This window comes from Phlebotomus papatasi, chromosome 2 (assembly GCF_024763615.1).
Source record: "Phlebotomus papatasi isolate M1 chromosome 2, Ppap_2.1, whole genome shotgun sequence".
NCBI classification, from domain to species: Eukaryota; Metazoa; Arthropoda; class Insecta; order Diptera; family Psychodidae; genus Phlebotomus; species Phlebotomus papatasi.
The window spans coordinates 41,168,535-41,240,623 of record NC_077223.1 but is presented as its reverse complement, the minus strand read 5'-3'; the positions used below and the strand labels follow the sequence as shown (position 1 = coordinate 41,240,623).

The 72,089-nt window shown below is 33.8% G+C and overlaps 1 protein-coding gene across 1 annotated transcript; it reads left to right on the top strand.

The window, feature by feature from the left end:
* Positions 1-25,692: 25,692 nt before the first annotated feature.
* On the top strand, positions 25,693-52,285 carry LOC129800285 (toll-like receptor 6). Its single transcript, XM_055844563.1, has 2 exons — positions 25,693-25,825; positions 43,960-52,285. Exon 2 carries the CDS (start codon positions 45,118-45,120, stop codon positions 49,345-49,347), a length of 4,230 nt encoding a protein of 1,409 aa, XP_055700538.1. The 5' UTR covers positions 25,693-25,825; positions 43,960-45,117; the 3' UTR covers positions 49,348-52,285.
* Positions 52,286-72,089: the final 19,804 nt, after the last annotated feature.

Here is a 72,089-nt window from a genome sequence, read left to right as displayed (position 1 = left end):
TCTCTGAAGTTGTGATTAAGATCAAGCAACAAAATATGAAAATGATGCTATCAGTGTAGAATCTGGACACCTTTTGCAAACGTGAAAGAAGCCAGCCGTCAAAATAGCTTGATACTTTGCTCCTGTCACAACATCTGTGCGAAATATGACCACATTTTGTTGGTAACATCAAAAGACATGCGAATGCGGCGATTATTCTACTCGTAGAAACAGCTCTCGAATTATAAGTGGTACCTTTGGTCATTCCCTATGTAGTAAAATTTAGTTATAATATTTAAATTTGAACTTTTTAAATTGATTTTTTTTTCTGAAAATTATATGGAAATCAGTTACGAGTTATAAAAGAGTAACATTTAATAACCAATAAGGGAAAGGGCGCTAACCTTCGGACCATTCAAGCTTTGAACTATTCATTTATTTACTGTGTTTCAAATAAATTTGGCGCATTATAATATTATATTTTAATGGCTAGTCCAATGCCTCAAATTTCCAGAAAAGGATCATGGCTTAAATCCATTAAAAACATTGAAAAATTGAGTTCCAGTTTATAATTTGGATTTTTAAATTATTTATTTTACTGCGAAAATTCAAAAATTAGCTTTACAAAGAATAGCCAATTAGGGCGAGTAAAACTTAATGGCCTTTATGGCCTCTACACACTAAAGAAATTTATTTCCATATTGAAGAAAATTCCATACGCTTGAATAGGTAAAACTCTTCAATATGGACATAAATTTCTCTACTGTACACTGGAGGAATGTATGTCCATTTTGAAAGTTTTATTAAAAAATGTCTATAGGCAATTAGATTAATGGCTAAGGTCTTTAACCACTAAGTAGAGCACATTTTTAGATAGCGAAAAGTCCCCATTTTAATAAATAAATAAATAAAAATAATCTTGAATAATAATTATTATTATTTATCGGGATATATTGTTACAATTAATCATAATTAAGTTATATTGTTGTTCATCCCGTGTTGGCAGAACCTGCTAAGTACATTTGTAGATATATACTACCCAGGAGCGGCTTCCCCACAGTGTGGATGCTTCTTCCATGCTCCCGGAGTTGTTGGGCAGAGATAGTGCATTATTATTACGTTTTATTCCGTGTGAAAACGTCTTTTTCTGAACATTCAGTTGTATTGCACCGAGCAGGACTTGAACTCACACCTGTGAGAGTCGAGTCAAAGATCTCACCGCCCAAGAGCCAACGGTCTTGCCTATTGCGCCACTGAGATCCCCACCGAAAATAATGAAAAGTAATTAGAGTAATAAGAAAATAAAGTAAAGTCGAGTCAGAGATCTCATCCGGACAAGACCAACGGTATTGCCTATTGCGCCACTGAGATCCCCATCTTGAATCATCCTACTAACAAAAGTTTGTAAAAGATTGCACTCTTTCACAATCGTTGTTCATAATGTGATTACTTACCGAATATAGGGTAAGTTTACCAAATTTCGGCCAGCTTGGAATTCCGGCCACATATTTTGTTCCTAAAATTTCCATGATTTTTTTGTTTTTGTATTTTCTAGAGATTATACAATGCAAAAAATAACAAAAAATATCGTTTTGACGAGCAAGATGATCTGTAAAAGGCATTGGGAGAACTCCGGAAGAGCAAGGAACTGTGATAATGAAGGTGGCCGGAATAGGCCACCAATACTATATCTACATTTTTATTAATTTTAAAATGTATTAAGAATGATTTTAGAGAAAATAAAGACGATAAACTGTCTACAATGTTCCAAGTAACACTCCTTATAAAAAAGTAACAAAAAAAATCAATTTGTATTAAAAATATTACATTTCAAACTTGAGACTTTGGCGCTTGCATGCAACTATTCCTAAATTCGGCACACTTACCCCAAAAACATTAACGAGCAATTATTTGCAAGATAGCAAAAATGCTTAAGTTATAATATTTCGAACAATGGTTGTGAAAAAAGTACCAAACTTATAGAAACTTGATAGTGGTTTATATTGACTAAACGAATCACAAAAATATTGTAAATTTCCAGAGGAATTGACAAGCAAATACAAAAGTATTGGATTTTCAATTACGAGTGGATTGATAAATTTGATCTCTCAAAAAACTGTTTTGAATTCGTGACTGAATGTAATTGCTCTTCATTAAGTAAGACCAATCGTTAACTAAACTGTGCGCTAAGTATTTAGTTAATCACTTGTAAGAAATAACGATTTTAACGCCAAATTTACGTTGAGAAAATTTAATTTTATAGAAAACAGCAAATTTTATTGCAATCTGCTATAAATATGTATTAGCTTTTCCACGGCGCCATTCCATTGTGTTGAAAAACTGCCAATAATTTTTCTGCAGATTGAAATTTGAAAACACACTAAAGCAATAAATACATAAATAAATAAATTTTAACTCAAATAATATTCAAAATTTAACATATTTAGTGTTAAAATCTTCCAAAAAGAACAAATATTTAGATAGAATTCATTTATTCATCAAATATTGGAATAAAAATCTATAATTTTAATCAATTTATTTTTAGTGTCCAATTTTATCCTCACAGTGTCCAAAATAAGAAACTGGTCAAAATTATGAGCTCTTCCTCTATCTTTAGTTAGGGTAAGTGTGCCAAATTTCGGCATAGTTGTATGCAAGCGCCAAAGTCTCAAGTTTGAAATGTAAAATCTTTAATAGAAATTGATTTTTTTTATTCCTTTTTCTTTAGAAGTGTTGCTTAGAACCTTGTAGACAGTTTATCGGCTTCATTTACTTTAAAATCGTTCTTAATACATTTTAAAATGAATGAAAATGTAGACATAGCTTTGGTGCCATATTTCGGCCACTTTCATTCTCACAGTTCCTTGCCCTTCGAGAATTCTTCCAATGTCTTTTCACGTCATCTCGTTTGTCAAATATACATTTTTTGTTATTCTTTTGCATTGTATAATGTCTAGAGTGTGTAAAAAACTAAAAATCATGGAAATTCGAGGAACAGAAAAGGTGGCCGGAATTGCAAGCTGGTCGGAATTTGGCACACTTACCCTAAGTCTTACATTAAGGATCTGCGAGATATTATTCAAAATTCAATGATCTAGTCCGAATTTTGAAACCTGTTTTGAATCGGTTAACCGGTTTCATATATATATATATTTTTCTGAAACCGTTTAATCGTCCATCCTGAAAACCCGGTTGAATTTAAAGCTTACATGAATCCTACTGTGCCTTCCAGCTTTACTCTATGACCGTTAAGTGAAATGCAGTCAGCAACGTTGTTAAAATGACTGTGCAGTTACCTAAAGGTGTGCTCAAGATTAAATTCATCCTTGTGACAAAACTCAAGATAATAAACAATTTGTACAACTTGAGAAAAGAGATAAAAGTCAAAGAACTCCTGCATCCATCATTCATACGTTTTTCTACCCATTTTTCCGTCATAGCTTCAAAATCGTGTCTTCTATTATTCTTCATTGCTCTTTCATGGGTTTGGCTCCCAAAGATCAGTCTGATAGGTGGAATTCTTCAACCGTTTAACCACCTCTAGTTGCGCTCCGTTGAATTGTGGGCTGAGAATCAATGGAAAATTGCTAAATTCAAACATATCTCTATCACACTGTGACATCCGCTGTAATTGATTAGCCCCAATACATCATTGAATGAATTGCGATTGTCTTCCAAAGTGTGCCTCATGAATAACTTGTTGTGAATACCTTTTGATTAATTGGCTATTGAAAGTTTTTTTTTTGTTTTTCAGCGGAGGAAAGATAATAGTTCTTATAGAATCAGTGAAAACTGATATGAAACGCTGAATCTTGATTTCAGTTTCATATTTTATTATTCTCTTTTATGAGATTATCCAGCAGTATTTTTGCCAAGAGAAACAGACACTAAAATTTTATTGAGTCATCGACAATTTAGCAGGACATGTCACATGGAAATACTGCTGTAGAATTCATCATGAAAAAATTATTATTTGCAAGAAATGTGTCAAAATGAATGAATTATTGTGTCTCGAAGCAGTGCTGAGTGGTTCAGCATTTTTGGATGCATGTGAAACTTCTAGGCAATATTTCATTAGTCTTCTAACAAGGCGACACAGGGTATAAAATACAAGAGACAGCTCTCCTTTTTCTCCAAAAAAAAAACCCTACTTGTGAGCGAATATGAGGCCAGAAAGGAAAGTTTATTATTTTCCCTTTATCACTTTGTGTCTCACTCGACGTGGATTGAATAACAAGACATTTTGGAAATTTTCAAACCGCTCCTCCTTCAGTTCCTCACCTGTTTTTTTTGAGCATGGGAGATGTTGTGTTCTTGGGCTCGCAATCCGATCCCGAGGACGCACACATTTATTTCGTGAGCACAGAGAGGACGATAAATTCCCTGGCAAGGGGTTATAAATAATTTCCACCCGAAACGATATGACAAGTTTGTAAATAAGAGTCTTTGTCCCAAATGGTTCTTCGACGGGCCACGATTTTTTTCTCCTCTGGCTGCGGGTGGGGACGAACTGCTGGTGAATCCAAGAAGGGCGAGAGAAGTGGAAAATTTAGGAATCAACCATCGGGATCTTATCGTCACGACAATCTTAATGATTTTTAAACAATGAACTCTTTTCTTCGCTTTGGGCCAAGGGAATAAAAAGTCCAAAATAAAAGAGACCATCATACATAAATGTCTCTCTTTGGCATGTCTTTCATCACGACCAATGTGGCTGAGGGCCAAAATATTGGAACTCCTTGGTCCCCATACTTATTGTCTTCCTGCCCGAATAAATATCACACAGTTTTGTGATATAAACTAACAATAAAAGACAAGAATTGGAGTGTGAGGTTCTCATTTTGGGATGATATCCAGAGAGCAGCTGAATTATTAGAGACCTTCCTAGCTGAGTGGGTGTGAGGATTATACCATTTAATTCTACTATTTTTCCTCAAAAGAGGGAAAGTATTTTCAGAAAAATCCTCAGAATCAATTGTTGAAGGGTTGCCTAGTGGTGGGAATTCGGTGGCAAAAGGCTTAAATGCAATTTGCACAAACAATGACAGATACTGAGCAAATAGAACGGGGAGAATGATGCTTTCATGAGCATTAATAAGAGGGTTCTATGACAATGATATCAATAGATATTGATGAGGTTTAGCCTTTCACGCCATTTGGTAGATTTTTAGCCAATTGCTACATTTTAGTAGAAGAATACAATGACAAGGAAAAATTTGCGGAGTGCTCGAAGTTACAAAAATAGGGGGAAGTGGGGCAACTTTAAAAGTTGGGCACCTTTGAAATTGGGATTTTTCTCCTGCGTTTAAGTGGAACTGAGCCATATCATAATGTAATTTAGCTTCTCAATCTGTTTGTGCAGCTAAATTATATCACGATAAGGCTCAATTTTATTTAAAAATAGATGAAAAATTCCAATTTCAAAGGTATACCCCATTAAATACCTCCGCCATTACAAGTTGTTAAAATTACAAAAATCTCGGTTTCTGTGGTCCAAGGGTGAAATTCAACTTTGTCTCATCAACAGGGTTGGGAGAATTTTTTACATTTTCATTTTACATAATTTTTTACTTAGTAAAAAAAAAGCCTTTAACATGTGCTACATTTTTAACATGTAAAATTAAAATCTAAAAAATATAAAATTGATTGATACCCATCAAATATCAAGTTCAATTTTTTTTTATTTTTTACTCAATCAAAGTTTTCGTTGTAATCATTAGAATATTTTGCGGCTTGCTGTAAAGCTTGTCGTCTAAAATGCATGATGCAATATATTAGCAATCCCAATTCAAATATTCAACTACCCGGTTGAACCAATATAATAGTAATCATCTAAACGATTAATAATTTTTGAACTTCTATGTCTACAGTCTACACGTTCAGGGAGTTTTCCAAATGTTCTGTGGTTCCTGCTAATTCAATATTGTAAAAATAATTGAAATTAATATTTATTTATTTTGCTATATACCTTTTCCAAGATTGTCCTTGCAGGGGATTTTGCTATATACCTTGTCCAAGACATCACATTCCAGAAAACAACGTTCATGAAGAGGATCAGTGTCTTCTTGCTAACCATTGTGCTTTATTTATTAAAACTAGACTCACGTATTAAACAAAAATCCACACAGAAATTATGATATTAGGGGAAACTGGGGCACCACCAAATACGGGGTACCACCAAACACTAATTTTTATTTCTAAACTACTTGGACTATCTCGACCATTCCTTCAGTGGACAAGCATCCCTACAGTGCCTATAAATTTCTACAGGTCTTATCCTGTGAAGTCGAATATCCGATTAAAAAATCGCAGTGTTTGGTGGTGCCCCAGTTTCCCCTATATCGATTTTTAATAAAATCTTCATAGAATCCAAGTAAAAACGACCTAAATTTCTAAACGTATCGTTCGAAAGCTGTGAGGATTTTATACTCAATTTTAATCGTTTTATGCTGAAACTGTGCGCTCTTTATTACAATTTTAACTATTTATCAATTTTAACCACAAAGTCCTTAATTTTTTCTGCCCTCCTGGAGTTATGATTGGCTTTTTCAATACACAAAAATAGCTAAATAATTCTTGAAAAACTCTTAAATTTGAAGCACTTTATTTTAGTTTGAATTGAATTTAGTTTGCAACTTTTAAACAATTACTAAATTGTGAAATTGTAAATAATTGTAAATAAGCTCCATGCCTTTCCATTATACTTTTGTGCTGCTCGCCAATTTTTTATGTATTCGAACTTTTCTCTTTTTTAAACTACTGTATTGTATATTCCTAAATGTTAATTATGTAACCTGAGCATAAATCAATAAATTCAATTCAATTCAATTAAATTCAATTTCTGGATAAATGATAATCAATAATGTAGAAAATATATCACTGTATTATATTCACATTGCAATTATTGCAAATGTTGTTAAAACACTAAATCGCAAGTCCTTTTACACATCATTATATCAAAGTCTATTATATTACTATAAGAAATTATTAATAAATACTTTTTTAGATTTTAAAAATTGATGGATCAAGTTATAATGTTTCCCTATTTGCGAATACTGGAAAAAAATGTATTTTTATGTCTCATTGTTTTAATGTTTACTAACGATATTTATTAATTTTGGTTCTATTATACGTTAAAGGTTAAAAATCAACATGTTGAGGATTTAATACAAACAACATTCTGAAATACCTATCTGTGGAAGAAGAACGATTAATTTAGAAAATAGTAACGTTATTTTACCATAGAGAGTATGTTTTATGTGTACAAAATCGTTGACTTACTTCACATCAATAGGTTTTCATAACAAAATTTTGTTCATGGCTTTCCCAAGAATGTTTTCTTGATATTCTTCATAAGCAATATCAATATTGATATTGCTTCCAGGAACTGTTTAAAAGATTCAAAAATGCTTAATTTTCCTTTTTTGAAAAGTAAAGAGTTAAGTAGTAAAAAATATTTTTAACAATGTAAAGGCACAACCCTGCTCTTCAAGTACTAACTTTCTATAAATACGTTTCAAGACTTATTATTTGGAATATAAGATCGGTTCAAATTGATTTTCTCTCCGTTCATCCATTTCGCTTTTTCTTTAATACTGACCGTTTATCTCGCCTGTCCCGTACGTCCGTCCTGACTCATACTCGTTCATGAAGACCACCCCTTGCGGTTCGACTGGCCCTTGCGGTTCGTCCGTCCCTTCCGGTTCGTTCGTAAAATTCGGTCCGTACCTCCCTTACAATTCGTCCAGTTCTTGGGATTAGTCCGTCTCTTTCGGTCCGTCCGCTTCTTCAAGTCTGTCCGTCCCATCCGGTCCGATCGTCTCTTTCACTCCATCCGTCTCTTTCGGTCCGTCTGACCCTTCTAGTTTGTACGTCCTTTCCGGTTTGTTCGTCTCTTTCGGCCCGTCCCTTCGGGATTGTCCGTCCTTTCACGTCCGTTCGTCTCTTCGGGCTCGCACGTCTCCTTAGGCCCGTACGTCCTTTCGGAGCTGTACGTTCCTTTGGAACTCTCCATTCCTCTAGATCCGAACTTCCTGTCCATTTTGTCTATTCCGTCCGCGTCTGTCCCATCTATCCCTTCCGTCCTGACTGTTCTATCTGTCCCAGTCGTCGTATCTGTTCTATCCGTTTAGATTGTCCCGTCCGTTGCATATGCTCAATCTCTCCTGTTCGTTATGTCCGTCATTTCTGTCCTGCTTGTCCATTCCATTTAGTCCGTCCCGTCTGTCCTATTCACCTCGTATGTCCTGACTTCTAATTTAGTTCATTCGTTTCATCTGACTATCATCTCTGTCTACCTGTTGATCCATAGCACTTTGTGAGAAAGATCGACTGAAGATATCTAACTTGCGGTTTTCGGATGAGATTGCACACAGATAGGATACCAGAGGATAATAATGTTAGGGCCCATAATTCCTCCACTCGTAAAGTAGGGATTAAGTCATACAAAAAAATAAAGTACATTTGAATGACGTAAGTCCACATCTCTTACCGTTTAGCCTCCAACACAGAATTGATCATTAAAAAGCACAGCTCAAAATTATTAAATTCTCTTAAAACTTCTCATTTTAAATTTTCAACCAAAATATGACCTTTGGGGATTGAGTGTGAAGATAGACATTGAAGTGTAGAAAAATTTAGATATAGGACACTATATTAAACTCTCTCCATTCACTTTTAGTACGACCAACAAAAAATCAAATTCCGTTTTTTGTTCTAAGTTGAATAGAAATTTTCAGGAAAATCAGATAACGCGAAGCTTATCCGCAGAATGTAGAGGTTTACCCCAAGAATAGAAATGTCTCACTAATACGCTAAAAATCTCAATTTTCACTGACTAGAATGAAAGGTATCGTGATCTCTTTGATCTCTAAAATCCATTTCGGACCTTTTTGTCAGACAAAGTGCATCAGAGGCCCTTTTCTCCAAACTGGAAGAAAGAGAGAATGAAGAGTCTCTGGCAAAAATCATTGCCATTGTGTGAAGTGCAACATAAATCATCGAAGAGAGGGGCTCTGGTGAATAAATTTATGATGAATATTTATGCCACTATGATTTTCGGTCAATCGGTCCTCTACGCGCAGTTCACTACCAGCATCTCATGGGTAGATTGTCCGTCTCTTGGTGTTTACCAAAAATACCAATTTAGTCTTGGGAGTATTCTCTCACAGGAGAGATTGTCATCATCGTCTGAGCATTATTTGTCTTGGGAATAGTACACGGCACCCCTGTGATGACTTTCACTGTCAATCACCATTAGGGTTCTCTCGCAGCCCAAGGACCAACTCCTGACGCGAACACCAATCCCATAGGACGATCCCACATCCATCTGTATGCAATGCAATACACTCCTTATTGGATAATAAATAAATCTTCGCGTGTCATGTTTTATTTATCCTCCATCCTCTAACTTGTTCACACAGAGACACTGTGGCAAAATGTAAGACAATACAGCGCTCTAGTCAGGATATTTATATAAAATATTATTTTAGTTTTGAAATTGTTCAATTTGTTATCTATTATGCTGCGGAAAATTGGGTACACAATGGAAATTGTGTTTTTCATCTTTGAGATGGAGAACATGGTTCATGTTACCGCAAACTTCCACGACGGAGAGGATTCCCCAGGAGACATAGAGACTTGCTGGTTTTTCAGCCGAAGCGAAAACCCATCATCTCACCGAGAATACAGTACAGTCAAGGGGTTATCAAATGCTGTAACTTTGTGACATTTGACGACACATAAAAATAATGGTTCAAATTCATTTCTCAGTGAGGAATTTTACATTATTTACTAAGCAAAAAGAATATTATGTAATATTTCACTGCAAAAAATTTTATTTCCTTTTTCAAAATAACGTGATACACTATTAATAAATGGTAACTAAAAAACAAAAGGATTTTCAAAGTTATATGGTTTAACCCTTTATAGACGAGAAGGTCAAACATCGGAGGTCAGAAAAAATCACTTTTTCTGACTTTTTAGAGCAAAGCATAACTTTAGAAGATCGTAGGAAAAAAAATCATAAATTATTTTTGGGTCACCGATGACCCAATCGTCGTTAAAGGGATAAAATTATATAAATTATAAAATTGGATAAAATCATTTTTTTTAATTGGATTAGGGTAAGAGCTCATAATTTTGGACAGTTACTGAATTTGGACACTTTGAGTGAAAAATTGGACACTAAAAAAAAAAAAATTAAATTTCTTTAAAATTTGGATTTTTGTTCCAATATTTGATGAATAATAAATTTTATCTAAATATTTGTTCTTTTTGGAAAATTTTAACACTAAATACGTTAAATTTTGAATATGATTTCAGTTAAAATTGCTTTTGAAAATTCAGTGTGAGCAATTGTTTACGAGAAAATATGAAAGAACTTTGTGTTTACTTCAGTATTATTGCTGTGGTGAAGTACTATGTTTCTTCGTTTTTTTTGAGTGATATTATTGAATATTCATTGAATATTTTATTGATTCACATTAATGGTGATTTGTACATTTGACCTGAATTCAGATTTTCCTCGTAAATTACGTTTTTCGTGTGAAAAATGGGAAATTTTCTACGAGGTTCACCAGTGAGGTAATACTCCTTATTTTGTACAGGTGTTTTTCATTCGAAATTACATGAAGTTTTAGCTTTTGTGATGACTAGGTTGTATAAATGCCTTGAGAAATAAAAGAGCATCATCTCTACGAACGAGGTGTAGTGAGAAAAGCATTAACTCTTTCGCGTCTTTAGGGTCATATATGACCCGGGGAAAAAAGTTTCTTTTTGGCTATTTACATTAATTGAAATCTAACTGGAGTCTTGAGAAAATGAGCCAAGAATCTTACATCCTTCTATTATGATGTCGTGCACGAACAGATAGATTTCAATTAATGTAAATACCCAAAAAAAACTTTTTTCCCCGAGTCATGACATTACCCTAAAGACGCGAAAGAGTTAAAAGGCTCCCGGAAAGGTCAATGCCGAAGTCAATTCTCTTTAATGAATGATATGGAAAGTTTCCGGGCTTCTTGTATTAAGACTAATTTTAGTAAAAACAAAGACAATAAACCATTTCTAAGTTTTTAAACAACCCTTCTGAAAAGAGGGTGACAAAAAAAAACAATTAGTTATTGAAAATATCGCATTTCAAACTTGTAACATCGATGTTTATAAGCACCCTGTCCAAAATTATGAGCCCTTGCCCTATAAGGCAAAACAACGATTTTTATTACTTAAGTCTTAAAGGGAAATAGATCGACATTTGATCGCAGATTTTCGTTTGTAAATTTTGAAAAAAAATTTTGAAAAGTTTGAAATTTTTCGAAAAATGACAAAATCTTACGAACATTTTTCTATGTCTTCCTGAACATTTATTTACAAATGTTTGTAAAAGAACAAAAAATGCTCGTCAAGTGATCAGCCATGAAAAATGTTTGTGAAAAAATTACGATTTTTTACGAACTCTTTTATGGGTTATACGATTTACGAGCAGTTCTTAAGTCCCCAGTAGAAATCCACAAACATTTACAAACAGTTAAGAAATATTTTTTCTATGATAAAATGATCTTGTAATAGCCTAAACATAATTAATGGCCTGGGAACGTTTTGAGGATGGTTTACAAACCATTTTTTTATTAATATTGGTTTTATTTGTAGAAACTCCAAATTCTCAAAAAGATTGTTATTTTATATAATACAGTCATTAGGCATAGATTTAGGCATAATAATCATTATCTAGTTTTATAAAGCTTAGAATAGTTCATATAAGAAATTATGGAAGTTCAGATTCACAATGGTCTTAGTTAGAGTGATACACAGATAGGGTAATTATAATCCTTAAACAGTCATTGTGTCAAACAAGCCGAGATACACTTTGGTTAAAAGTTGGAAATACATATACTCATTTTAATTATTGTTACAATTACAAAAGGGGTTAGCAGTCTTTTGGATAATCTTCAGATTTGTGCAAACTTCTAGATCTAGGCTATACCTATAAATTGAATAAATAAAAATTGAGGATTACACTTTTAGTGTTTGTCCAACATAATTTATTATTCAAGTTTATGAAAATGTAGGGTAAAGTGATATAATTTGGAACAATTTCCAGAAGCTCAGCCTTTGACTCAAGATTCAAAACATAATAAATATATTTTTTTTCTCAAGAACATACATAATATTTGTTCCTTGACTTTTCTGAAATATTACTGTTTAGTGAAATTTCTTTAAATACCGTTCGAAAAGTTCTTAAACACAAGAAAAATATGGAAATGCAGTACAATACAATTTGGACAGGGTTGGTACAAATTGGAACAAGGGGAATTTTACAATGTGGACAATACGTATTGGACACTCGTACTCAAGACACATTGAACACACGGCTATTTTGACCTCTTTTTGTCAGAATCTTATGGAAACATAGTGAGAAATTTAATCACACAAATATTTGTCTTTTCACCCATCTGAAACTGTAATGGCCTCTACACATTGGGAGCAATTTTTGTCAAAAATTGCTTTTTTGAAGGAAATTCCCTGCAGCGTTGTAGAGGGAAACGTCAAATTTCTGTCAAAAACGCATATTTTGACGAAAATTGCTCCCAATGTGTAGACGCCTTAAGAAAGACTCTGCAATAAAATCAAATCTCGGGTGTCCAAATTGTCAATTTAGCTCACGTTTCACAAAAGCACTTTTTGTTCACAAAGTAAGTAATTATATCAAAGGAAACTTTTACGTACCGTTAATTATAGAGATTAAACACTAATATTCCACTAATATTTGCGAGAAATGTCAAAAAAGGTGAGACAAAAATCACCCTTCTTGTGTTTTTCTTTGGAAAAATCGTAGATCGATGAAATTTTTCGACGGTGAAAAGTTACACTGTCAATTGAAATGAGATTTTATATGAGACAACTTATTCATAAAGAATGGGTTTTCACTTTATTTGCAGCACAAAGAATCAAATAATAAAACTATGGCATAAGAAAATATAAAAATAAAAAAATTAGCACTGTTTTTATCAAGAAAAAATTCCCTGTCCAACTTGTACCCGCGAAATTGTCCAACTTGTACCATTGTCCAAGTTGTACCACCTTACCCTAGATAATTTTTATTTTTTCAGTTTTTAAACAAAGGTTAACTCTTTATGAGTAAGTGGGCTAGCAGAGATAAAATAATCATTTTTTCTTTGACTATTTCGTAGAGGACAGAAAAACTGTCCCAATGGCCCAAATGGACCCACTGGTCCTTAGTAGAAACTCACTATAATTTTATTCCATATGAAATTGGCTTAAGAATCCCATTCTTCTATGTCCAGAAATCCCAATATCAAGAAAATCAAGTTCTTTTATTGGATGTTGCGTTACATTATTATTTTTGTTAATTTTTGTTTGGGATACCATTAAATTTACTGAATTATTCTCCCTCGGAAGTTTTACTAGTCCCTTCTAGAAAGAGAATAATACCGTCAAAACAATTCCATGTGTCGTTGGAGGAAACAATGTGGGTGGATGCTCTAAACTTTTTCATTCTTGTTCCACATTTTGCAGTTTCTAGAAATTCCACGGAGAAATTGTTTTTCCGCCAAGTCATTCCTATTTAATAAACTCGTCTGTATTGCTAAATGGCTCATCGATGGTATAAGCAAAAATGCCTCAAAGGGAGAATTGTGGCGTTTGGTAAAAAAATTCCGTACATTGTTCAAAAACTTTTACCCCTCATACCATTTTTACTCTAATTTAATTTAATCTAGCGTAGAAATGTTCAATTCCAATAACTGTCAGTTTTCAATTCATCAATTTCTCTCGTCTATTTTTTTTCTTAAATGTTAATACGCCATGTTATCTGGCTGGATGAAAAAAAAATTCCTGCATTCTTGAAAATCTCTGTTTAATGATTTTTGCTGCATAAAATCATCTCTAAATGGCTTAAGACCCTCGTGGAATTTGTATGGATTTAATTTTTATTGCTCGTGCTCCAGTCTTTTCCAATGGGTCATTAATTGCAAGGTATGATGGTTCTGTAGGCTCAGAATTTTATAGCTATTAGAATTTTCCGAGACATTTGACGTGGAATTTCAAATTCTCATATAAATTCTAATCCTTTAGACACGCTATTAAAATTCAGGTATTTTTTTGGTGATGGAAGTGAAAATTAATGCCTTTGAGAGAGTGAGAGTATTTTATTCTAAATTAGTTTTTTTTGTAATTTTATTTGAAAGTGAAATTAAATAATAAATTAACTACAGTCAGTGAAGAATGCAGCTTTTGCCCATTTCAGTTAAAGCTCTTAAGTACAACAATGTTGAAGTATCTTTAATAGGGTTCGTCAATAAAAGAATCAATTTGCCAAATAGATGTAATCGCAATATCTCAAATGGACTCAGTCAGTGCAATTTCAGGCCCTAAAGAGTTGTACAAAAGACGTCCAATTGATTTAACTCGATGGATTTCTTGTGACATCTCATAGGCTTGTGTCTGTTACACTTGAAAATTCATCATAAAAGAATTTCGCAGAATTCTCCCTCATCGGAGAAATTGAGGGTGGAACAGTTCTAAGGGTGATATTGTGAAATGGTAGTGAATGAAATTAATAGACGGCTCGATAGACACATGTCAATATTTGCCACATGAGGAGAAAGGGCCTAAAACTGATTACAAGGGTGTTGCTAGAGAATTCACGCAGAATTTTCTAGGAGAGTCAATTCTTTTCAATTTCTCCACCAACAAATGGTTGGTGATGTAAAAAATCATCTGCAATTTCCTCTGCAATGAATATTTCATGGTAAAATCCCTCATCCTCTTCCTGGGTGATTTTTTTGCTGCCATGCCATCTAAATCTTAAGCACTGGTTACGCTCGTTTTAACCCTGGATTTGCATGAAATGAAAATTGTGATCTAATCACAAACAGCTTTCTTGTGTGCCTGTAAAAAAATGAATCAGCCTTTTTGAGGATTTAAAGGAGTTCTGTTTTTTTCTTATTAACTCAAATGAATTCTACCCTTAACTAATGCCTATATAATCCATGCCATATGTGTTGCACAATTTCTCTCTTGCTCCTTCCAATTAACCCTCCTGCGTCTTGAGAAATATTGCCTCGTATTTTATCAATTTTCTCTTCTTCCACTGAAAATTAAATTACCACGAAATGGGTGAGGTTTCAGGGTCCATAATGAGCTCAATGGTTAGATGATCAGCGATGATAAATGCACCAGAGAGGCCCAGAGACATTTTTTGGGACATAAAAAGAATCTCATTGTTTAAATTAAAGTCATAAGGTATTTTGGACGATCGACCATCCCTTCTAGGAGATTGTATCTTTTGCTGTATGGAAGCACCGTGACATAGTAACTCTTAAATGGGAACCGAACAAGCTAAAAAAATAATTGAAACATGCCACTAGAAATTAATTACTCTTTTGAATTTATTCAAATAATTATTTACTTGTATAGCAACAGGAAAGAAATATTTTTAAAATCTTCAACTTACTTACAATAAATTATTACTTTTCATTATTTTCGGTGGGGATCTCAGTGGCGCAATAGGCAAGACCGTTGGCTTTTGGGCGGTGAGATCTCTGACTCGACTCTCACAGGTGTGAGTTCGAGTCCCGCCCGGTGGAAGCAACTGAATATCTAGAAAAATACATTTTTACTGTGACAAAACGTAATAAAATGCACCGCCTCTGCACAAAAACCTTCAGGAGCACGGAAGAAGCATTCACTATCACAGAAAAAAATGTTTTGTGAAATTGTTCGTAAATGTTTGTGAAATCCTATGGCAGAATTACGAAATGCTCGTGAATCGTATAACCCACAAACAAGTTCGTAAAATTTTGTACTTTTTCACAAACATTGTTAAAATGATCATTTTACTAACACTTTTTGTACTTTTACATACATTTGTTCGTAAATGTTCGTAAACACACAAAAAATGTTGGTAAAATTTTATCATTTGTTCGTATTTATTCGTAAATTTTTGCCAGACAAATAAATAAAGGCCTTGCCAATTGCAAGGCCTTTTCCACAACACATTTTTCACAAAGGCGATGCTTTTTACTTTCTCTGGACCTTTGATAACCCAAAAATTGCAAAAGAACAAAAAATAAGAATTTCAAGGAAGCAAAAGACGTGGCCGAAATAGTAAACATGACCTTACTGGAGAATGTTCAGAAAATTTCTCTTTTTTGACATGAAATACATGATCCAGCTGGGAAATTTAATTTGGAATCTTAAGAACGATAGATTATTAACATAAATTAAAATATAATCTTCAATGAAGCGACTAATTAATTTTAATGAAAAACATAAAAGGAAAATTATTTGCAGTTCACCACAAAGTACTAGACTGCTAATAACGCAAGTGATCTGTTACATTTTTTGTAAGACTGTTTCCACATTGAATTTTCTATAACAAAATTTTAATTCTTTCAATTCAAATTATACCCTAAATTGAACGATTTTAGGGTTGATTACATTCTAAAATGAATAACTATTTAAAGGAAAAAATCATTGATTATTCCAAGATTAAATCCATAATTTTAAGTAATTTAGTCGCTTGTCCGAAGTTACGCTCAAAGTGGACGAAATTTGACACCCTAAATTATGAGCGAATAAAATTAAAAGTAAGTTAGTCACAGCGAAGGTTTCTGAAAAAGTATGGGCATTTGATTCCAATTACATATTAATATTAGAATTTGGGAGGTGGGAAATGTCAAAAATACCTCTTAAGTGTTCGATTTTGGAAGACTCTACAGAGACGAAAACAAAGAAGCGTTGAGTGTTTGGGTGAACATTTAAAAATTTGAAACGCATTTTCTCAGCTTTTCACTTTTAACGGTTTTGTCGAAATGGCGCGAAAGATAGAAAAAAGTCCGAATGAAATGAATTAGGAGAAAGTGGGGCATATTTGAATTGGGGTACCCTTAAAATGTAGATTTTTCTTCTATTTTTAAATGGAACTATAGGGAAATGTTTGCATGGTTCGCACAGAGTGAACCTTCAAACAAAGCAAATTTTCTTGTTGTTTATTATTTCTTTATTATTTCTTAGGCGTAAGATAGATAATTATTAAGCTCATGGGACGAGATGAGAAATGGAAAGTCAGTTCTTTGTAAATATAGAGAAAATTCACATCGTTTGAAGTTTCACTCTGTGCGAACCATGCCTACATTCCCCTACTAATGTTATAATTTAGCTCGACAAACCAATCGTGAAGCTAAATTACATTATGATAAGCCTCAAACGCAATTCTTCTTATAAATAGAAGAAAAATTCTCGATTTCAAAGATACTCCAATTCAAAGGTGCCCTACTTTTCCCTAAGAAGGCTTATTGACATCAAAATTGAATTCTCTTCTAGTAGAACTTAAACAATTGTCGAAAACTTATTTTTTCTATTTTTTCTATTTAAATCGCAAAAGAACAGATCACCTTTGGCATTATAATTCTGGCTACACCCTTAAAATAAAAAAAAGATAAATTGATTTCATTCTGTTTAAATAAATACGAGGAACAAACTCTTGTCCCTTTTAGTAAATCTTAATCAGTTAAAATAAAGAATAAAATGCCATCTCCCATCTGCCAAATGTATGATAATAAAACTTGAGAATAATGAATAAAAAAACAGTGATTGTTTTTCTTTCAGAAATAAACATTTGGGTCTTCTTTTGAAAATCTCTACAGTAGCAGATATCGATATCCCCCTGATCAGTTGATTTCCCATCAAAAACTACACAAAAAGTGCCCGTTGAAAGGGAAGAAGGGCAGCTCCTGTCGAAGTGGTCGATTACACTTGTAAGTATTATAAATTTGTGTGGTTTGTCACATGTTCAATGGCTCATGAATGACAACCGAGGCACCAGATGGTCAATGAAGCGTCCGTATTCTATATTCACCTCCATTTGAGTATATCATATTCTTATTTATAACCGTTCTGTCCGGAAAAAAGGGGTTTCAATGACACGTTTAAGGGTAAATAGTGCCGCACCCAAAGGTGGGAATGTTTGTGTTGGTCCTTTGTTTAATTAATAGCTGGGGTTGGGGTTTTTTGTCTAAGGAATTTCCATGTAGAATTTTCCCACTCACTGAGTGAAAGTGGCGGTTTCTTCGGTGAAAACCAGATGGGTTCTCTTAAAAGGCAGGAGGGCAGAAAAAAATCAGACAAGGGAGATGCAACCATATGGGATGAGATTTTCAGAATGTTTTATATGGTTACTTTTTTTGGGTCCTCCGGAGTTCAATACCAATGTGTCGGATTTCTTATCTCTCGAAACTGAGATAGTCATCATTGTGAATTTGATCCAACTGTCTTTTAAACTTCTGGAATGGATTAAGCATCTCCTGGAAGGAAGTACCTCCTTAGATATTCCATATGCTTATGTAAGTCCCATAGACTTCATATTGCATGCATCACTTATTATGAGTCAAAATGCTAAGGATACTTATAGGACATTTGCAGAGCAGAATCTCACCAAGAAAATCACATCCAGACCATTGGAAATCCATTGAGAGCATTATCCTCTCGAGTAATTCTAATGCATTCTTGAATGAAAGTCATTCGAGCAGACGAATGGTTAGGTATAGGGTAAGTGTGCCAAATTTCGGCATAGTTGCATATAAGCACCGAAGTCCTAAGTTTGAAATGCAATATTTTTAATTCATATTGATATTTTTTGTTACTTCCTTTTCGGGAGGGTTGTGGGGAACCTTGAAGACTAGTTTATCATCTTTGTTTTCTATAAATCACTTCCTAAAATATTGAAAAATTAATAAAAATATGAACATTGCTTTGGGTAGTATTCCGGCCACTGTGTGAAATACCGGCCACCTTTTTTCTGACCACCTTTTGTGACGCAAGGGATAGAAAATTTCAAAACGTCAAACAGAACGAGTTTAATATTTAGTTTAATACATTTATATGACACACAAGCCTTGAGATCTTTCGTGTAATTTATTCTGAAGACCTGAAGAGTAGCATCTCAAATTTACGCGCAGATTTCCGTAGCAATTTGCCCTTCCTGAACTCTTCCAATGCCTTTTCTACATCAACTTTTTCATAGAAGCGATGGTTTTTTTCTCTGGACATTATAGAACTCAGAAATTGAAAAAAAAAAAAAACATAAAATGAATAAGAAATTTAGGAAAGCAAAAGATGTTGCCGGAATAGCCAACACTACCTCACCGGAGAGACGCTCACAAAGTATATACTTTTTTATGCGAAATACAGGATCCAGCTGGGAAATTTTACCCGAAATTTAGAGATTGATTCACTATTAACATAAGCAGAAACAATCTTTAATGAAAACTAATCAATTTTCATGAAAAACACCGAAGGAAAATCTTCTGAACTTCACCACAAATCGTAAGACTGCTAGAAACACAATCGATCTATCACATTTTTTGCAACGCAATTTAAATTCAAATCATGCCTAAACTTTAACGGTGTTTGTGTTAATACATCCTAAAATGAATAAATAATTAAAACCAAAATGAATTCATTGACTATTCGAAGATTACATACATAATTTTAATTAATTTATTTGCATGGTCGAAATTACACTCAAAGTGACCGAAATTAGAAGCTGGCCGAAATTTGGCACACTGATGGATTTGGACAATATTCTAACTTTTCATGATAAAGAACCTACAAAAGACACTGGATGTTCAATATTCAATAAATAAGTTAGACCACATTGTTGTAATGACTAACTGTTTATAATTTAATATTTTGATGACAAAATTTCATTTGTACTGACAGAATCTAATTTTTTTAAAAGTTTATTGACAACGTTTATGCGAAATTCTTCATCGCTACTGGCTTTGTAGGGTAATGTGCTAGACACACTTACGACTTAAGCCGAGTTAGTTATAGTTATTAGATTACATTTCCATCAGAATTAAGCCGACTCTCGATTTAAGCGACTTTATTAGTGGGAAACTGATGGCAATTAAGTCTAATCATTATTTTGATTTATGACTCTTGAGGGGGCTCATTCAAGATCGTAAGTCTATATCTCATACCGTTTAACCTCAAACCCTGTTAGCTTTCAGACAAATAAAAATAAAATTTCAAGACATTTAAAAAAAAAATCAAATTTGTGCAAATAAGCTAAAAAATATCCCCCCTCTAGAGTGTTTTAACTTTGACATTCGAAAATTCGTTGTCGAATCATTTTTGATGCCTTGTGGACGAAATATTCACCTTGCCTACATTAGAAGATTTCGAAAAAAGTACGCAGAGAGAAAAAAATGTTTACTTATAGGAGGGAGGGTCATCGAAAATCGGAAGTTGATATCTGTTACCGTTTACTCTCCAAACCGATCAGAAATGGAAAAAAAAATATGATTATAATGATTATAATACTGCACTTCCTTTCTATTCCAGTAGTAAAATATATTTTAAAATTAAAACTTAACAATTTAAGAGCCAATACTGCAGTATTTTTCAGTTTCTCTGAAAATCAGTTATTCCGGATAATTCGTTATATACAAAGTTATTCTGAAATTAATTAAACTGAAATATGATGCCAATTCAATTGAAATTCAGAAAATATGAATAAAATTTCTATAAAGAAGCCATGAAAAAGACTTATGCAGAATAAACCAATTAGAATATATACTTTGAACAAATTGTTCATAACGAATTTTCTGAAATAAATTTCATCTCTAAATATTTGAGGTCAATGCGACGCAATGTTGTACAGCAGATTGTTTGGTGGAAATCCAAGATGATATTCGTCATTTTCAGTCATTGCCCTTCTGCAAGTCAGTTCTTTTTCGGTGTGAAAAGTTTTGCTGCAAAACAACATTATTTTGATAAAGTTAATAAAGTGTCTGGTTTTTTATCTTCACCATAAATAAAATGTCTGAGGCCAAAAGCGAGCGTCTTTGTGTTTTTCAGGGGGGAAATTGTTATTTTTGTGACAAAAATTATCCATAGAGATTGAATTCTACAAAAAACAGCCATATCAAAATATATATGCGTTTTCTTGATTTTTTTCTCCTTCTAAGAAATGTAATACTTTTTGTGACATGGCTCGGAGAAAGAAATAACAACTTTAAAATTCTCCTTTTATACGCAGAAAAGAGACGAATGGTTGGTGATAGTGACAAGAAAAAAACGTGAAAATCACCTGATGATGGCCAAAGTTGTCCTTCTTTGATCATTCTGTGGAAAAAAAAAGTAATGGAGACATCTGATTCCAGGGAAAAAGGTTGATAAAAGGGAAAATGAAAGGTAAAAAAGGAGGTGGGAAATATTTCAAAGTCGATGGAACAAATTAAATTTACCTCTCTGTAATATAATGGTTGTCTGTTGAGAGTGTGAAGAGAAATTGCGTTGGCGGATCATACTTTAACTTTTACTATAAAATTAAATGAGGAAGTTTTTCTTAAATTTTTCCAATTATTCCGCACCGTGAAGAGCTTTTCATAGAGAAAAAAAAAACTTCTGCAAGGTTGAACTCAGTATTATAAAAGTATTATTCTACTTTTAATCTGATTCTTCCGCAAACTTTTCCATACAACCGTAAGTAGTAGTTTTTCCATCCGCTTCTTCTTGAAAGTTATCCCGCGAAAAGTTGAGTGCATTTTTGAGCGGGAAAAATCGAAAGTTATATCGTTAAATTGATGCCGCTCCCCATTCAATTTGCAATGCGGATAAATGCTCTAGATGGAGGTTTTGTGCCGATAACAAGTTGCTTTTTCACATTTTCCGGGGGTTGAAATTGAAAGCACAAGGAGCTATGATGGGTGTGTGAGGGATTTTTCCCCGGAATAGGATACTTTCGTCTACGCAGCATTCCATAGAGTGGGATTCTCATCCTTTCGAGGGGAATCTCTCCAATTTCCCCAAAACCGAAATGCCAAGATTTTTCGCCTAGACAGACAAGGATAACCCTCAATTTAGGGATTTCCCCAAGTTTTCCCCACTTCCATCGAAAGCCTGACTGCGCATTAACCGATTGTGCCATGTAATGCAACAAAGATGGTGTGAAGACGGGTGGAAAACATAATTTACCGGAATTGTAAACATATCCTTCGGGAAGTGGAAATCTCCACGAAGATTACATTACCCAAAACTTGGCTTTTCTTTTTGCGTTCTTCTGCTTTTCACATGCTTTTTCTCCGAGAATGTAGGAGGATGGTTGTCAGAAAATTTGGATTAATTATTTTTTGATGACATCATAATTATTTGATTGCTTCCACTGTGATTCTTTGCTCTTATTTGAATAGTAGAAGTTTTTGTATGGAAATTAATAAAAACAAATTTGTGAATGAAAATTTTCACCATAAACTTTTTCCAATCAGTTAAATTCAGTATGACTTTTATTGATTGAGAATACAATGGACACTGGACATCGACTAATTTCCACGTCATCGTTTTTTTCATTAAATGATTTGAAGTATAAAAGTTGAGAAATGTTAATTTATGATTTATTATTATAATTGTTGTAGGATCTAATATTGAAAGTATCTTCTAACATATAAATATTTCGAAATATAAACAAATCGTAATAATTCAAACTATTTATAAGTGGAGAATATAATAATAAATATTTTCATGATAAAAAAAGTCTTCTTTGTCTCGAATTACCTCCGCATTTTCTGTTTCTGTTAATCTTTATTCTGATTGTATTTTAAAGTAATAGTCATTGTATTTGTATAGTCCCTTAATTGTAAAATGCTTTGCTTGGGGCATGAATAAATGTTTATTATTATTATTATTATTATTATTATTATTATTATTATTATTATTATTTATTCTTTGGTGATTTTCAGGAGAATTGGATAATTTACTATAATTCGGACAAGACTTAAAAACGGATATAGTGAAAGTCGGACTATAAAAAGTTGCAATATAAAAGAGCTGTTCCGTATGTGTCCCATTTTCCAAATATTACCCTACAGTGAATTAATAAAAATTTAACGAATAAGTAAGAATGTGTCAAATGCATATCACATGGGAGAAATAAATATGACTTCTCCGGTGATGGCCAGTGACAAGGTGTCACCCCAAGAGGGAAAACACTTTTTTAAGTCTTGCCCAGAGCTTTCGGTCCCCGATGTAGACCTCCTTCAGTGAAAGCCCCATCATTCTGAAAATTTTCTCAACTAAACTTTTTTATTTTAAATTTTTAATGAGGTGTCAGTTCAGTATATTTTTTCTCGGGTCCCGGTCAAAATCCCGAAAGCCAAAATCTCTAAAGCCAAAATCGCAAACGCCAAAATTCCGAAAACCAAAATCCCGAATGGACCACATTCCCGAAAGCCAAAATCCCGAATTCTTGAAAGTGTCATAGCTACTCCCACGATTGCACCCGCGCTTTCTGGAGACAAAGGGAAATCTTCTGTATCTTAGAAAATGATTCTAAACATTTTCTCCCACATATAATTTCATCCCTTTCAGGATTTTGAACATTCGGGATTTTGGCTTTCGGGATTTTGGCCCATTCGGGATTTTGGCGTTCGGGATTTTGGCTTTCGGGATTTTAGCGTTCGGGATTTTGGCTTTCGGGATTTTGACGTTTGGGATTTTAGTTTTCGGGATTTTGGCCCATTCGGAATTTTGGCGTTCGGGATTTTGGCTTTCGGGATTTTGGCTTTTGGGATTTTGGCTTTCAGGATTTTGGCGTTTGGGATTTTGGTTTTCGGGATTTTGGCCCATTCGGAATTTTGGCGTTCGGGATTTTGGCTTTCGGGATTTTGGCGTTTGGGATTTTGGCTTTCGGGATTTTGGCTGCCACCGATATTTCTCACTAACAGGTCACCTAAAATCCACAAATAACTCTTTAAGGGGTTATGTGGGTCACGAAAATAACAAACATTATTTTTCTCTTTTTTAACTGCTCTTTGATAAAACGGAAACGTTTTTGGAAATTAAAAACATGATTGAACAGAATAGATTTACCTGTGATTCACAAGATCACACAGAATAGAAAAACAAAAAAAGAATTTTTTGTTTCATCGATCAAAACTTATTTTACTAGACGAAACGTGGTGTAAAATTAGCCAAATACAGTAATATTTCATACAAAATACATTTCTAAAAACACAATTTTCTTTTTTTTTTCAAAAATATTTTATTTTATTAATTCTAATAAATATCTCTGAGTAATCATGACTACCGCAAAGTAAGTTTTTTCAAAAAAGTTCTGCGAAAATCACATTTTAACTGCTGAATTTTTAGAATTTAATAATGAAAATTTCAGATATATTTTTTAAATGTTTTTTTTTTATGCTTAATGCGGTTTTTAGTCTAGAAGTTTGCCTCACCTTCCGAAGGTCTTAAAATCATACATAACAAGCAATTTTATTGGTTTATCAGAATTTAATTTATTCATAATATATAATCATAAATCAAAATTTCCCAAAGAAATATTAGCTGATAAGAATTTAGAGAACTTAAGCGATATGGGTAAACCTTAGGTCTTAAGCCATCTTCAGACTAGAGATTGAGCCTAGTTTCCGAAGGTCTTAAAATCCTGAATAGCGAGTAACTTCATTACTTTTTGAGAGCCTCAAAAATCTTTTATCTTAATCCAATCCCAAGTAAAATTTTTCCAAAAAATTTTAATTAATCAGAAATTAGAGCAGTTAAGCACTTTGGCTATGCTTTAGGTCTGAAGCCTGTATTACGGCTGCATAAAAGTTCGAATTAAAAAAAACTAAATAAGGAAAATTGCCCTCAAGTCGACCGGTAGAGTTATTTATTCAATTTATTTATATTTGCACTAATATTTGGCGTATGATATAACATTAATAGGTCAATTATTCCATAAATAAATACAAATCAGTGACAATTTTATAGAAATTCACCATTAAAACATTCAAATATTGACCACCGGTCGACTCGAGGGCACTTTACCTTAAAAGGTGTTTTTGGACTTTGTGACTCAATTAACCCTTTAATATTTCAAGTGATTTAATGATTAAAAAATAATATTATACATATTTATTTTATAATTATTATGTCAAAAAAGCGACGAAAATTCTTAAATTTTGAATCTTGAAATCTTTTTATATGCTAAAATTCTAGGAATAAGAACGGTCTATTTTTCTTCTAATTTAGAGCAATGGGAGTTTTAATGGAATATATGACTTATTTTGGCCAAAATTGGTAATGAAATCATTAGAGAATAGAAAAATTAGTTTTATGAATAAATGAATTTTATTAATTGATTTTCAAAAAAAAATTAGTATTTGATCTTATTTGAAACGTAACGAATTTATTGATTTTAGAAAATATTAGCTATGGATTTTATGTCAAAAGCGCGAAAGCTTAAGATGATACCATAATTGTTATTCAGGCTGCTAATGATGGGGTTCATTGACGGGTGTAATCTGATGGTGGCATCTCCAGAATTTGCCTCATGAATTTTCCTGGAGAGCACACCATGGAGTCAATAGTTGGCAGAAGAGAGACGATAATCAATGTGTGTAATGTGTTAATAAAGTTATACAAGAAGTATGGGAGTTGACTACATCAAAAGCACATTGAAGGAAAACTTTCCGCAAAGGTTTCTCCTCCTTTTCTGATGGGATGACTCTGGGTGGATTATTGGTTTGGTTTGTGGGTGGTTTTCAGGGGTAGTTTATGCGCAGCCCTCCCTTCCATTGCTTCAAGTTGGGCAAAATTATTTGTCTCACTCTCTGTCGGAATATTCCAACTCGGCGCCTCCACTGCGCATTTTAGGGGTAATTTGTGGCAGTTTGAGTTTACGTGTCGCCCCATAAGCACTGTGTAAGAAAAAATCCGTGAAAAATACGGCTACGGAACGCGTAGTTCATGCCAAAGGGGGATGAGTGAAAAGTGTCAATAGAGGTGCTATTTTTCACCCTTGAAAAGTTTACTAACAGTGGTTGGTTATTGCTTTTGCACATTTTCAAGAAAAGAAAATTGGATTATCACGATGAATTTCTATCACAAGATCCTTCCTTTTGAATTTGTCTCATAATTTTCACGATGATGAATCAATAATCAAGAACAGGGAATTTTAATGACTTACCAGACCCAGACTCAGCGACAAATAATCTGTCGTGTCGGATGGAAAAGAACAAGACCAAAATTCAATCACTCAACTCTCATGATTGGCCCACAAACAAGAGGTGGAAGACCACAAAAAAAGTAAATTTACACTGCAGCAGTTTTCTAATAATAACACTAGGGCTTTTTTTTTTGCTCAAGTTCTCGATGGCAAGTGACACATTCAGTAATTAGTTGTCATGGAAAATGCTGTTGAGCTGTCGTATTTGATGTGAGGAAAATGCGTGAAGATAATTCCTGTGGTTTCTTTTTTACTTCATGTTACTTGGCGACACAATTTGTGGTTAGTCTCCATTTTTTCACTCAAAGAGGATGGTCATTTTTATAGAATTTGTACCGATTATTGACTTCGTTATCCTTTGGAATTATAAATATTTTCTAATAAGTTCATAATCAAACTCAAATTCAGTGATAACTTTACGATGTTATCGAGTCGATGAATAGATAATTCTGTATCTGTTAGATTTAGTGTATGAAACATTTTAAAGATTATTGACCCATTTATTATATCATTATTAAAAGAATCTGACTGTTGATAAATAATATTAGCTATACAAAACGTGCAGTAAGTAATCAATTAAATTTTTCATAATCGCGATAGTATCGAAAAAAGTTATCGGGACATCCCAGGAATTTTTGCTAGAAATATATAAATATTTGAGTAATTTTATCTTAAAACAAAGATTCGAAAAACAAATATAAAATTTTCTGGAGGTGATCTCTTCGTAACTGTGCAATCACACTAGGATTTATTGAATTAAAATATCAAGTAGAAAGAGACTTGTAAGATAGTGGTGTTTTTTGTTCACATTTTTGAATTTGGTTTTAACTACCGAAATAACTGTTCCAGTCAAACTGTTCTGAAAATTTGAAATCGGGGTGGAATCAGTAAATTAGTCAGTGAGATAAAACTAATTTGCCTTAAAAGAGTATTGAATGATATATTAATCAATCTAAATGCTTATTTACGTGAAAACTTAAAATTACAATTTTTTTATATCTCAATTTTTAAAACTTACAGAAAGCTCAGTTTAATATTATATTAAGTTCAAACATTATCTTGTTAATTTTTTATTGTTTCAATTTTGATTTGCAATGTTATTTTAATGAAAGACAAATAAGAACTGCCATTACAACACACACTGTTTCATTTTGTTCCTCTATTTTTCTTTATTTCAAACTCGACAGATTAACTTAATTAACTGAAAGTAATGAAAATCTAATGAAACTCATGGCTAAAATTAATTTAAAAAAAATTTATAGAGAATTCAGTGGCACTGGAAATTGGCAATCTCTTCCTTCCCATGAAGGCACTGTTTTTCGCCCTAAGTGGCGCTGTTAACTGTTCTCAATTTTTAATTCCAAAACTGCTAGTAGAAAAGTTAAGTGAAATTAGATGAAAATAAGATGATAAAGTGTTAAATAAAAATATATTTTGTCTTAGTAATCCATAATTGAATATAATATTTCACAAATTACACAAACTAAATATATAATAAACTGAATAACTTAGCCTGGATTAGAATTTGTAGGGTAAACGTACTCTAAACTGTTCTCAAAATTACACTTAAGTGATTTTAAAAATAGGCTTACGGGCATATGGCATTATAAAATTAACAGTAAAAAGTTAAAATTGAGCAGTTAATAAAATAATTTGAAACAGTGAGATTATTATCCAAATTTTAGAAAAGGAAAATAAAGGGATTTTCATTTTATCTGCAACAATTTTAAATGTTAAATATATAAATTGGACCCATTTTTGTAAAGATTTAAGCTTTTTTACTGACCATAATTAGATATTCTACTGCCCATTTTGAATTTTTTACTGCTCGTTTGTTTTTTGCCTAAATAATTAAATTACATTTTTTTGTATTGGAATTAGACATATATAAGTAACTTTAAATTTTATCATTCAACTCAATTGATTCCTCTCTTCATTAGGACTTTCCCGTGAAATAAATTTTATTATGTTCCAATGATTCGTAAAAAAAGATTATTCATGAAACTGTGTTCAAAATTACATACTTCTCTAACCATTCAGTTATCTAATTTCTGTTACAATTATTTCAGTTATCACTTTTAAATCATCATATTTGTATGTTTATTAGGCTTTCCGATCACTGGCAATACTGTTCTCAAAATTATTTTTTAAATTTTTCTCTTATTTCAGTATTTATAAACTGTTCTCAAAATTCCTGTTAACTTTGAAATTTTCCAGTTCCCAATCTTAATTACATGTTTCTAACGTGCTTCCTGGCTTTCGAAAGTCTCAGTTCGACGCATCAAATAATCCAGATTTATAAATTGTCAAGTGCCACATAGGGGGAAGTGGGGCACCTTTGAAAGTGGGGCACCTTTGAAGTTGCGATTTTTCATCTATTTTTAAATAAAATTGAGCCTAATCGTGATATAATCTAGCTTCCCAATCTGTTTGTGCAGCTAAATTATATCACGATAAGGCTCAATTTTATTTTTAAAATAGGCAAGAAATCCTAATTTCAAATATGCCCCACTTTCAAAAGTGCCCCACTTCCCCCTATTGTTCAGACATTTTGGGAAAATTTTCTTAAAGAAATTGTACGTTAACACAAATTACACTGTTAAATTTTCAAAAATAACTGTAATTGCTTATTTTTTTTTGTAAATTTTAATCTTCCGGACGCGAGGTTAGATCGTCAAAGCGAAATCTGTAAACTGTTCCCAAACCTGATGGTTCTTCAGAATTACAATATGTTGCCCCTTTGACTTTTTGTTTCCTTTGTCTCTTATCTCCTTTTGGTGCCTCTTCTGCCTCCATGGCTCATTCATTCGCTTTTATTGTGTCATCTTCGTCAATCAACCCGGTGAGCAATTGAGATTTAGTCGTGGGCGCATTAGAGCACAACTGTTCATGCGATGACAGGCTCTTTTTTCATTTGCTTCCGAAGTTGTTTTAGGCTGTATATTATCCATGTAGCCATTCTCCATCGAACAGAGTGTCTGGGTTTATGTACCACCATTCTGTGTACTGTTCCTAGGGGGTGGTTTTAGGGGGTTGGCAACATAAAACGGACATGGGTACTCATGTGAATGAATGCAAACAACTCAATTGCAATTAATGGTACTGTGCTATGTTAATTTTCGGACCCATACGCCGAGGTCGTTGTGTGAATCTCCCAGGGATTCGCGAAAATGTCCATCTCTGAGGGATGGGACTAACATCCCCTGGGTATGGGCAGGAAGAGTGAACAGATTCTCAACGGAGAGTCATCGATCATCGACACCATTCATTTTTCACACTTATGAAATTCTCCCAATTTAATGTGACACCTCCGATTCAGCATCTAACTTGGCTCATCTCTTTTTGCCTCCCGGCTATGTTTTTTTTGTGCTTCATACCATCGACCCCTTCGGAGACTTAATTGCTATTTAGTCGCCTTCTGAACACACCATAGCCCTGACATGTGACAAGAAAATTTGTTCGACTTACAACAACCATAAACAATTTAATTGTATAGCAAGACTAAGGGAAAAATAAAAAATAATATAATAATATGAATTAATATGATTTTTCAGTTTAAATAGAAAACCAAACTGGCAAAGGAATTGTGGTTATTAATTTTGCAGTTTATTGTATGCAAAATTTAAAATTAGATTTCGTCAGAATCAATATAATTTCAATAAAGTCTCAAAACTCTGAGAGATTGCACGGAATCAATTGCTTATATTCAATTAAATCAATTGTACTATTTCGATATCATTGGATCAATTGTCATCATTGTCGTCGTATAGCTTGAAAATTCAAACTTATATACAATACTCTTAAGAAACATTTGATAAAGTAGCTCATTGTAAGAGAATCTATTTGATGTTTTCTTAATGATCGACAGAATCGAAACATAGAGCTAAAAGTTTTCAATCTCTTTTTTGATAATTGACAGCAATTTAATTAATTCTCCGGACGAATTTCTTACTCCAAAGTGCTATTGATTTAAATCAATACAGATTATGTTCATTAAATAGAATTTCCTCCAAGGAATCGGATGCTAAGTTGTTTTGGGAGATTGAAGATGAAATTGCCCGAAATCGTCATCTGTCGTCATCAATCAATAACATAAGGGAGGCATCACAAGTCCGGGGTGGCACATCAATTAATCATCCATTTCATTCAATTAAGAAACTCAACATTTTCATTTCCTGAAGGTTCACAACAATAAAAGTTACGGAGACTTAAAGGTCATCTTTGAACTTTTTTCAGTATATCCTGAGTTAGAGGTTTTTAGAATTTATCCTTGATCTGCAAAATTGCTGTTGAGAAATTTAATGGACATTGAGAGGTTATCTATTGAATTTCTAAGAGGGGGCTAGTTATCAGGAGTCTGTTTATACATAGTAATTACGAAAACTTAAAGTACCACGGATTATAAAAGCCAACATAGATATGGTTTAATTATAAATTAAAATGATTATTCAGAAGTACCAAAATCATCCTTCAAACAATATATGTCACAATTTTTTGACAATTAATTTGTGATTTACAGAGAATTTAGTGAAATAATTTGTGGTATTTTCAAAACGGAGGATTAAAAGTAACTTTATATGTTGAATTTTCATTTTTAGTTGACAGAAAAAAAGGGTGGCAAAGCGTGCGAGGCTTTGCGAGTTGCTCGAACTCCCGAGAAGGAGCTCTGCCTTATATTCTTTTTCGCACATTTCTCAGGTGCATATAGGGTGGAGTCTACACTTATGGATGTTATACACACTTATGGACAACACAAAAATCTTGAGTTATTACATTAAACAGATTTCTAAAAGTAAAAAAAAGTTAATTACATCATAAACTAATAATTTTATAACTTTTCGAAATCTGTTTTACGTAAGAACTTAAGATTCTTGCACGCTGTCCATAAGTGTATAACATCCATAAGTGTAGACTCCACCCTAATACTTTATTCGATTAAAATTCGTTTATATAAATCATCATAAAATTATCTTGCAATTGAAAATTGTTCAAGGAGAAGATTTAAAAAAAATCATAATATATTTTTTAATTAATTATTTGATCAAATCGGGTAAAATTTGGGCCTTTGGCAGTTTTTAAGGTAAAATGTGTCTACGTCGAACGTTTTGGAATGTTTTTAGAATGTGTCGACGTCGTTTTGAGAACAGTTAAAAACCTCATTTTTAACGTATTTTAGAGAGTTAGGGAACACATGAAGGGGTCGGGTAAGGAGAGAGAGTAACTTGGAGAATATGTCATTCTAGAAAGCTCATCGAAATCCGTAAATCGATATCTCTTACCGCTTACATTTTATATGGATTAGCAAACGAATGAAAAGAGAGTTGGTGGGGATGGAGAAAGAGATTATAGTTTCGAGATAAAATCACTTCAGGAGGGTTATCGAAGACCGGAAGTCTTATTGTTTCAAGTTTAGGTGGATAACAAGACAGAAAAAAACACGAAACCTGGATTTTTAAAATAGAGCGATTACAGTGACCTTACCGAAATTCACCGATTGTGACCGAGGCAGTGGGGTTTGGAATTACAAGATTTTTTAATAAATCCAAATTTAACAAAATTCGTTTAAAATAAGGCACTCCAAGGAGGTTTAAGTGTGACTTTGAATAATTCAGCTACGTCAGCTAGACTACCTCCAAAATATATATCCGAAAACTATATATTCCTCTTTGAAAGTAAAAGAATTTGGTTTTTCTCCAAAGCTTTCGACCTTTGGTGTGGGTCTGAACCCACTGAAGAAGACCCACACCAAGAGTCAAAAGCTTTGGAGAAAAACCTGATTCTTTTGATTTGAAAGCGGAATATTTTCTGGCGAACACCGGAAGAATTGAGGAGAGTATATATCCGAAAATAAATGAAATAGCCATGGTTAATTTTGAGCAAAGTAAAAAAAAACATTTTTGGAAGTATCGGAACGGGTAGGGGCTAATTTGAGTAAACTAGTTGGCTAGAGAATGTTGACTTGTGGAGGAGGCCGTTACCGAAGACTGCAAGTTAATATCTCTCACCGTTTGGCAGCCAGGATGGTGAGAAGTTGAAAAATATTTGGATTGTGGAAACTGCTCTTTCGTGGAGTTTGAGCAGTTAATACTCTCAAAGCCAAGGCTTGGCTTGATATCCCTACTCTTTGCCATTAAAATCACCATTTCAGGCTAAACATCAAAATAATAATTATTTGTAATATCAATAATAATAGTACAATGAAAGTAATAGTAATAATCGTAATGGTAAGACACGCCCCTTGCAAAAGTACAATTGTACAAAGTGCAATAATTCACATGTTTGACTGGGATTTTCAAAGTTTAATGACAAAATTTTGTGTTTTTTAAAGATTCATCCTTCTTAGTTTTTATTCTGTATGGAATTAAAAAAAATTAATTCTCAGCCACTGAGGAAAACATGGAACGTGTCGAAAGCTCTGGAGAAGAGCGAGTTTTTTTTTTAAATCTTTTTGGGTTGAAGACTCCACAGCTTGTGTTGCCGCGTCCGGACGGAGCTTCCCTCCGAATTGAAAAATTGGCCACGCCCACAAACATGTTCCTCTTCGATTTTTTAAGAATTTTACAGTCTTTTTGAAACTACTTAAAGCTATCTCTAAGCTATGATAAATTTTACCATTTAAAGTTTGTAAGTGTGAGATCAAAATAACCGAGGAGTTGGAAATCGGGCATAGTAGCACAACTGGTAGTGGTGGCCCGACAAGATTACTCTTGTTAAGGGTGAGTTGATGTATTCGTAGCTCAGGATCAACTGACTGTTGGCTCAGAGCATTATACCATCGGAAGGCATGATCGCTCTCTACTTAAAGATGCACACCCTTCACCTTCCACTCAGAGGGCTAACCCTAAGGATAAGGCACTTTGCATACCCAATCAGTCTCTGGGAATTCATAATAAACGGCAGGGACTTTAGCCGCGGAACCGATTCGTCTTACATAAGTTAAAGTCAAACACTGAGATTTGTCAATAACTCACGTCGTGATATTCACGAATTCTGAATCATGTTTCTAAAGCAGTCTTGCTATACATTCAATTAAATTTAACATGTTTATAAGAATTACTTGTCCAAAGTTTTCCCCATAATCAAATGCCTGACCAACCAAGAAAAACTTACATCAAAATTCATTTATAATGATTGCTATTCGAGCATAAAAAAAATTAGTTCTATGACATAAACTTAAAGCCACACCCATATTTTCTTTCAATCACATAGAATTCGAAGGTTGTTTTTATTATTTCATACAGAAAGGCGGCAGAATGATTCTTGTAAAGTTACCTTTATATGTTTTTGCCCTTCATGCCCTGACTGGGGGTATGGCTTATTTTTCGTAGGAGGAGTTCAACAGATCAAAACGATGCTATAATGATTTCACGATATTGAATCCTCCCCTGGGAAATAATTGAAATTAAAAAATCGCAAAGAATTCCCAAATAGTCAAAAATTTCGAAAACTCTTGCTTTCATTTTTGAAAGAGGCGTGGCTTATAGTTGTAGCGAATCACAGTGGCAGATTATTATGAAACTAATGTGTTAAACATTTCCTTGCAACTCCTTTTTCTTCATTTCAACAATTTTTATAAAAGGTCTTTAAAATGTCAAATTGTCACAGATATAGTTTTCGGCTGCCTCCATGGTAAAAATATTTATTTTCTATAGGTTCACATATTTTGTTTTTAAAGAAAATTCGCAAAATTGATGCTGAATTTGATTTTATTTTCATAATTCCGATGAATATCCTCCCAAAAGCTTCATGTTCTTCTATCTATAGTATACGGTTCATTTGTCCTCTTTTTCCTCGCTCAGGGCTAGCAATTTATCCTTCGATGGCCAAGTTCGTCCCGTAAATTGGTATGTGACTAAGGTGTGTTTTTGCTTATGGTGGAATTTTTTAACAGTCGTCGGTCTCATAATAATGAGGGGCATGTCGTTTGACTGAGTTACATAATACCATACCCTAGGAAAATGAGGGAAAACATCGGGGCTGTGTGTGAGATGAAGGATAAAACTCATGTCCATTCATCCTTTTATTTATATCTTCACACATAGACGAAATAATCTCTACATATGGGTGACTGTCCATGGAATCCGAAGTAGGAAAAAAAAGTATGGAGCTCTGGTGGTGGAAAATCCAACAGATGATTTATGTATTTGAGCCATCGTGAGCTTTTCATTTCGCACCAAACCCCTTTCGCTTTTACCCATGGAGCTTTATAGTTATTAAACCGAGTCCAACCCCCTTGGGGAATTGTATCGGTTTATACGATGACTTTCAACACACTGGGACACTTTACTTAATTTACAAGACTCTTTCATTGTTCCGAAAGAGAATTCTGGTGTATGCGGGTGGTTTCCAACAATGCTCGACTACAGGAAGTAGCTATGTGGAAAAGAAAATAGGAGGGATTGGAGGGGAGTAAGGGTTGGAAAAACGAACAAGAAACTCACGTGGTTCGACCCAATTTTTCTTTTTACTTGAGTTAGAAAAATGCAATCATTTCGGGCGACAGAATGTGCTCAGAATTTTAGGTGAGATATTCATTCAAAGCACAAGTTTTAATCAATTCAGTTCTCTTTATGAAATGCTTGAATTGGCGTTGAAAAAATATAAAATATTTTTTTATTAAATCGATCATACAGTCAAGTGTGCTAATCCGGGCGCTTCGCTATCCGGATCGTTTATGACTAATCCACTTAAAATAATATTTTTATTTTTATCTCCGTAATATAGTCACTACAGTAACATAGTATATCTATTTAAGTTTGAGAAAAGCAAAAATAATATTTTTATCCATTAAATAAGTGAGTGTAATCGACTCATTTCAATCTTGTACCAGCTGGGTTTTTCACTAAAAATTTTCTAGCAGTGATATCTTCGCTAATGACAGCTGGTTGATTGAAAACATTTATTGTTTTTTTCTTCTAAAAAAGTATTTAAAATCCAAAGGTTTAATTAAAAATGAATTAGCGAAAAGGCGACCCAATTAGTGTATGCTGAATTACTTCAGTGTTATCATTATTTTATAAATTTTCTTTAATATTTTTTGATAATTTAGATAATTTAGAAGAAGTAAAAAAAATTTCATCAGTCCAAAAACAAGCGTTTAAAAAGCATTCTTCGGAAAACGATCCAGTTATCCCACCTTACTATACACATTTTTGATTATTATTATTACAAATTTATTTCTTTTTATTTTTCTTAATCTAACACCCAAAGTGTCTTCTTTCTCTCCGGGTTCTGCTTATGTCATTAACCTTCTCCAGTCCTGGTGACTCTCCGTTAGCTCGCTCCAGAAACGTAGCATAGGTCGCTGTCGAAAAGTTCGTCCTATATCGGAGGCTACTTGCGAGTTTTCGCAACAATATCAAAATACCATTTTGAAAAATTCTCAAAATTTGGACGTTTAGACCAATAAAAATTTTTACTGTTAAAATGGATTATTCCAGGTCGAAAAACATTAATCTAAAAGTAAGATAGGAGTAGAGAAAGGAACACTTTTACAACTTCAATCTGGCCTTTAACTGTTTGGTATTTAACCAGGGTAAATTAAACTAATTCAAAACCTGTTCCAAATGGAAATTTTTCGCCACTCCAAAAGGAAGCATCACTGTTTTCATGGCAAATACAGTACTAAATTACTATATTTATATATTTTCTATACCACAGTTTCATTATTTAGTTAATTTTGCTCCAAATAAAGCGAAAATTCATTCATATATATTGACAAATTTTAATTTATTAATTTCTCAGAAAAATTGACAGTGTACCTTTTCACCATCGAATTTTTCATAGATCAACCATGTTTTCTAATGAAAAACACAATGAGATGACTGTTCTTTATTCGTTTTGTTTAACATTTAATGTCACATTTCTGGCTAATTTTATAGTTAAATTAAGTGCTAATCTTTATTGTTAACGGTACGTGAAGGTTTCATATGAAATAATTACCTTATTTCGTGAACAAAAAAGGTTTTTCTGATGTGTCTGCAAATGCTTCAATAGGAAACCCCGGAAATATGATTTTTTTTTTAGAGATTTTCTTATTGTTTTAGATGGGAAAGGAGCAAAGACCAGGAATAAGAATAAATCCTGCACTCAAGAGCAACTCAAAAAGGTTTTAGAAGCCTTTCGTCGTGGTTTCACTTATGCTGTTTGGCTCCAATTAGAAACTTTCCCTTGTCTCCATTTGGATTAATATGTTTCCAATAGAAGTATTTTACACTCGCGTATTTTTCTTGTATTTAAGAAGTTTTCAAATTATATCTAAAGAATTTTCACTAAACAGTAACATTCTAGAAGAGACAAGGAGCAAATTTACGTAATTCTGTTCAGAAAAAATATAAACTTAATTTGTTGAATCTTCTGTCAAAGTTAAAGCGCCTGGAAATGGTTTTGAATTAAGACATTTACCCTAAGGGGCACTCCGGTATCCGAACCTTCACTATGGGTGTTTTTCTTTTCTCTAACTTTAGTTTTTTTTTTTAATTCTACAAAGTACAATTCAAAGAGTGGTGGCGATTGATAAATTTGAATGTGCAATGTATCGATGAATTGTACAAAAACTAGAATTTCATGGAGTTCGTGCAATTCAAGATATTCTAAAATTTTTTACTCTTGACTCATGTTTTGTAAAACATCCGTCTTTTGCATCCAGTCTTTTTGTTAAACAGTAAAACAGCAATAAGAAGTCACTCGTTCGTGGACTTGGGTCTTTTTTCAACACTCTCTGGCGCAACTTTTGCTCTTGTAACTCCCAATGTCTCAGCGTCCTCCATAGGAACGTGTCATGAATTTATTTTTGCATTTGGAGACGCTTTATGCGAAGGAGAAAATGAAATTTTAATACATAATAGCAATTCTCCGGCAAAAGTCCAAACGGATGAAAGGCATAAGAGAAAATGAAATAAAAGTGCTGTACAATTGTGTTATTCTTTATGCTACACCATCATCGGGAGTGTACCCAGCCACAAGATGGTAACTAATAGTGTTCACACGAAAAGGAACGCATTATATTTAATTATTATTTTTGTGCTTTGAAGAAACGAGTTGGGAATACAGAAAAAAAAGTTCATTCTTTCTTCTCCTTGGCTCAGAAGGAAAAAAATGACAAAGTGTAGATGGGACTCTTTGGTGAAGACATTTCAATAAATTTACGATGGGGTTGGTGCATGAGAGCTTATTGGGCATAATAATAAAATTAAATTAAACGTAGAAGAGGCTTGAACATTGAGTTGTGACCACCAACGCACTTTCGATAGTGAGGGTGTGTTCAATGGAAAATGAGACAGAATATCAGTGGATAGTTGTGGTCCAGACACTGTGACCACGTTTTGTTTTTTCTTCATAATTTCATTTTGAGTTCTTGACATTCTTAAGGTTAACAAATCCTAGACTAAACTAATGTTGTTTTACTATTCGCAAATATCTTTCATTTCTCCAGCATTAGGAGAAATTGGGGTAGAAGTAAACACGGGGTAGCAGTAAACACTGCAATTTTTTTAAATTTAGATATTAGGTTTTAGAAGACGATATCTATATGAATTGATGGATGAGATAGGCGTCATTGTTTACTGAAGAAATGGTCGACATAAGTCCAAGTAATGTAGACATAAATATCAGTGTTTCGTGCTAGCCCTTGTTTATTACTGCCCCAGTCTCTAAGCGTGTGCACTGATTTTTAGGATTTGAAAAAAAAAATCCAGTTACAAAGTTTTTAATATTTTCATGTCAAATATTCCAAAATTTAAAAAATATATATAAATAAGAGATTTTTTGATACCTCTACGGGCCCTAGGAAACACTTCGAAAGTCCAAAAACTTGCGAGAAACCATTGTGAACCAAATGGAAAGTCACAGTTACTAAGAAAGTTACTAAGAAACTAAGAAAGGCAACTAGGAAACTGTGTAGAAACGCGGTAAAATACGTGGAACCTTCGGACAATACTAAAGGAACGCCTAAGCGACTGAGAAATCGACTGTTTACATTTGGAAACATAAGAAACTAATAAAGAATATGATTATGGGATCGAGCAGAAAATTAACAAACATAATGAAGAACTGAGACATCATTAATAACAGCGAACAGTTGGGAACACGAAAAGAATAACGAGAATTATGAGAAATTATGAACCAATCGAATAACCGACTAAATGTTTTTAGTAACCCAAAAAACAGACTAGTTTACTAGAAAATTTTCGGAAAATTTAAGACATTGTATGCATGAACCCAGAAAAGGTGAAGGACAAGTTCGGAAACCGGGAATCATTTGAATAATTACAATTGGAAACTAATAAGATACACATTCGAAATTAATGCCCTCTATGCATTGGAAGTACTTTTCATAAAAAAATGCTTTAAAAAATGACGTTTCCGCCTAGAATGATAGGGATTTTTTTAAAAAGCATTTCTTACAGTTACTCCCAGCGGATAGAAGCCTTAAGAACGAACACTTGAAAACCAAGCAGTATACTAGAAACCTTTGAAGTCCACGTTATTATTTTTAATCGTATCGGGATATGTTACAATGTAATCATGTTTATATGTTATATTGTTGTTATATCTCATGTTGTAAGAATCTGCTATGTCCGTTTGTTGGTCGTCAAGGAATGGATGTGGATGCTTCTTCCATGCTCAGGGACGTTTTTGGCAGAGGCAGTATATTTTCATTACGTTTTATTCTATGTGAAAATTGAAAATGTCTTTTTCTTAACATTCACTTGAATTGCATCAGGTGGGACTCGACCGGAGAGCCCTGTCCACGTGAAACACTCGGAAACCTACGGTAAATTAAATTCTAAAGACAAACTTTCAATAACGGAAAATCGATATAAAACACATGTAATCATAAGGGACCCTGGGAACGCCGGAAACTGTCGGAAAGCAATGGAAAACCACAGGATGACTTGAGGGCATCTTAAACCAGTTTGACCTAAGAACTCGAACCAATTAGATTACAATGTGGTTTCCCGTTTCGGATGATGGGGAAAGACTTCCAACTTTCGAACATTTCATATTTTCCCATATTTTTTTAGTGAATCTGACTTATTTTTTCAGGAACTAAGTTACTTTTAAGTCTAACTATTAAAATATGCCATACATAGGTCATATTCATTAAAGGTCTGTACAAAAAACATGAAGTGTTGGAAATTACAGTCCCCTCGTTCAGTAATAACCTTTTCGATTTGAAAGGTCTCTCTGGTTGAGGTTTTTTTCTGTTTCGAAGGTATATCAGAGTGAATTTACCTAAAAACCCGTTTGAAGTTCGAAAATTTAAACAAACTGATTACGCGAAAGTGTGCGTGTGCAAGTTCATCAAAAGAATATTTAATTTAATAAAACTGCAATTGAAACGTTGTGCCATCCTGAAATTCCACAAAACTACACAAAAAATCACTTTTTGTAGCAAAAGTTTACACCTTGTTGTTGACACTTTTGACGATTGAAGGTGTTAAGAAAACCGAAATTCGAAATGGCAGAACAATCAGCGCTAAAGCGGCGAATACGTGAACTTGCACTTTAGGCTTCCGGTAGATTTTCGAATAGGTTTGGCTTGGCTTTGGAGTGTCTTTGTCTCTTCGAAAGGTTTATTACTGAATGGAGCCAGTATGTGCTAAGCTTGAAAGCCTTCCCCTACCTGGAAATGGAAACCTAAGAAACTTACGGCATACTATTGAGAATGCACAAGTACTTTAGATATTATTGCTATAGCTTTAGAGAACATTTAGTATATTTCGAGCAATTAGCATTAAATGTTTGGTAACCTTAGAAACTCAAGAAGAACTCAAGCGAAACCAGACGAACCTTATCAATTTCAAGGGTTAACTCCTGATGATTTTTACATTCTCTTTTAAATTTCAAAGTTGTTAAAACTCCTTGTTTTGTAATTTGACTTCTGAGTTTAAAGAATTTGTAATTCATATTAAAATATTATGTTTTAAATTCTATGAAAGTTTCTCAGAAATTCCAGTGAAAAAGATAATGAAGCCAAGTTTTGTTGTTTAAAAAGTTTAATAAAGTAATAGTATCATTATCATTTTTCATTTATATTTTATATTTATATATTTATTCAATTGACGTGTTTGTCAACTATGAAGCTTTAAATAAAATACGGTATTAAAAAAAATAAAATTTCTACATACAACACAGTAATAAGCTTTATATCCTTTATTTAGGCCATTATCTTTAGAATATTATGTTAATTTTTATACCTCATTGAGAAATTTAAAATTCGGTATAAATTGCCATTACTCATACCATTTTGCATCGGTATAATTTACAAGTATGAGTCTCTTTGACGACATCCGGTACTTTTTATTTAAAAGAATGATCCTAAAATATTCCAACTTCGTAAGGAGACTCAAATACTTCTATTCAGCACATTTCTTTAGACTTGCTTACTGAATTGGAAGATTTCTTGGAAAATTCAATAACGAATGGCGCCAAATGTGACAGATTCATAAATGCTATTAATCAAACATACTTTGAAGTAGCCATCGTAGCATTAGCTTCTATAAATAACCCATCAAGTTAATCACATCAAAGTGTTTAGAGTTACTCAAAAGTCTCTCCTATTTGCAAGTTCAATCCTATTAACCTGTCCCATAATTAGTTCTAAATGGATTTTATTTGGAGAAAATTGGTCCTCGTCATTTCAAGTATATGATCCTTTCGGAAGTGGCAATTATTGTCCAATAAGAGGCATTCTTCCTGCAATTTTGCACACTTTTCGCGCGGAAAAATACTCTCAAGTGGCCCTATGGATAAAAAGGAATTCACAAGAGATGTCTTAGAGGGTGCAAAAGGAGTAAAAGGGCATTTACACAAAAAAAAGCGACAAAGACAAAGTGTTATTAATTAGGTATGAGACTGTGCTCAAGTCAAGATAAAAGGCGATGAAAATGGGAAAATACTCTGAAGGCGACATAGTGAAAATTTGCTGAGAATGTCAAGGGAAATTTTCCATCTCTTTGATCAATTGAAATTTGCCATCAAGGAGAAATTAATGAGAAATAAAATTCTTTTTTCTTCAAGACACTCATCTATGTGTGAATAATTTTCTCGCAATATTGCATTCTATCTCCTTTTATTTTCCTTATTCTCCTTTCTTCCTTGTTCTAGATTTTCTCTGCAGTACAATTGAAATGGGTTGTTTGTGCAGAAATAGGGTTACAATTTATGGTACGTTTGATGTGAATTTTAATTTACACCATATGAAACTTTTTATTGCACAAAATGTGAGACAATTAGAAACGTGATTAGAAATAGGTTGCAATCCAGGTTGTAGGATTTCCTTTATTGCCGATATAACATGAAGTAAAGCACAGAAAGCATAAAAAAATGAAAATAAATCATTAAACTTGTTAGTAATATAATTAGTGATACCTATAATTAGCAATATTTGCGTTAGATTGAGATCAAAATTAAGATAATTTAAAGTTTTTAATATTCATAAATATGAGAAATCAAGATCTACAAACTTTAAACTGCACTTATAACTACTTAAATAAACTTATAACTACAAACTTTAAAGACTTTAAAATAATAAATTTTCTTATATCTTAAATTTCTATTCATTATTGTTTTATTCTTGGCTACTAATTTTCATTTCTACTCTTTACTTAATTAATTATGAGATTATAACTTTTCGTTTTACTGAATTTTTTTTTCATTTTTTTTTAAATATATATTACAAGTATTCACGAAAATTTCAATAACCAAGTCAGTAACATTTTGCAGAAAAATAAAGATATTTGCAGGAAATAAATATTTCCTTGAAAAAATATATGGTTTCCCCGAGTTTCCTGAAAAATGTATGGAGATCCCGGGTTCCCTGACAAAATGTATGAGTCTCTCGAGCTCTCCGTAAGATCCTCAGGTTCCATGACCTGCTCGAATGCCCTAAAATGACTTACCCTTGACACATACGATTCAACTGGTTTTGTCAAAGCCCAAATAAGCTAAGCTAAATATTTTTGTTGGAAACTTTAAGACTAAATCTATCGACCGTTTTTGGTCGTTTTTTCTAGCGCGCTCAATCACATTCTTAGAAAAGTTTAAACATCATTACTAATGAAAATTAGTTGATCGGGTGATTATTATCAAATCTATTTAAAATAGTTCTTATAATCTTAAAATATTTTACTCATAATAAATTTATTAGTAATGAGAACATAAGGCAATATTTACGTGGACAAGTTGCGGCAATTATTTCATAATGATTTTATATAATTATATTTACTTGTGTTAATTAAATGAAATCGATATTCCAACTAATATTGGTCACTAATTCCTTTTAGTTCTCACAACTAATGCTGACAATTTTTTCAATAGTAAAGAGTGGTTTTTTACTTATGTGTTTAAGCTTTTTCGAGCTATATAGTAACCACAACTAATATGATATAGTTATTACAGCCAATAAGATGGGTTCCAACCACATTTATTTAGTTATTCGAACTAAATGAAAGAGATACTTAAACTAATATTGGTCAACTATTTCACTTAGTTACCCTATGGATAGTTACCCTATATGGATGGGTATATGCTTACTATATTTTGTAGTTTCCATAAATGTACATGAGGCAGTTGGGATTAAATTTTTCTAAGAGTGCAAATAACCGACCGTGATAGGGTAGGATACTCAACAATTTTTTCTTCGAAAAGAGAAAAAATAAATAAAATTGAAACACTGAAAAATATATTACATGCATATTTTAATAAATTCATTAAGTTTGGTAGTGACAATGTACCTTTTAAATATATGGTTATTTAAAAACGTTTTTAAATCGGTCAATTTAACCGTGTCTTGGTAGGTTTTAAAAAGAAATGATTGGTTAAAGTACAATTAAATTTTGATCTTCCCCCTGTATTCTGTAATTCAAAATAATTTAACAATTGGAAGTATTAAATATTTATTATTACTAAATTGAGATCTTTCTTAGTAAAAACATATAATAATAAAATAAATCCGCACTGTCCCATAAAGTATTTCAATTTCTACCCACAGTATAAATAAAATCTTGGTATTTTGCAATGTATTAAGCCAAGATTTCTATACTAAATTAGCTTAGAGTCTCACAGCTTACTATAAATTTGTAGTAAAAAGACTAAGGGCCTCTACACATTAGGAAAATTCCTTTAAAAAATGCATTTTTAAAGAAAATTTCCGTTATCCTTATAGGCAGAAACGTTAGAATTTTTTAAAGAAAAGGCAATTTTTGACGAAAAATTACTTCTATTGTGTAGACACCATAAGACCATAATTTTTTAATTAACTGAACTACACATTTTCAAATAATTTGTAATTTCATAATTTGTATAAAACTGCTTTTTGCTAAAACGTTTTTTGTGCTCTTCAATTATTTTATTGTACTTGATCTGATTTTTTTATAATCATAATTTTCTATTGGAATCATAGATCCTAGGCATCAAAAAATTATTATTACCCTGAAATTGTTTTCCCTCTAACTAACTTATCAACTTTATTCAAAGCTCCTCAGTTTTTCTGTTTCAAGAACTTTCAAAATTCGATTTATACTGAAAATAATTTATTAAAATAATGAATAAAATTTCGCAGCAGATTAGCAACAAATGTCTTCTGTACTGAAGGCTTTTTCGGTTACAAAGCCAGATGGTCTTCAGAATTTCTCTTGACTTCTCCCTTAATCTCCTCTTCAAAAATGTGTTTGATCTCAATCCTTATCACATTTCCGAAATGACAGCCTCACACATCCCTCATCCTGGTTATCCTTTAATCCCAAAACTTATTTCCTAATATTTAACATCACAATCGCCTTAAAAATCAACTAATCCCAGTTCTTGAATTTCAACTTGGTAAAAACAGAGATATCCCTCAACTTGCGTTCCCATGGTATAGGGCTCTAACAGAACAAAAAACCTCCAACTTGACATAAAGACCAAAGTGAGAGAAATTCATCGTCATAACTTTGCCTTTTCAGTGTGAACTAAAAAAATAACACAAAATAAAAAAAAAACAAACTAAAGAAAAGAGTGACGAATGTGACTAAAGAAAAAAAGACAACGAAAACCGAGTGAACAATATTGTGCCGCAACAAATCATGCAACAAAAGAATGAAACTCTGCAAAATGGTTCTGAGAAATCATAAAAGAAAAATTAATAACAGTGAGAGAAAAGTGCGTGTTTAGAATATGAGGGATACTTTGGGAAAGTCCATGGCAAGTGCTGAGACTACTTTGATGCATTTTGAAGCTGGTTGTTCTTGACTCTCAAACGTCGTGGTTGCAATTGAACGAGGGTGACTTTGCCACTTTATCTCCCCCTGTTTCGGCCACCTCGTCCCTTTCTTTCTCTCCCCCATTTCTCTCCCTTTCACACGCGAGAATTCACGGCGCCACCGAACACAGTTCGTGCGAAAGAAGTGGAGAAGAACCGAGAAATCTCAGTGTTGAATGAAAAGAGACAAATCTACTATCTGTATTTTATCTTCTATCGCACTCCTTCCAACGAAAGTGCTCAGTGGAACCAATCGGATGCGTTCGATACAGCCGACAATGTACGATTCGGCGCATACCGGCATCAGTCGGCAAAGAGCCCAAAACCATCGACAGTGCTAAAGCAGTGAAGTGCGGGAAAAGATCTATATAAATAGGGGTTGAAACCGAACGTATTCAGTTGGACTTGAAGCGATCGTGAGTGAAGAACTACGCTCAAAATCGCATCGCGTGTCGTTCGATTAAGGGCTGAATTGTGAGCTTAGGGAGTGATTTGTAGATGAACTGAGAAATCAGAGACCAAAGAAATCACTAGCCCTACTACAAAATTACTAAATACAATTGTGCACTGAAAATTATAAGACTAAAAATAGTGTATAGCTCAAATTGGATATCAGTGAGTCGATTTTCAAAACAAATAAGAAAAGAAAAAGAAGTGTTTGTGCTTGAAAATTGAGAAACAAAACCATTTGACCAGATGCTGGGGCACATTTGAGGAGTGTTCTGTGTTTTGTTTTAATTTTGGGGGAGCAAAGTCTGTGATTAAAACATCTGTGGGTGTTTAGCATTTGAACGAATTTAGCAGGAGAATGTGGCTTTAATATGAATGTGTTAGAGTGGTAATAGGAAGACCTCATATAATCATGCAAATGCCGCGTCCAATGAGGAAGTCCATTCTGGTGGCAATTGTGATTTTTCACTTGATGACCATCACCATACAACAGCAGACACCTGACACAGATCATATGATACGCTATGATGCACCGGATGACTGTCGATACGCCCTCACCGGAAATCAAGATGTGGCCCTATTTTGCATCCTCCGCACCGTTAACAGTGAATATGACACCACCAATTTTAGTGTTATCAGTTCGGCTCTCTCAGAACACACCGTGTCCCTTTCAATTCTATGCAATGACCAAATTATGGCGCGAAGTTCTCTAGAAGCAAAGAGTTTTGTGCATCTCAATCGACTTCGAGAACTCTCGCTAGAATATTGCAAATTTGCCAAATTCAATCATGAAATGTTGTATGGGCTCAGTGATTTGAGAAATCTCACCTTACGTACTCACAACATCAATTGGCCAGCACTGAGCCTTCAAATAGACCCCGACACATTTCTATATGTTAAGAACTTAGAGCGGTTGGATCTGAGTCAGAATAACATGTGGTCACTGCCTGAGAATCTCTTCTGCACCTTGAATGGGCTGACCTTCCTCAATATCAGTGGAAACCGGCTGCAGGATGTCAATGATTTGGGTTTCAGAGACAAAACTCTTCCAGGTGGGAAAGACGATACCACAAGTGCACCCACTAGTGCTCCACCAAAATCAACACTTTGTAACCTAGATTTGGAGGCTCTTGATGTCTCCTTCAATCACTTTATCCTTCTCCCAGCAAATGGATTTGGCACTTTGAAGCGCTTAAGACATTTGAAGATCAGTGACAATGAAATCTCAATGGTGGATGACCGAGCATTGGGAGGTCTCAAAAATCTTCAAATCCTCGATATGAGTTCTAACAAAATCGTAGCACTACCTTCAGACCTCTTCCGTGATCCCGCTCAGTCAATCCAAGAGGTTTACCTTCACAATAATTCAATCAGTGTCCTAGCCCCAGGCCTCTTTGCAGATCTCGACCAATTGCAGGCCCTTGATTTGGGTAGTAACCAATTGACTTCTATCTGGATTAACCGCAATACGTTCAAAGGGCTTATTCGTCTAGTGCTACTGAATTTATCAAATAACCGCATTACTAAGCTGGAACCTGAAATATTCACGGATTTGTATACACTTCAAATATTGAATTTGAGATACAACCAACTGGAATCTATTGCAGCCGACACATTTAGCCTCATGAACAATTTACATACCCTTTTACTGTCGCACAACAAAATTAAGTTCCTCGATGGGTATTCGCTCAACGGGCTGTATGTGCTATCTCTGTTATCTTTGGACAACAACGTTCTGGCTGGTGTACATCCTGAGGCTTTTCGCAACTGCTCTGCTCTACAAGATCTCAATTTAAGTGGTAATGAATTAGTGACAGTGCCATCGGCTCTCAAAGATATGAGACTTCTCAAAACAGTGGACTTGGGTGAAAATTCTATCTCGACGATTGAAGAAAATGCCTTTAGGGGCATGAGCAATCTCTATGGTCTGAGACTGATTGGTAATCACCTTGAGAATGTTACAAGGAGTGCCTTTCGCGATTTACCAAGCCTCCAAATCCTTAACCTTGCCCACAATGCCATTCGTTACGTCGAACCGGGCACCTTCGAGATGACATCTAACATCCAGGCCATACGATTAGATGGAAATCAACTGGTGGACATTACTGGTCTATTCACAAATATGGTGAGTTTACTGTGGCTGAACATCAGTGACAACCATTTGGAGGCTTTTGATTATGCTCAGATTCCAACAGGCCTTCAGTGGCTAGATTTGCACAAGAATGAGCTCAGTGAATTGTCCAACAGGTATGGGCTTGAAAACCAAATGCACTTGCAGACATTGGATGCAAGTTTCAATCGGCTGCAGAGAGTAGCACCCAACAATATACCTAATAGTATCGAGTTGTTGTTTTTAAATGACAATTTAATAACTCAAGTTGAGCCCCATACATTTATGCATAAACCCAATCTGACTAGGGTTGATTTATATGCAAACCAAATAACAGGACTAGAACTGAAAGCTCTTAGGCTCCTTCCAATTCCTGCAACAAAATCACTGCCAGAATTTTATATTGGGGGCAATCCTTTCGTGTGCGATTGCAATATTGAGTGGTTGCAGAAAATTAATCAGCAGTCTACAAGACAATATCCAAGAATTATGGATCTCGAAACTATCTATTGTAAACTACTTTACAATAGAGATAGAGCCTACATTCCCCTCCTAGAAGCCGAACCTATGCATTTTCTCTGCACTTACAAAACTCACTGTTTTGCCCTGTGTCACTGTTGTGAGTTCGATGCATGTGATTGTGAAATGACTTGTCCCAACAACTGCACCTGCTTCCATGACCAGAGTTGGTCTACAAATGTCGTGGAGTGCTCTTCAGCAAGTTACTCTGAAATGCCAGCCAGTATTCCAATGGACACAACTGAAGTGTATATCGATGGAAACCATTTAGGCGGGTTATTTGGGCATAGTTTCATTGGAAGGAAGAACTTGAAGGTGCTGTTTGCCAACAATTCAGCTATACATGAGATCTACAACACGACATTTGCCGGCCTACGACGACTGATGATCCTTCACCTTGAGAACAATCGACTGACCAAGCTGGCAGGGGGTGAGTTCTCTGTTCTAGAGAGTCTTACTGAACTGTATCTTCAAAACAATAGAATATCATATATTGAGAATCAAACATTCTCTGAGCTTAGAAAACTCGAAGTACTGAGATTAGATGGCAATCGACTTCATCATTTTGAAGTTTGGCAGCTCAGTATGAACCCGTACTTGGTAGAAATTGGATTGGGAGACAATTCTTGGTCATGTGAGTGTTCTTTCTTGACCAAATTGCGAAATTACGTTAACACAAACAGTGAGAAGATTATAGATGGGTCAAGAATCACGTGCATGTACAATAACCATACCAGTATCTTGGGGGAACGAAATGGGACAAAATGTGTCAAGGAGGGGGAAACCATCTATGGCAGGGCTCACGAAATTGAAGACTTGCTACCCCTCTTGCTAGCTGCAACTTGCGCCTTTGTAGGCTTCTTCGGCCTTATCCTGGGAATATTCTGCTACAGAAGAGAATTAAAAGTCTGGGCTCATTCTCAATGTCTTGCCAATATTTGCTACAAGTCCAGCAATTTTGTCGATGACTTTGACAAAGACAGATTGTACGATGCTTACTTGACCTATAGCTTACAAGATGAGCACTTTGTCAATCAGATACTAGCTACAACCTTAGAAAATGATGTTGGGTACCGGTTATGTTTGCACTATCGTGATTTCAATGTCAACACCTATGTCGCTGACACAATTATCGAAGCCGTAGAGAGTTCAAAAAGGGCAATCTTGGTCCTATCCAAAAATTTCCTTTACAACGAATGGTCAAGATTTGAATTCAAGAGTGCTATTCATGAAGTTCTCAAGAGACGGCGAAAAATCATATTTGTTTTGTACGGAGATCTTCCTCAGAGAGACATTGATGCCGATATGAGGCTGTACTTGAGGACAAACACTTGCATTGAGTGGGATGATAAGAAGTTCTGGCAGAAGTTACGGATCGCTTTGCCTCACATTCGAAAAAATCACTGTTTGGCTAAGAGATCTGCGGTTAACATTTATGCCACTGCTCATGACTACAACACGGCCAGGAGGTTGAATGCCGAGTGTCCTAGTGGTCAGCGTCTCGAATGCAATAATTACGCTACTATTGGTAGTTGTGGTCGAGGATGCGAAACCTATGATCCTACGGTGGCTTGCAAGTATCCTGCCACTGAACGTCGACATCACCATCGTGGTCAAAAGGCTGAAAGGCAGCACGAGTATGCTGTTCCCAGTGGATGCCTTCAACCCCCCGGTATCCCTATGAAATTCACTGATCCGTTGAGTGAAAACTTTGACGGTGGCCCCAAGTATCCTCATAAGATTATGCTGCCAGCGGGCACCCTGTCGTCCACCAATAACAGCGAATGCAGCCGCTCGGTGTCCTCGCAGGGGGCTCTCAGCTGCAGTTCGGCCGGCAGCCTTCCGGCAACTACTCCAACTGCCACACCCCAGCCGCTGCAACCCAACGGGTTCGGGTACCGAAGCAACTGCTGCACGGGCGACGCGTGCACCAGCAAAAGTGATATGACACTGGGTGATGCGGCTCAGAGCAACTGCATCGACAGAAGACTGCCACAGGCAATGTGGGCGTAACGATTACTTAATTACAGGTTAGTTTTCTAAAGCTCATTTAACCCCGTCTCCGCACATTTCTTTTCGCGATACTTAAGCTTGTGAGCCATTTGTAGAAAGGTTAAGATTAAGAAATTACCACGCTCAATCAGCAAGAAAATGTTGATAGGGTTTTTTATCACACTGTAAAAGCGATCTGGAGCATCAATATTGTCAAAATAAAAAAGTTCTTTGCTCTTGCTTTCTCAAAGATACGTTTTTTTATTTTCATGTTAGCTTTAATTAGAAGTTGTACTAGTAATTGATCATTTGTTCGTTATGTAGAATTCTTAAGGTATTAAAAATTACTTGCTCTCTTTGGAATAACTATCGTAACGAACCTTGTTATTATTATCCACGTTTTAAGTGGAAGAAATTTTAGCACCTTCACTAAAGACTTATCACGTTTTGAACTGCATTTTCCCACAGACAATACTTTGCTGATTGGGCAGGTGATTATCGATTGAGTACTCAAGAGGAGTATGATTTGTGCAAGCTTTTGTAGGGCAAATCGGCATTTTGTGATCACCCCGGAATCTCCCCCGAGCAACAATTTCTTGCTAAGAATCACGCGATTTGTAGTGAGAAAATAAATGTGCTAAATTGCCCTACATTTCGCACTATCACTCCCTCTCTGAGACTCCAAGCTCTAAAAAGGTGCGATTTTCCGCATTGAAAGACAGCATAAGAGAAAGAACTGAAATCTCTCCTTTGTTAAAAAGGAAGTACTTTGAAGGAGAGAGAAACACATGTAAAGCCATAAGAGAATTCTCATTAAATATAGACACAAGATATTTGTAATTGCATTTTGAAATAAAAAGAAAATACCATTTCATTTGTCATACAGATAAGAGAATTTTAAGAAAAAAAGAAATTAATCATTCCTCATTGTAGTCATAAAACTAGCAAAGAAAAAAAAGAATAAAACTATTGAAGAAACCAAGTACAGTAAATTAAGAGACACTCGCAAAACAAAAGAAAAAAACATACATAGCATTATGGACATTAAATGCAGTGGATGACTTAATCAAATATGATTAAAGTTTCAATTGAAAAGACACAAATACACATGCAGCAAATACTTTTTGATGATTATTGTACATTTTTGAAATGAAAGAAAAAAAAACAGTAAAAGGCAATTTGAATATTTTAATTGAAAGAACACAAATAAAAGATGATAGTACAGAAGTCAAAATATGTGAAATTATATTGAAATTTCGAGCATTATGCAGCTGAGAGTTATGCTAATTGATTCTCACAGCATTTTTCTACTTTAAACTCCTTCTGACTCATGTTGCAACATCGCATTGGGTGTCTCTCTAATTAGTTTTATTTTGACTTTAAGCTGAAACCCACTGAGTTTTAGATTATCCAAAGCTGTCAGAATGTCTCAAGTTATCAAATTTACATTCAGGTTCAGCGACTTTTTTTTAAAAAAAAAACTTCAGACAACCCAATTAATTAGTTTGGAGAAGAATAATCCTCAATTCATTAGATGTTTTTGAGGTTCAAAGTTCACAAATCAATCAAGTTGATGAAGATTCTTGGAATGTTTAAGAATAAGTTCCTAAAATTGAAGTTTAATCAAAAACTAAGAACAGTTATTTTTCAAATTTATACTAACGACGGTTAATAAACGTTTTTGCGTACTATTGGTAGCACTGCTAGCTGAGCAGTCTATCGTCAAAATTCTAAATAATTTATACTGAAAGATGTTGCAGATAGCATAAACTAAATTGAAATATTCAAAGCTTGAATTTCATTTCGTGTCGAATATCAATGAATTGGGGGATTTTTATCTTGAAAACATAAAGTAAAAAAATGTCCAAATGAACTTTGAGGTGATATTAAAAATTTATGCTTTGGGAAAATTTAAGAGAGACAAGTCAATAGTCACCACTTAATTTTCCAATAAATTATCCATGTGAGATTAAAAGTAGAAATGCTGAGGAAATTAATTAAAATGTCTCGTCTTTGTCTCTATATTTTTTCTTTTTTTTTTTCCTGGAGAGTAAGACACTGTTTGTGAGAGCGAACATCAATTAGAAGCCACACTGCGAATATTTATATTTAATATTGAAATGAGAATTGACACACAACATAAATTTCTATGGGTGTAATAATTAAGGCAACGAAAAGAGCTCTGTAAGATGATTCCTTGGCTAAGATTCTGGCATAATGTGGATGTTTGAGGAAAGAGTGAGAGAAAGAGAAATAAAAAAAAATATTAGGTATGAAAATTAAAAACAATAAAAAGAAACCATATTAAATCAATCTGATTCTAGATATGTAAATGAGAGAGACATACAAAATTAAATTATGATTTTGCCCATTGATATTCAAGCATTGGTGTGTCTGATAAGTGGTGATAGTTCTAATAAAATGTGAATGGAAGGCACAGTGAGTTTGAAAATGTTTTATTTATTTTTATTCTCCTGTGCAACAATTTATTCAACTGATATGATAATTTTTTTTTCTACTATGCAAATATACCCATCCAATAGTTCCCATTATTTTCAATGCCTCAAAAAAAAAAGCCCAAAACTTGATGTTTATTCATGTTCTTTCTCTCTTTATATTTATTTTATTATTTTAAATTCTTTCATAACACCATATGGAAAAAATGTAATATGCAATTATATCACAAATGTTACTATTATTATCTCCTTCTTTTATTATCATTAAAACAGAATCATCCAAATTTTATTTGCTCTTTTCTGTTTTGTTTCAACCAATTCATTTAATCTCTCATTTAATATGGTTTTATTGCTAGGAGGAATATTTAAAAAAAAAGTGAAAAAAAAAACAAATTTGTAAATAAATTCCTGTAATTATTTTTGTAAATAAGAGATGAGAATTTTAAAATTGACAATTATAATAAAAGAATTATAATTTATTTATATTCAACAAAAGCAACAAAGTGATTTTTTTTATTCCCTTTGGCCTTCTTCCTCCTCTTCTTTGTTTTCAGTTTCTCGCATTCGTTGGGCATTTGTTCTATTCCGGAAAAAATACAACAGTGTGTGGCAAAATTGTTTAAGCTAAATTTTTTTTCGAGAAAAAATATCGAATTAAGGAAAATTAGTGTTGCTTATGCCCAACGCACAATAACTTTTGTTTGTAAATATGTTTTTGACATTTCAATGAGAGTGAGTGAGATCTAGATCTAGTCATCTTGCTCATTCTCATGGGAAATTTTGAAAACATGTTTACAAATAAAAGTTATTGTGCGCTGGTCATTATGGAGCATGCACAGATGTCATTGTTTGTAAACATGTTTTTGAAAATATCTTCTTGAATGAAAGAAAAGGCTCTAATATGAATTCGTTCACATTCACAATAAGCTAGAATTATTTTTATAAAACTAAAACCGTTCTCAAACTACAGGTTTAGCTCAGTTCCCTAAGATCTCAAAATTACTTTTTTATCTAAAGTAAATGAATTTTTCAGATTCTAATACATTATTTGCCCATATAATCATAAGTCAAAATTTTCCAAAAAATCTTGGTTAATAAGAAATTAGAGAAATATGATTATAAAAGTGAGCCTTATGCCCTAGACCACTTACGACTTAAGCCGAGAGACGACTTATTGGAAAATGATGAAAATGTATTTTAACCATTATTTGTAATATAATTTCGCTAAGCCGTCTCTCGGCTTTTCCTCAGGTCTTTCAAGACCCTAAGCCCCATGACCAAGATACACTTACGATTTAAGCCGAGAGACGGCATAACGCAATTATAATTAAAAGAATGGTAAGATTACATTTCCACCAGTATCTGACTAATTCGTCTTCTGGCTTAAGTTGAGAAACGGCTATAAAAATTAGTTACCGGTTTTGACTCGGTTCATAACCATTTGGAATTGGTTCAGACCTGTCAGAAATTCAAAGACCCTTCCAACGAGTCCAAATATGATACCAGAGAAACACGCTTCCTAGAGCCTTTCTAATATTTGAACTCGAAAAGCCGTTATTAGGAACGATTCAACGGGATTTTCGTAAATGGACGAAATCTCCGCCTGGATAATTTCTACCATATATCCAAAAATAAAAAAAAAATACGCGTTGCACGTTTTCTCCTATTTGGAAACTGTATTTATGAATTCGCACTATAAAGATTATTATCCGGAAATTAGAATTTCACCAAGCTCTTTAGTTCTTTATCGACCATTGAATAAGGCAATAAAGGGCTTTAGTGTAGCAATTCACGATATCCTTTGTATATTAAATTGCTTTTAATTAAATATGTTTTAAGTGACGCGTTCAAAAAGTTACATTTCATTGTATTTACTGTTTCCTATAGATTGTTATTGATTTTACTTAATGCTCAATACACAATAAATTTTGTTTGTAAACATGTTTTCAAAATTTTCTATTAGAGTGAAAGAGATGATAAATCTAGTTCTCACTCCCTCTTACAGGAAGCTCCGAAAACATGTTTACTAAACAAAAGTTATTGTGCGCTAAGCATTATGCTTAGCGCACAATAATTTTTTTGTAAACATATTTTTGACATTTAAATGAGAGTGAGTGAAATCTAGATTTAATCATTTTGTTTACTCTTATAGATAATTCCGAAAACATGTTTACAAAATTTATTGTGCTCTAGGCATAATGACGTATTTTACATAGTCAAACTGATCCCTTTTTATTTGCCAAACAATTGTTTTTTCAAAAATTACAGGATAGAATATAAATTTCGATTATACTATTTTGAGCCTTAGTTCACGCATTTTTTCAACTTGCCATTGTAAAAAATCTCATTCTAATATAGGGAAAGGTTTCGCACACACTCTGGCTTTGAGCACTTCATATTTTTGCCGTATTCATTTAATGAATTTGATCTATGGCAATATAAAATAATAGCTAAGTCACATCCGGAAAACCTTAGGGCAGACCGGTCAGATTCATTAAAGAACATGAAAAATATGAAATGTTCGAAAGTCAGAATATGTTCGAAATTTGAAAGCTTTCCGCTAATTCTTGTTTTTATAAAAAAATTAAGCAATGTTTTTCAGATTATTACGTAACAAAATCTCAAACTCAATTTAGGGGAAAGCGCACTACCTTCGGACGACTAAAGCTTCAGACAACTCATATTTTTCTATGTTTTAAATAGATATTACACATGGCTCTTTTCAGGAAATTTGAGACACTAGACTAGCTATTGAATGTTTCGTCCGAAGGTAGCGTGCTTTCCCCTATGCCTGTTTCATTAAAAAGAAAGTATATGACTTTGTACCGCAATGATAATGCCCTAAACACACTTACGACTTAAGCCGGGAGACGGCTTAAAGCGTATTTATAATCAAAACAATGATTATAGATTACATTTTTAGAAGTTTATGACTAAGGCGTCTCTTGACTTAAGCCGAGGAACGGCTTAGTATGTGCGAAATTGTTGAATATTCAGTCAAATCATTATTTTGTTTACAATTCCGTTAAGTTGTTTCTCAGGTTAAATCGTAAGTGTGCCTAGGCCATAAGGTGCTTGATCGTTATTAATAAGGCTCTCTGTTCAACTCGAATCCCGTTTGCTAAAATAAAAAAAAAAAACTTTAAATCCACCATAGAAACTTTATTTAGACATCTGAATCAATCCAAAAACGTATCTTAACGGTTTATGAAAAATAAAGTGAACTTAAATCAATAATTGACAAAAATTAAAGTAAATAAATATTGGCGGAGAGGAGTTTAACATTTACCAAGATAGTAAAATTTACATCCCTGGTAATTAGTCTTTTGTATTCACAAGATTGTAAATTCAAACAGTGAGAATTACTAAGAATCTATATTCATTTTTTTTTGAGTTTATGAACTGAAAACGAAGTGTAAATTGATAATTGCTAGTGAGTTTAGTAGAATTTTTCAACGGGAAATGGTAATATTTACAATTCAATGTTTCGCAGAGCAGTTTTGGTAACATGTTTGCAAAATCAAAGTAATATAGCGCATGTTTTTCATGATTTTGCAAACCTCGTTAAAAAATTCCCGTTCAATGGTTTATGTTTATGTTTTCGAAAGAACTATTTGAATGTTGTCTATTAAAATATTTTATTGTACTAACGCTGAATTTCAGCATGAGATTTAGCCCTCTTAATTTTGAAATTTATAAAATTTTTATTTCTGAGCATAAAAGAATCCATTGTTTCTAACTTTTGCCCACACTGTTGTCATTAATTTAATAGTTTGTTCCAAAAATACCAATTTACTCATTGATACCATTTGAACGACGAGCAATTTTATTGCTGTGACATTTTGAAGTGAGTTCCACTGAAGAACTACATAAGTGTAGTTTATCTAAATTGTTTGCTCAATTGTGACTTTCATTGTTTTCTGCATCGTCCACTTTATGACCATCTTTAACGACAGCAGAAGGAGGAATCATAGAATGACACACGATTGCGATGTGATTGATTTGTGGACAGGAAATGGCATATTCTTCTGGCGGATGGTGCGGAGAATTTATTCACTTGCCTAACAGATTTACATAGTGACAATAAAACAGAAGCATTTAGGAATGAATAATTATTGAAATTGGATTTTGAGAATATTCAGCGGAGTCAAGATATAGCATAGCGACCAATAGTATTTGTCATTCTACTGGGTGAGTCTCTTCAGTGCAATAAATCAACGTATTAGAGATTAGAGGTGGAGAAGTAGCAATCCCAAGGGGCTTATAGCTTTGGGGATCTTCGACTTCTTGTCTTGGTACTGTCACTCAATCGATATTTGATGATTTGGATAAATATTTGTTGGTTTTAACTGTTTAACAAACAAATCACTGAGAATTTTATGGTGTTTACAAGACACTTTAAATAGTTTTAAAGTCAATAAAATTATAATCTAAAAGAGTTGGGAATTGTTAATGAAATGGTGATTTATTTGCAATTCTATCCAAAATATTAATTGTCAATTCAATAATTTATCGTGAATTTATTCCCATAGTAATTACGATAATAGTGTTGTAGCTGTTGTAGCTCTATAAAACCATTAAACCCCATTTTCATCATTACAAAAATTTAATGAATCTCTGATATATTTCTTGACCATTGAGTTTGGCTTTTTAATAAATAAACTTGCTGTTTTATATTCAAAATTTAATTATTATTTTATTAAATAAATTTTTACATCTCAGCTTTTTTTCGTAATTTATTATCAATTTTAAATCAACTTATTAACAATTTGTACTTTGACATTTTAAGAGCTAAATTCCTGTTTGAAAAGATTACATTTGGGGGAAGATAGGGCTATTTTGAGCTGATAAATTTGGAGCAATTTTTATAAAAATTGTCTTTTTGAAGGAATCTTGACATATTTGCATACAATAGTAGGGGGAAAGTACTCTTCCTTCGAATAATGTGAATTTCATTCCCCAAGAGACTTTTTTTTATTTATTCCTTTTAGCTTATTTTATCAATAATTAGGGGAGACTGATGCAAAACTGGTCGAAACGCATATTTAATTCTCTCACGAGCTCTGAGAAAACTTAAACGTTTTATAATGAGCATATTCTTATAGGAAATTTACTGCTTTACAACATTGCAAAAGACTATTTTCCTCTATCTCGAAAGAAATGTGAATTTCGATTTATTTTCTAAAAGTCTATTTTGTGGAGATTCTCAAAATTTCCGGGGCAAATTTTGTCAGTCTTCGGATAATTTGTGAAGTTTCACTCTCGCTAACGTTAAAAATATCAAATAGACATATTTTTATAGGAAATTTATTCTTCTACAACTTTGTCGAAGATAATTTTTCTCTATCTTAACGAGAAATGTGCTTAAATTGGCCTAATCAGTATTGATGTTTTCTGTAAGCCAAATATTCCAAAAATATGGCTTAAAATTTCTTTATTTTTATTTTACAGAATCCTTCCTCGAATCCCTTGAAATTTTGTAAGTTAAAGAAGGTTCATGAAGGCTATCTAAATATAATAAAAATTTCAAGCCTCAGTCTCTTTTTTTGAGAATAGTGAATATTGAAATTTTCGTTTTGACAAATTTTGCCCCAGTCTCCCCTATATGTAAGTGTCTTAGGAAAAGTAAAAAAAAATCACAATATTTTAAAGACATGAACGTTCTCATGTAGAGTACCTTACTCCTATAAGTGATTTTTTTTCAAAAAATTGCTCCTAATATGTTTATGCCTTAATCGATTTTAATATTACGAAATTTTGTCTTTGAAAAAAATATCGTGGGTAATAAACTGACTGAGCTAGTAATATTGAAATTGAAAAGCATATTTGACAGATGCTGAGTGTCAAAGAATTTTATGTTTTAGGGTAGCGGTCAAAATCCCGTATGGGCCAAAATCCCGAAAGCCAAAATCCCGAATTCTTAAAAGTGTCATAGCTACTCCCATGATTGCACTCGCGCTTGTTGGAGGCAAAGGGAAATTTTCTATGTCTTGGGAAATTATTCTGAAAATTATCCTAAATATAATTTCATCCCTTTCAGGATTTTGAACATTCGGGATTTTGTCTTTCTGGATTTTGGCTTTTGGGATTTTGGTCTTTTAGGGATTTTGGCGTTTGTGATTTTAGCTGTTTATTGATTTTAGTAATAGTGGCCATCGCCGTCTCAGCGTTGGTGATCCGCTACCAAAGTTAAAAATGGCGGTAAGCTCTTTATCAGGTTGTCTGAGCCATCTCTATCATTCAAAAAGGTCTACATAAAATAAACAAAAGAAAATAAAGGCAAAAGCGGTCTAAGAGACCAAAAAAAAACTTCGAGTAAGCCTCCCTTTCTGCTCCCTAGTAAGTTAATACCAGAAAATCAAGTAGAACATGTCAGAATGCTTGATAGCTTCTTTATTTTCTTTCATTTTTACTAAAAAACAATTAGCCGTAACCTCAGCTTTTGAATTAGTTTGTCTGGAATTCCAAATTTTTGGAATATATTTGAAGAATTAAATAAACTCAAACAGATTTCTTCAGCACTTTTCTTAGTGAAATGTCATAGTCTGTAGCAAAGAGTTTCTCAAAGGTATGAAAGACATTTTTTAATTTTCCCAGCTCATTTCTCCTGCTTCAACCTTATTTGTTTTTCAATTTTATGACGTTGAGCAAGATGGAATTTTGTTCAGAAAATAAAGAGAAAGAAATCTCGTATGGTAATATGAGGATGTGAATCCCTCAAGAAGAGATTCTGTCATTTTTTCTCTCACACTTGACAATCTTCTCTGGCTGGGTGAGATTTTTATCAAATGGCCGGTATCAAGTGTTCAAGATGGGGCTGAGATGGAAATTATTGAGAAAAATTTCCAGCACGAGGTGTTTCCAACCACTGTGTAATCCGATCTGATCATAAATTCACCAATAAAATACAATTTTTCTTAATGGTCCAGCCGAGACGACACATTTTTCAAGCAACCAGCGGAAGAATGTTTCGGGTAAGATGTTGTTGGGATGGTTATGCTTGGTGCTGATATCAGAAATTAGAGATCTCAGGGGAACAATATCAACATGACATATTTCAATATTATCTCTCTCCCACAAAATGTGCACGGTGTTGGAGAAATGAAGAAGTGGATGTTGCTTCCACTGCTGCGAGGTTGATGTTATTGGAGATGCCACTGGCCATGTTATAGAAGAAGGACGTGAGCACATAACAAGGCAGTGTCAAGTTCGTGGGGAGATTAACTCGCTCTCTATGGCTCCACACCCAAAATACATTATTATGATTATTATAACATATTATAATAAACAGACAGACGGCCCCAGACCTGAAAAAAAAACACAGTGTTCAGAGCACGTTCAGACATGGGCTCCATAAATTTTAATTATATTTGAAGGCATATTTTTTGACAAGGCACCAAAAGACAGAGAGCTTCGAGATAATAAACATAATTAGTATCGCGTTTTTTGACAGTTTAACCCCCTCAACCAGTCAAACTCATCACATCAGTTTACATTTTGCTGGATTTGCTGACCCCCTGATTTTTTGGTTCTTTGTAACGCCCAATTTTGCCGATGGCCTCACCCACCGTGCCTACAAATATTAGAAAATAAACAAAACCGCAAATGGCTTTTCAATCATCGCCGATTGAAATAAATCCAATTCATATTAATCTACATTCAATGGCTTTTCCTGGTTTTATCCACTAAAAGATTAATATTATCGCATTTACCATTCAAATAAGAGCATTTACATTTGCATCATTAAAATCAAAATTTAAATTTATATTTAAATTAATGTGTTTAGGTTGACAATAAACATGCAAATCCATTACTCCGAAAATACTTTTTTTCCATTATCTATTACACGGTAAAAAATTTCGGCACATATTTGTTCCAAAAATTAGCTCGTCCACGGACACCAACCATAATTTTTGGCACAATCTTGTTCATTTTACGAGACTCAAAAAGATAATCGATGTTAGTAACGAATTTATTCCAAAACGTAGCTCGTCCACGGACACCTAAAATGTTTGGAATAAATTTGTACCTTCTAGGAGAAACAAAAAGATACCAAATATTAGTAACAAATTTGTTCCAAAAAATAACTCGTCTAGTATAAAATCGTATCCCTCTTGTCACACTCAGTCACCAACGAAGCGAGAAGGACGCCAAATCTGTGGCAATTTTCGTACTACATGATTTCACTTTTTTAATTCGAGATTCCCTTCCCCTCCTGCTGCCAGCACTCGCATATGATTTCGTCATGTACGCGTCTGTATAAAACACTCACAAGTTGATTTTTATTTGATGTTCCTTATGAACTTTCGCCACCGAAATCCATCTCGACTGAAGTATAAGCCTTAACTGCAAGACGGAATCACATACACGAATTTGTTTCCGACAATGGGAACAAAAAAATTCCCCATATGAGTAACAATTTCGTTCCAAAAATTACCTCGTCCACGGACACCGAAAATTTTTGGAACAAATATGTTACATCTGTAGGCATAATACTGTTATAAAGAAAATGTACTAATTTGTTCCTGACAGTGGGAACAAAACAGGCGAGTGCAACAAATTCTATTCCAACTTTTAGGAACAAAATTGTATAAAACGAAATCAACTCAAATTTGTAGATATTCCACCGTATCAAAATGGTTCCAAAAGAAAACCATGCATTGAGAAGCCGGAAGATCAGTTGACCGCTGCGAGCCCCAGAAGGACAAAGATAAGGGGGGTACCCAGCTTATATGGGCTGAAAAATGTGGCAAGGGGTGTATTGGCAAATAGACGATGAGTCTCACTGAAGACACATCAATGAGCGACACAGCCGTCCCCCCTCAAAGGTCCCCGTTCCACAAATACTCGGTAAGTCCGTCCACCATTGCCGTGCCTGCAACATATATTATTTAGGATTATTCCCGTAACTAAATCTTTTTTAAGAGGTTAACATTAAAATAAATCCACATAACTTTAAAAGTTTTGTCCGTTAAGGCGGAATTTGAATTTGAAAGCTACGGAAACGTATGTTAGTAAACCTCATAGCTCTAGCGTAATTTGATCAGCACCATCAATTACCCAAGTGTCTTGAGTTGTTCTTGTACCTCTTTTGTTGTGCAATGTGTGTGAAAAATAGTTGGTAGAACGACCAAAATGCACTTCATTAAATTAACAATGTGGTGCAATTAATTCTTGTCTGTTCAGACTACTTTTCCTCAGGGGACAGTCTCCCTGGGTAGAACCTCGGTTTTTCATTCTACATTTAATATAAATTTTTCCTGTTCTTTTGCGTTTGAAAGAAAAAAGGCAACTGACACAGAAGTCTCCATTTTGGTGGATTTATCGTATGATATTTTCGTACTTCAAGCCACTGAATGGCGTCAAATATGTTCCATTTGTGAATATATTGCGCTAATTATGCTGAATTTATGAGGCCACCAGCGACAAATTCCACTTGTACATTTAATATTTTCCCTGTATATGGCCATGCCTTTTGCTCAGGCTCCACAGCTTCGTGCTATATAGCCCAACATTGGGGCTGAGAAGTCACTTTTTCTGCCCATACAGTATAGAGCCGAAAGTGGGGAGATTACCCCATCATCCTCCCTGAAGGGCACCCCCGGAGTCTGCTCTGAATTTATTGTGTGGAGTGGCCAGAATTAATTATTCATTAATTTCTACTGAAACACCAGCTCGGGTTGACGTTGAGCTGTTTTGTGTTAGCACTGCCCGCCTCCATAGCACAATTCTCAAAAACTTTATCACAATGCCCCACCAAGTTACAAAATACATGACATTGTATTAATAAATAATTCGCCAGTGATACGGATTCGCATATTCTCCCCTTTTGTATGTCTTCAGCGAACTGCTTTTTTTTGCAAACCACAATACACTGTGGTTTTTGACATATGAATATGCTTCTCGTTTTGCCTTCTAAAATACTTATTTACACTCATTTGTGTCCTTCCAAGTCCATCCTGAGCAATTGGCTGGCAATGAAACACACGAAGGCACAAAAAGAACTCAACAAAATCAGACAAGAGACCAATTGTGAAGATGCAATTGAAAGTGAACCTGAGAGTCTAAAACTTTTCTGCGGCCCCATGTCATGGATTTGAAGAGTTCAGGGGTTTGAGTGATCTTGTTGGTTTAAGTATAGATTCTTTCTTGATGAGTACTGTTTACTTGAATTCAATTATTATTATTAATCGAATCGTATCGAGATCTTGTATTACAAGGCAATCAATTTTACAAAGTCAATTCTCATATTGGAAGAATCTGCTAAGTTCGACTTGAAATCCGATGTATATACCGTCCAGGAGCGCTTTCACGTGATGTGAATGCTTCTTCCATGCTCTCAGAGATGTTGGTCGAAGGCGGTGCATCATATCACGTTATTCTTACATGTGAAAATTGTCTAAATCAGACACTTAGATCTTTAAACCGGACGGAACTCGAACTCACAACAATTGTGATTCAACCCGGGGATCGATCCACCCAAGAGCCTAGGGTCTTGCCCATTACACCATTTAGATCCCCATACTTGAGTTCAATGAGACTTGAATTAGGATTCCAAATCGGAGGATTGAACGTAAGGTTCAACAATTCTTTGAGATTTGTTGAAATGGATCAGTTATTAAACAGATCATCATTTTGTAGGTAATGTACTCCTTCATGTGAACTGAATAATCAGAGAATTTAAATTTCAAAATAATGAAGCATTCAATTGGTTTTGACCTAATGGCCTCTACACACTAAAGAAATTTATGTTCATATTGAAGAGTTTTCCTCCACAAGCGCATGGAATTCGTTTCAATATGGATATAAATTTCTTTAAAGTGTAGAAGCCATAAGGGTAGCTTTACTTAATAAAGTGTAAACGTCTTAATTAATTAACATTCTTTTATATTCAACTCTCTGATTCTATGGGGACTGGTGACCCTGAGTTAGAACGCTTAGAATGCACTTCATGTCATATTAGTATGACTTTCATGTCTATTAATCCACCGCCACTTCTAGGAAGATGTTCAGAATTGAATCCCAGACATTCTCAGGCAAGATCGTGAGTTTCCTTCAGCTACTTTCGTCAAAGTCTGATCCGAAACCGACACTTTTTTATAATGGCTTGCGTAAGTTTAGTCATTCGCAAGAGAGAAACGGCTCAAATTTATTTTAGAATGTTTAACCTATAAAAGTTGTCAGAAAAATATTAGGTAAAAGAAATTTGTTCATAGGATCTCTAATCGATGATCCTAAGTCCTCGGTATATGATAGTTTGGGATAAATCTTTCCTCCTGTCAAATTTTATAGGCTATTTTCGAGAATCAGTTAGAGTTTATTTGGGCCCTAAGTATCGATGAGTTGCTTTTTCGAATTTCACAACTTTAATGGTAGGGAGACTGTGGCAAAACTTGTCAAAACGTATATTTAATTCTTTTACGAGCTCTGAGAAAACTTAAACGTTTTATAATGAGCATATTCTTATAGGAAATTTCCTGCTTTACAACATTGCAAAAGACTATTGTCCTCTATCTCGAAAGAAATGTGATTTTCGAATCATTTTCTAAAAGTCGATTTTGTGCAGATTCTCAAAAGTGCTGGAGCAAATTTTGTCAGTCTTCGGATAATTTGTGACGTTTTACTCTCGCAAAAGTTAAAAATATCAAATAGACATATTTTTATAGGAAATTTATTCCTCTACAACTTTGTCGAAGATAATTTTTCTCTATCTTAACGAGAAATGTGCTTAAATTGAGCTAATCAGTATTGATGTTTTCTGTAAGCCAAATATTTCAAATAGGGCTCAAAATTTCATTTTTTTTAGTTTACGTAATATTTCCTCGAATCCCTTGAAACTATGTAAGTTTAAGAAGGTTCATGAAGGCTATCTGTAATAAAAATTTCAAGCCTTAGCCTCTTTTGTTTTAGAAAATAGTGAATATTGAAATTTTCGTTTTGAGAGATTTTGCCCCAGTCCCATATACGTATACCATTAATGATCGAGTAATGAAGGACAATGTTTTATTCTGTTATTACGTAATTGTTGTATATGTAATCTGATTATAACGTTAAGCCGTCTCGTGGATTAAGTCGTAACTGTGTCCATCACATAACGGTTATGTTTTTAAACCGTTTTATGTAAGAACTCTAGAATCGTACTCCTAAATTCAGATCCAATTTATAAAAACTGTAAAGATTTGGACTAGAAAAATTACCATTTGATTCTGTCCTTAGAACTTTTGTCTTTACGTTGAAGTTTGCAGACCAAAATAACTTAATGGAACTGACTCTTTATGATTTTTTTCTAGATTTACCTAGGGTCAGCTCTTTCTAAATTGAACTAAAAGGAAGAATTCTATATCGATTTGTCCGGAAATTGGTGGATAATTGTTCGTTTTACTACATCGGATCTACTCAATTATAGAGCGATCTTTATAAAAATTACCACACATTTCGGATTAGTTCTATAATCTCATCATGTTATTTTGAGATTATTCATAAATTTTGGATAGGCCGCCGTGTCGACTCACACTCACTCCGATCTCAGGCAATTTCTTTAACAGAGAGAGCCTCAAGATGCCTGAGTCGAGGGATTCTGAAAAGGTGCTGCTATAATAACAGCATCAAGAGTCGAATGAAGAAGGGATGGTGAGAAAAAATGAGAATAATTTGAGAATACCCGGGGTTTCAAACTGTGGAAAAGTGCCCTCTACTTGAAGGAATCTATTGTTACTGGGTCAGTCTTTAATTGGATATCATTGTTGAGGTAGCCGTGTTTGGTTCACCAGGGTGCTAAAGAAATCGCTTTATATCGTTCCTCTATTGCTCAGCGCCCAATAATTGCACATGTGCTGAGGTGTTGCACGATTCCAGACCGTTCTCGAATGCTGTTAAATTTAGACATAAATACAGAGTGCGTGCGGATATCTTATTGAAGAAATCGATAAATTACAGGGATGGGAGCCAGAAGTGCCAACTTCTTTTGCCATAAATTCATCAAATCGACCGAATATTCTTTCCATCTCATCTCCAACACCCATCGCTTCATGATCACTCTCACAGAAATTAATTTAAACTGCCGTATAGTTTAGGAAAAAGCAACTCCGGAAAGAAGTTATGGCCTCACACTCAACATGATTCACATTTAATTGGTCAGTCTGTCTAATGGAAGTGGTGTGAGCGATAAGCGTTAGAACAAGTGGAGAAAAATGACACCTCTAAATTATTTCTGAATGAGTTGTTACCGGATTTTTCAACGCATTAATTGGGCCTGAGAAATTCTAGCCCGCAGTTTTTTTTTTCTTTTAACCACGGTGCTAAATTATCTGGAAAGCGCCAAGAGATCACCTGTTCAAGCAGCGGTCAATTTTACAGTACAAGAAAAAAAACTGTGCGGTTGAGGTGTAACATGTCATTTCTGATGGCACAGAGGCCGAATTTTCTCGGGTATATTGCTGGGAGATTGAGAATATCAGGTGGAAGATACAGAGCGTGACGATTTCATCTCCCATTTGTGTCCTTGCGTCACGATGGAAGTCATTAAGCGTGGACCAAGAGGATTCCATCATCCCACACCCTCGAGATAAAGTACCTCCAGCAAGAACAGAAAATGCGGGAAAAATCGATACCAAAGGTCACTGTCACTTGACGAAGGTACTTTTTTTTTTCCTTCAAAAGACATTTAAACTTTCTGCTACTCAGCATTGTTCTTATTATTTATTGATCTAGGATAAGTAGTTAGTGATAAACCTTGACCAGGTTATTGTAAATGGGATTCATAATGTATGTCAACCAACGTTGAAGACAAAATTTCTACCAATGATTTTGCCAATTTTTTGCATCGGCTACAAAAGCACGTATCAAATATAATGCTCAATTCAAAGTACTTAAGGTTTAGTTTTAAGTCGAAAAGGGAACCAAGGGCTGAAATTTGTATTGGTATTATGCCATAGACACACTTACGACGTTGGCCAAGAGACGACTTAGTGGAAAATGATGAAAATATATTTTAACCATTATTTTTAATGTAATTACGCTAATCCGTCTCTCGGCTAATCCTCAGGTCTGTCAAGGCTCTTACGCCGTTTTTTCATTTTTTTTTCAGTAGGGGCAATCCTGCAGACTTCACACACCCTCTGGCTTCGAATGTTCAATTTTTTTTTTCAAATATTCCTGTACTGAACCTCTCAATGTTCTAAGGAAAATTAGTGCTTAATAGTGATTCCAAGAACGGTTAACCGGTTTCGAAAAACCGGTTAACCGCCCTATTTTGGAGACGGTTTTAAAACCGGGTTTTAGAGGTGAAACCGGTTTAAAACCGTCTCCTTCCAAAAATTTAGAAATTTCTCTTAGTTTATTTCTTGAAAATCAAGATATACTGCAAAATATTTCCTTGCCTTTAGGAGGAGACCTGTAGGGGAATTCTGTAATTTTCGTGGCATTGTCACGCGTGAGTTTGAAACCTGACAATGCCATTCGAGCTTTTTTTGTCATAACATATGAGTTCGAAAATGAAATTCATTGTATTTTTAATGAAATCCCTTTACTTGATGATTTTATGAAAATATAGTACGTCTTGGTAGATTTATTTAACAAAATTCATTGTCATTTGAATTGCCAGAAATCTGAAATATGTGACTTCTGACAATGCCAGGTGAGCTGAAATGGCAATGTCACGGCTACAGAATCGCATTTTCGAAAAAGCTCTCCTGAGACTCAAACTCAAACCCAATTTGTCATATGGCATTGCCAGATCGTTACAGAATTCCCTTCCTGAAGTGTAATATGATACTAAGTGTAATCTGTAGTATGGCAGTTTGTTAATAATATATGAAGGATAGTAGTAATGGGTTTCCTGTACGTTTCTTCCCTTGAAAAGAATTATTTGCTTAAAGGTTATTGAAAATTATTTCCGGACTTCTTCACCAGAAAATATATTATCTTTTAAACATTAGTTTAATATTTACAAGACTAAAAAATCAATTGAATACTGAGAAAAAATTGTAAACGATTTAGTACAATCTTGTAAAATATTGTTTTATGTGGAAAAATTACTAGATGTTTATCCTTTACCTTTCCCTGTCTTCATAGAGATTTTTATAGAATCTTTATTTTAAATACATATCTTATTAGACCCAAATTCACCAAGATTGTTACACAAGATTCTTGTAAAATTTTTGTCATATTCTGGTATTTATTACTTTCTCAACCAATAGAGTAAAAAACAAAAAAGGTTTATCTTTTATAGTATTTCTTTTTTTTAAATGCATATGGATTTTTTTCTATCAAATTATTTGTGAATTTGTGTAAATTATAATCATGATTCTCATGATATTATAATACCAAAGATTATGGATCGGTGTGTTTTCTGTAGAGAATAATTTAAAAAATAGACCTTAGAAACCAGTCCCGATCGAGAAATCTGCATTTTTTTTGCTGAAAAAAGAATACTTTTACAAGATTTTACTTAAAAAACTTTATAACGAATATAAGGTAGCGATAAATCTTGGTAACTAGCCTTCCAATATTTTTTTCATATTTTTGTGAATGTTATTTTTCTTTCACAATTCAAGTTTTCTGAACTTATTAATAAGATTAAACTAGTAATAGGAATTTAACAACAAAGAGGAAAATTCTTTTGGTTTGTTTGTTAAACGATTTCAATTTTTTTTTTCATTTTCCAAGATCTAGAATAAAATTTTTAAGTATTTCCTTATTAAAGATTTTCAAAAATGACAACGTTTATAGCCAATTAATTTTAAGAAAAATAAATTGTATGAAAAAATGGTTATTTTTACGGAAATCTACACTGCATTAGGTTTTTCACCGTACAATATTATTGGAAAAATTCTCAATAATTTTCCTGCACTCTGAAATTTCCTGAACTATTTTAAAGACAAAATAACGAAATACTTACAATTAAGACCACCATTTAAAATTACTTTGTCCTTAAATAACTTCATGAATAGGAAGTTGGGGGGAACAGTTTCACAAAGTTTAAGCTTGATTTGGGCACGTGAAATTTTGCAACGACCTCATAAGGTGAGATAGTGTAGAAACTCACATAGAGGAGGAATTTCAGATTGTAGGCCAACAGCTCAGCTTATATGGAACTTCGTAACTTACGGAACTCCTATCTTTTAATACAAAATTTTCCTGTATATTGAGGCTTCTGAAACCCTCTTAAATTCAGTCTCAGTATTCTGATACATACCCTGGGTGCAATTTAATTTCAAAAGTCATGCACTCGGAAGTTAGTGCATGACATAAATTTGACGATATACGAGAACTAGGAATGCTTCCCACAGTAATTCTAGTACATGTGTAATGCTAGTCCATGTGCAAAGTTGAAGTCCTGTTTGGTATTTTCCTCCACCTTCAATTCAATCAAAATTTTTTTTGTTCAGTAAAAGAGGAAATTTGGCTCTCCAGAATTTTGCTTTTGACATCTTAAATTGTTCCACACGCGCCAAATGGAGGAAAATTGTATGGAAAACTTACCTAAAGTCAGCCATGATGTCACCACAATTGGGTCAATGTTGGATGGAGTAGAAGAATCCACAGTGGCCCTTAAAGTCCTGCACAAGTGTAAATTGAGCATGGTGTCTCTTTAAGATGCTTCAACTCCTTCTGACCGAAATTTCTCCCAACGGACTTGAAAGGGGAGACAAGGAGAATGAGCTCTGAGCCATCTCCCCTTTTCTGTATGACCACAAGAGGCCGACAGAAAAGAAAATCATCTAACAACAAAACACCAACTAAAACATTTCGTCTTGAGTTTTATCGGGTTTTATGGCTTCCCGATAAGGAAGTTTTTTTCTGATGGTCTCCCTCTGAAAACATAGTGAAATACTTGGAATATCTACGTAGTCTTAACATAAAATTTAATTTACAAGTTTTTTTCCCTTTTCTTTGGCTCTGGAAAGGCTTCCTCATTTGCCGCCGCAGCTCGTCACTTATCACCGAATTACAATCTATATATGCTGCTCATGGTGAGCACAACTTTTTCTCAAGGCGCGGGTTTAATCCACTCATGGGAATATATTCAAGGAGGAATTTTCGCTAGAGATGAAGCAGATTCTCAAGATTACACTCTGGAGAAGCATTCTGCACAGAGTGATTTTTAAGGTACCTTTCACTGATATGCTCTTTTGGAGTTGAAGAGCTTGAGAACAATATTGAAAACTGCCTTATCAGCCTTGATAGAGAGTGGATTCAATTTTAAGTTGAAATTAATGTTGCTTTTCCTTTGGTCTGACTTCTACCTTGATTGAATTTTATATTAATAAAAAAACTGATTACTGATATTTTATTATTAAAGGTTTTCGAAATTGGTAGGGGAATGTAGGCATGGTTCGCACAGAGTGAAGCTTCAAACGATGCGAATTTTCTCTTTGTTTGCAAAGAGCTGACTTACCATTTCTCATCTCGTTTCGTGAGCTTAATAATTATCTATCTTATGGCTAAGAAATGACGAACTAGCTCTTTGCAAACAAAGAAAAAATTGCGTTGTTTGAAAGTTCACTCTGTGCGAACCATGCCAACATTCCCCTAATAAGGGTGGTGAGTTGAATTAAAAGCCGGACTATGAAGGCAGCTTCCACTTTAATATCGCACTTTCTCAATTTGAGTGGCACTTTCAACATATGGGTGTTTTTAAGAAGTCTTCAAACAATTAAATATACAGTGGATGTCAATAGTTTGTTGTTTAATGTATTTTTGAGAAAACAAGTGAAAATTACTTTTTCAATTTTTTTGTAAATGAGTTCCCTGTAATCCGTAAATATTATTTATATTTTTCAATGAAATTAATTCATTTTACTTTATATAAAAAAAATTGTTTTCCAAAAGTTGGTCATTTTTTATTAGTCAAAAGTTTGTTGCCTCATTTAGAAAAGTAATTCAAAATGGTCGAAACATGCAACCAACTTAATGTCAATCGGATACATTTTGAGTTTACATCATTTGAGAGGCAAATGATGGATTTGTACATTTCTAGAGTTTTCAATGGTAAATATACAGTGGTGGCTAAAATAATAGGACCACCCCAGCAAAAACCATTATTTTATAGTTTGTATTTTTTTCTTCCAATTCGTTCAAATAATTTTCATGTAGAAAAGTTCAAATAATTACTTTACGTTGAAAACATATTGTTATGGCCGCAAGAGGTCTCTATTTTTTACAGAATATGTCAATAGTGAAATTCTGTTTGAACAACGTAATAGAACCACTTTCATTTAAATAACTGAATGTGACCTATAAATCGAATAAATAAAATTAAAGCTATATTTAGAAACTATAAATGAAATTTTTTCTATTTTATTGTCCGAATTGAATTTCAGTATTGATGTATTCTGCGCAATATGGAGACCTCTTGCGGACAAAACAACTTTTATTCTATGATGTTAATAATTTAAAGACTTCCACATCAAAGTTATAGCAACAACTTGGGAAAAGACACAAAAGTTAAAACAAAAATAAGCTTTACAAGTGGGTCCTATTATTTTGGCCACCACTGTATGGACTGTATGTATTATAAAAGTGATTATAAATAATAAGAAATAATCTATTTTTTGATAATTCATAATTTAGGTTAAAAATGGCAAATTACAAAAAGTTAAAGGGTGGGATATCGTCCAGAGATACTTCCAGAATGAATCTCAGTCGGTAATTGCCAAACTTTATGGAAAATCACGTCAGAGTATATATAAAATCCATAAAATATTCAAGATTTATGAGGTATTCCATAGATTAATGCAAGAACAATTTTTTAATAAATTATTATTAAAAAAAATGGATTGTTTTGTTTAATTTTATTATTTTCACATTATTGAGTTGTCAGAAGTGTAAACTATGCAAAAATGGCAGTCTTTACTAATATTTTTTTTAAGAAAATTTTGAAAATGTCAATAATACAGTAAATATGTGTTTGAAAAATCTGAAATTAAGGAAAATGTTCAGTACAAACCTTTCGTTATGAAACCGGATACTGAAAATGTATAAAAATCTCCATTTAATTTAGTAAAAATCGAAAGATACTCAAAATCTCTCAGAAGAATTTCGGTTCGACAGAATGTAGCCGGAAATAGACGGAGACACTGAACCTTTCTTGATTTTCACAATTTTATACGATGTTTCGAGGATGGATGTCCTCTTTATCAGGTATCGAATATGGCAGGGAAAATCACGTACAGGTGGGAGTTGTTACACTGCACTTGGACTTTGATCACAACTTGATCCGTGATGTTCATCATTCGACCATTCGACACAGAAGACTTGCTGACACATTCTGTGTCAGCCAGTGGAATGGTGAACATCACGGATCAAGTTGTGATCAAAGTTCAAGTGCAGTGTAACAACTCCCACCTGTACGTGATTTTCCCTGCCACATTCGATACCTGATGAAGAGGACATCCATCCTCGAAACGTTGTAGAGAATAAAATTGTGAATATCAAGAAAGGTTCAGTGTCTCCGTCTATTTCCCGATACTCAAAATGCTACTCAAATCGTTGAAGTTAACCTGTGTTTTAAATAGACGCTTTTCTATATTTTGCAAGGGCCCAATTAGTCTCAGGTTGATCTTCGAGAATATTTAGTCTGCAAAATTTCGTAGTAAAGAATTAGGAATAGGAATTTGTAAAGGACCTCTAATAGATGATCCTAAGTCTTCAGTGTATGACAGTTTGGGATAATCTTTACTGGCAAATTTTACAGTTTATTATTATTAAAGATTAATGTGAGTCTATTTGCACATAATAATATATCAAGCCATATGGCTAAATCTTACGTTTAGGAACCGAGGATATTTCTACCCATTTAGTTTTTGGCTTTGATAACGGATGAATATATAAACAGGATTCTGGTCAAAATCCCGAAATGGCCAAAATCCCGAAAGTCAAAATCCCGAATACCAAAACTCAAAAAGATAAAGCTGTCTTTATACTAGGAGTTTAGCCTAGTTCCCGAAGGTCTCAAAATCCTAAATAACAATTAATTTTATTGGTTGTTCAGAATGTAATTGATCGCTTGTCTTTAATAATCCAAACTTAAGTTCAAATTGTCTAAAAATTATTATTGACTGATAAGAAATTAATGATGTTCAGCCATATGGCTAAGTTTTAGGTCTGAAGCCAATATAAGAGTGTGATAAGTTACTTCGGCGATTGCTGAAAGCAAAGGAAAATTATCTGTTTTATATTTCTTTCAGAATTTTGACCATTCGGGATTTTCGCTTTTGGGATTTTTTGTTTTTTTATTTGTGAATTCATGTCACAAGTACAATTTGTAGGTGCAATTTAAGGCTGTATAAGTTTATGTGTATTGGG

Excerpts from the sequence above, each read along its gene's own strand:
- LOC129800285 (XM_055844563.1), top strand. The coding sequence starts at position 45,118 with ATGCAAATGCCGCGTCCAATGAGGAAGTCCATTCTGGTGGCAATTGTG.